The sequence below is a fragment of the Hibiscus syriacus genome, unplaced genomic scaffold (genome assembly GCF_006381635.1).
Source record: "Hibiscus syriacus cultivar Baekdansim isolate YM2019G1 unplaced genomic scaffold, ASM638163v2 tig00011718_pilon, whole genome shotgun sequence".
Lineage (NCBI taxonomy): Eukaryota > Viridiplantae > Streptophyta > Magnoliopsida > Malvales > Malvaceae > Hibiscus > Hibiscus syriacus.
Window position 1 is genome coordinate 124,881 of NW_024062254.1, and position 72,089 is coordinate 196,969.

At 34.0% G+C, this 72,089-nt stretch overlaps 9 protein-coding genes and 4 pseudogenes across 10 annotated transcripts; 8 read left to right on the plus strand and 5 right to left on the minus strand.

Annotated features, from left to right (window-relative positions):
- Positions 1-3,178: 3,178 nt before the first annotated feature.
- LOC120204800 lies at positions 3,179-4,405 on the plus strand (annotated as a pseudogene).
- A 4,572-nt stretch (positions 4,406-8,977) lies between these two features.
- On the minus strand, positions 8,978-10,701 carry LOC120204763 (WAT1-related protein At4g08300-like). The gene is given in 7 exon segments (XM_039204787.1): positions 8,978-9,319; positions 9,408-9,559; positions 9,615-9,797; positions 9,870-10,101; positions 10,182-10,298; positions 10,389-10,451; positions 10,493-10,701. Coding segments are annotated over 7 exon segments (1,236 nt in total). The 3' UTR covers positions 8,978-9,039.
- A 1,556-nt stretch (positions 10,702-12,257) lies between these two features.
- On the minus strand, positions 12,258-16,265 carry LOC120204823 (CASP-like protein 5B3). 2 transcript variants are annotated; one of them, XM_039204833.1, is made up of 3 exons: positions 15,757-16,264; positions 12,737-12,869; positions 12,258-12,655 (listed from the first exon to the last, which is right to left on the minus strand). In XM_039204833.1, the coding sequence occupies exons 1-3, from the start codon at positions 15,885-15,887 to the stop codon at positions 12,461-12,463; spliced, it is 459 nt and encodes a 152-aa protein (XP_039060764.1). In that variant the 5' UTR covers positions 15,888-16,264; the 3' UTR covers positions 12,258-12,460. The 2 variants fall into 2 exon arrangements, with proteins under 2 accessions (XP_039060764.1, XP_039060765.1); XM_039204834.1 differs by having other exon boundaries at positions 12,494-12,627; positions 15,757-16,265.
- Positions 16,266-18,767: 2,502 nt separating this feature from the next.
- Positions 18,768-21,319, minus strand: LOC120204764 (annotated as a pseudogene).
- Positions 21,320-21,760: 441 nt separating this feature from the next.
- LOC120204765 lies at positions 21,761-24,182 on the plus strand. Its single transcript, XM_039204788.1, has 2 exons — positions 21,761-23,953; positions 24,091-24,182. The coding sequence occupies exons 1-2, from the start codon at positions 21,820-21,822 to the stop codon at positions 24,180-24,182; spliced, it is 2,226 nt and encodes a 741-aa protein (XP_039060719.1). The 5' UTR covers positions 21,761-21,819.
- Positions 24,183-25,664: 1,482 nt separating this feature from the next.
- LOC120204822 lies at positions 25,665-28,694 on the plus strand. Its single transcript, XM_039204832.1, has 5 exons — positions 25,665-25,837; positions 27,658-27,772; positions 27,860-27,949; positions 28,040-28,138; positions 28,238-28,694. Exons 1-5 carry the CDS (start codon positions 25,770-25,772, stop codon positions 28,403-28,405), a joined length of 540 nt encoding a protein of 179 aa, XP_039060763.1. The 5' UTR covers positions 25,665-25,769; the 3' UTR covers positions 28,406-28,694.
- Positions 28,695-29,899: 1,205 nt separating this feature from the next.
- LOC120204820 lies at positions 29,900-32,887 on the plus strand (annotated as a pseudogene).
- On the plus strand, positions 32,138-32,544 carry LOC120204824 (1-aminocyclopropane-1-carboxylate oxidase homolog 7-like). Its single transcript, XM_039204835.1, has one exon. The coding sequence runs from the start codon at positions 32,138-32,140 to the stop codon at positions 32,519-32,521; it is 384 nt and encodes a 127-aa protein (XP_039060766.1). The 3' UTR covers positions 32,522-32,544.
- An 11,653-nt stretch (positions 32,888-44,540) lies between the features above and the next one.
- Positions 44,541-45,705, plus strand: LOC120204821 (annotated as a pseudogene).
- Positions 45,706-46,555: 850 nt separating this feature from the next.
- Positions 46,556-47,130, plus strand: LOC120204766 (1-aminocyclopropane-1-carboxylate oxidase homolog). Its single transcript, XM_039204789.1, has one exon. It carries the CDS (start codon positions 46,597-46,599, stop codon positions 47,128-47,130), a length of 534 nt encoding a protein of 177 aa, XP_039060720.1. The 5' UTR covers positions 46,556-46,596.
- Positions 47,131-48,520: 1,390 nt separating this feature from the next.
- Positions 48,521-49,647, minus strand: LOC120204768. The gene is made up of 3 exons (XM_039204790.1): positions 49,636-49,647; positions 48,897-49,580; positions 48,521-48,844 (listed from the first exon to the last, which is right to left on the minus strand). Exons 1-3 carry the CDS (start codon positions 49,645-49,647, stop codon positions 48,521-48,523), a joined length of 1,020 nt encoding a protein of 339 aa, XP_039060721.1.
- A 2,699-nt stretch (positions 49,648-52,346) lies between these two features.
- Positions 52,347-53,658, plus strand: LOC120204801 (AT-hook motif nuclear-localized protein 20-like). The gene has a single exon (XM_039204815.1). The coding sequence runs from the start codon at positions 52,613-52,615 to the stop codon at positions 53,480-53,482; it is 870 nt and encodes a 289-aa protein (XP_039060746.1). The 5' UTR covers positions 52,347-52,612; the 3' UTR covers positions 53,483-53,658.
- Positions 53,659-64,531: 10,873 nt separating this feature from the next.
- Positions 64,532-68,106, minus strand: LOC120204825 (protein EIN4-like). The gene is made up of 3 exons (XM_039204836.1): positions 67,796-68,106; positions 65,562-67,373; positions 64,532-65,329 (listed from the first exon to the last, which is right to left on the minus strand). Exons 2-3 carry the CDS (start codon positions 67,308-67,310, stop codon positions 64,790-64,792), a joined length of 2,289 nt encoding a protein of 762 aa, XP_039060767.1. The 5' UTR covers positions 67,311-67,373; positions 67,796-68,106; the 3' UTR covers positions 64,532-64,789.
- Between the last annotated feature and the right edge of the window lie 3,983 nt (positions 68,107-72,089).

Genomic DNA, 72,089 nt, shown 5'->3' on the forward strand with positions numbered 1-72,089 from the left:
TTAGTGTAAAGATGCTTTTTTTTTGGGGTTGATGAAGATCAATGACCCCACTTGTAAATAATAAAGAATTTTTTAAAAAGTTATCGGGTTTGAAGTAAATGATCTTAGTGATTAAAAGTATAGTTGTTATCTCTTGATGTCCCGAGTTCGAACACGTACACGCTTATGGGGATGTCTAAACGTTTATCGTCAAATACTGCACTATAATCATCTCAGACTAACAAAAGAAATCTAGTTCTTTTATGAACTTTCTAACAACAATTTTAATTCAATTGGATCTATTTCTAAACTTGAGCCTGAACCAAATCCATCCAAAGTCTACTCTAAATGATCTAAGTCGTTCAAGTTCAAATTCAAATCTAAATCTAAACTCGGATCCAACTTAATCAACATGGTTGAACCCCATTGAATTCATCTCTCTCAACATGCACAACACTCACCCTCAAGCAAGGACGGACTCATAATTTTATGTTAAGGCAAAATTTAACTTAGAGGGTTGAACTAAAGTTCCAGAAAGTGAAAACAGATCTTCAATAAAAAATATATGAAAAAAAATCTAAAATATATGAAAGACAATTTTAAATTTTAGGGGATGACTGCCATCATCCGCCCCTTTCTCGGTCCATCCTCAAGTGTTTGTACTTAAAATTAGGGTTTGAATTGATAATAATTCCAGAAAGTGGATTCTGTTTTTCATAGTTGATCAAACTATCTATGATGCATAACCTAACGTTGAAATTATTATTGGCACTTTTAGGTAGTTTAATATTGAAAAGGTCCATCCACTATTTATCTTAGGTATGTGCATGGGACCCGAATCCGACCCGATCGGGTTGGATTTTTTTTTTTAAATTTGGTTTCAGGTCGGGTCTGTTTTTTTATGTGATGTTCGGGTCGGGTTCGGGTTTAGGATGAAAAATATCCGACCAGACCCTACCCAAAAATATATAATTTTACTTTATATATTTAGGAATAATTATAATAATACTCTCTCTATATATTATTTTTTTTTCAATTAAGTCACTGTTTTTATTGCATAATTTTTTTTATTATTTCGGGTCGGTTCAAGTTTTTAAGTTATATATTGGAACGGGTTCGGGTCGGGTGAAAACTTGTTTTGGTCGGTCGGGTCGGGTCTCAGGTGGAGGACTCCTTATTCTCGGGTCGGGTCAGATGGCTCAAAAACCCAACCCATGCCCATCCCTAATTTATCTACAATATTTACTATATACATAGTTTTAAACCGATTTGGATAGTTTTTTTTAGAGTGATTAATTGAATTTAGTGATAACATTAGAACTTTTAAATTAAATTTCACGTAATTATTTCTTCATTTCTTATTGTTAATCTCAGTATCTATTTTCACTCATAAAAAAATCTCAAATTAATATAAAATTAAATAGTTTTACATTGTCTTAACAGATCCCACCTTTTCTATTTATCTCTCTATATATATTTAAGTCTCTTCCAATTTAACCCTCAATTTTAATTTCTTTTATAATTTGACCCTTTATATATCACTCATTAGTTGACCTAAAAGATCATATATTACTTAACACCACATAATCAATATCCCATTATGAGAAAACAAAGTGATGTATGTCTTACAGATAAGATCTTAGATATTATTTTTTATATTTAACACAATTTTAAGTTTAAACCTCCAATCATCAAAGGTAAACTCCAAGTATATTTGGTCCCCACAAGCACACTAAAAACTTAATTCCTACGTTTATCTGCAGCCCCTGTCATTTATTTTTTGAGCCGGTCCATTTGATTTACCACCGAACTTTTTATACATTTATTTAATAAAAAGGATAAACTGCTCAACGTACCACCGAGTTTTAGAGAATGTATCGATTTTACTATTGAATTTTAAATTGATACGATTGTATCACTGAACTTTAGTTCTTGTATTCAATTATATCGTTGAACTGTTAACTCAAAAACGGTGCAATAACGTAGACGACAGTTTTGTTAATATGATAATGTGACTAAAAATGATGTCGTTTTGGTGTGACTACATTGATCCTTAAAATAACCTTGTTTTGGAGGATTATATAAACTTGTTAATTTGTGCATCGATTTTATCATTAAACTTTAAAACACTTCAATTTTAGCCTATGAATTTTTTGATCGTTGGTGATGGTCAATCATAAAAGCTTGCATTTCACTCGTCTTTATTCTTCTCGAATTGATTTTCCATGAAACACACTTAGAATTAATGAAAATTCATCTAAATGTTCGATGTGTTAATACTTTGATCTTATTTGATGGTTGTTCAATGAGACTAGGTTTTAGGTATGATGCTCGTCTTCTCGAAAAAAATATATCTCATCATTCCAATTTTCAAACAAACATTCTAAATCTCTCAAATTCGAGAAAACCCCTAAACTCCCAAGAAGTGAGTTTTTTTTATTTGATTTCATGGATTTAAGGGGCTGTTTGTGAATGCTTATAACAGTGCTTTTAGCGTAAAAATATGTTTGAAACACAGAAGCAATCCCAAACACCTCATATTTATCCAAAATTTCACGTTTGGAAAGTGATAATTGACTCAAACCAAAAAGGCGGAAAAACGGTGCTTTTGTGTTGGAAAACTCATTTAGAGAAGTATTCTCAAACGAAGCCTGTGATAGAGGAGTTTATTAAGTATCTAGGGTGGCACTAAAAGACTTTAGAAAATGATGATTTCCGACTATGATTAAAAAATAGATTAAAAAACTCTAACTTTGATGAAAGAATATAATGAGATGGAATAAAAAAAATTAAATTTTGATTTTCACATCAACACCAAACTGTTATGTCATCCGATTGTTAATCGATTAGCATCTCAGTGGTATAATTCAAGCTAAAACTAAAATTCAGTGGTATAATCGTATCATTTTAAAATTAAGTAGCGAAATCAATACTAAACTAAAAATTCAGTGATATATGGAATAATTTACACTAATAAAAACTAACTTTTTAATATAAAAAGCACAACGATGGATATTTTATTTATTTATTTATTTATTTATTGCAGCAGCCAAATTTCTGGTGAAATCCTTAAAGGAAACTCACCAAATTAATTATGTACAAATAAAATATTTTCCTTTTTTTCAATTATTTCAATAATATATATATATATATATATATGTATGTATATTATAGCCTTTTCATTAACAGTCTCCCTCGTTTAGTCCACTTGGGTTTTCTCTCTTCTTTCCTCTTCCTCCCCACATTTTCTTTGCTTTTTTCCCAGACTTTCCACCATTAATCTTTTCACAAATGTATCAGTTCATCAATTTCTGAAACATACCAGGTTTTTTCATTACATATAACTTTACATGTTTTGATTCTTGTCAAGATCCAACCTTGTCGCCATTGTTTGTTTTTTCCGATGGATCTTGTAAGTAAAAGCTACGCCAACACGATACGAGTCTCGCAACGAGTACTTTCGCCGATCACCACGCCGGGGAACTCAATCTCCGGCTCCCATTCACGTTCATCCGACACGAGTTTCCCGATCATAGTAATCGCCGTCAATCGGCATTTTGGCCACGGGTTTCTTGTTAGTCAGCTACTACGTCTTCGTCATCAAGTGCTGCCTCAACTGGCACCGTATCGATCTCCTGAGGCGGTTTTCGCTGTCCCCAAGACGACCCGAAGACGCTCTAACGGCCCAATCCCCGGCGATCGAGCACCGAGGGCTCGACGAATCCGTCATAAGATCAATCCCGACATTCCAATTCAAGAAAAGCGATGGAAAGAGAAGCCCTTGTGAATGCGCAGTTTGTTTGAATGAGTTCAAAGAAGACGAGAAGCTGAGAAGAATACCAAACTGCAGCCATGTTTTCCACATCGATTGCATCGATGTATGGCTCCAAGGCAATGCAAATTGCCCACTCTGCAGAACGAATATTTCAAGAAACACCACTATCAATGGCGGACCGAGTTCAACTCAACAAGATCATCCAAGCTCTACCATCAATGGTGATGAAGATTATGTAGTGATCGAATTAAGCCATAATAATAGTACCACTGATGAGTTATCCACTAGGTCTAGTACTTCCCTGAGTCCTTCACCTATGAAGAAACAAGGAAGAAAGTTGCTGAAAGGGACGAGCATGGGGGATGAAATGGATCGATACCAGAGACAAGAACGGAGAATTTGCGGCGGTTCAGCCAATAAGGAGGTCGATTTCAATGGATTCATCGGCGGATCGGCAGCTGTATTTAGCAGTTCAAGAAGCCATGAGACAGAACAGGCAAGGCAATGAGGTTAGCCCCATTGAAGGCTGCAGTAGCAGAGTTGTGAGAAGATCTTTATTCTCTTTCGGTCATGCCAGAGGGTCAAAAAATGCTGTTTTACCTGTATATTTGGAGCCCTAAATATTAACCTTAGGGTTAAAAAATTAAATATTTTTAAGGGTAAATTACCTATTTTTGTCTTCCACCTATTACTTAATTTTTGTTTTGGTCATTCAACTATCATTCTTTCATAATCATACCTAACGTTATGTTTTGGTTACCATCCATTAAAAAATGCATAATGTCAAGAGTACTCTTAACATTTAATTAAATAGTCAATTTAGTCTATATTATTTTTAGGGCATTTTGACCCTAATGTTTCGTTTTAGAGCAAAAAGATTTCAATGTGGATAAAAATAGCTAGTTAACAAATGATTAGGGGTCTAAAATAAGAGTTTTTTTTACCTTAAAATAAAACGTTGGGGTCAAAATACTTCAAAAAAATACTAAGGGACAAAGTAACTATTTAATCAAACGTTGGAGACTTTTTTTTCCCTAAAATAGAATGTTGGAGGCCAAAATGCCCTAAAAAATATGGGCCAAAATTACCATTTCGATAAACGTTGGGGGTGCTAATATTGGCATTATACTGTTAAAAAGTTAATGATGATCTTTCCGTGTAAACATAAGGTAATGTCACGACAACATTAAAAAATACTTAAAAAATATAAGTAAACATTATTGTTCTTTTTTTTAAGGGTGGGTCACCAGAACAGAACCAAAACATAACATTATGCATGAATTTAGAATGATAATAGTTTAGTGACCAAAACATAAACTAAATAATATTTAGATGACAAAACAGGTGGTTTATCCTATTATTTTATTACAGGGTTGGTCCAATTTGTTCTCAAATGATTCACACCTACGACAATGCATCATAATTCATTGTTTAAAAAAACCAATCTTTTTTCGGAATCCCAAAGATTATTTAATTATTATTATTATTATTTTCAGAAACAACTCATTAATTACATTTCCCTGTTCATTTATCATCACGTTAATCAACATAATTAGACAGTGATTAAACAAGTTGCCTTCTGCTTTTGTTAATTAATTACATATTTTTTGCCTGATTGGATACATCATCTGTCTCATATTTGCTTTGAGATAAGAGACAAAGACATAAAAAAGGAGGCCCCATGCAATTGATTAAGGTGGGAAAAGAGGACTGTTTTTCAATTGAGAGAATAATAAAGGTACCAACTTCTATTGTTCAATAATGGTATATGCTATGGTTGTTGAAGAAAAGAATATTAGGGTTTGGTTTTTGGTTGGTAATGGTCCTATTCCTTCTCTAACAACAATGAATTCTCCAGCCTGTAAAAACCCCAAATTTAGTATTCGACAACTAATACCAAATGATAAATAGGATCAACAATCCAACCGGATTTAGGGGCGGTAGACTGGTATAATTTCGTGGATTTCGTATTGTATTCGTTCCTATTGGGACGGGGATGACTATAAGTTTAATGGGTAGTGGGCGGGTGTGGATGTAAAAAGTCATATCTTCGTGGGTAGTGGGTAGGTGATGGGTTTGAGACCTACCTATCTGCATCCTCCCACCCACTAACTACCCACTATATACATTTTGAACCATTATCAGTTAGGTATAATTTTAGAGACTATTCTGTAAATCTTAAGATTTCATAGGACATGACTTGTAATTTAACCAAATGTTAGGATATAAATACTTTTAAAATTGAAGACTATCGTTTCTCCTGTCTCAAATTCTCAATCTTTTAGAATTGATGTTGATGTCAGGCGGGTATAAACAAGTATAGATGAGTACGAGATGGGTGGTGGATATTAAGTTGAGTAGTGGGTGTGGGGTATAAACAAGTATAGATGGATACGGGATGGGTGGTGGATATCAAGTTGAGTAGCGGGTGATGTTGCTGTAAAATTAGCTGCTGAACTTTATAAATTTAGTCAAATTGGCATCTGGAATTTTCTTTTATTTAAATTGTCTCATGAACTTTGAAAATATGACACAAACGGTCCGAAAAATTGATTTTGTTAATTTTTGAATATTTTATCGACAGAGACCACGAAGGTGGTGACATTATCGACAGAGGAGAGTGATTTTAACTCCAATTTAAAAAAATTAACTAGTTAACTTTTGGGATCGTTTCATGTTATGTTTTCAAAGTTCATAGAAACGATTTGACCAAAAGAAAATTCGGGCCAATTTGATCAAATTTATAAAGTTTAAGGGTTAATTTGAGGGGAAAAATGTTAAGGGAGCAACTTGACCAAAGGTGGCAAGTCCAAGGGGGTGATAAACTGATATGTGTTTGGAGCCAAATAAGAAAGGATATGCATATTTTTTTCTGCAACTGGAACAAGATTTCTTCAGTAAACTCAACAGAAACACCGTTGGTATGTACATGTTTGCATAAAAGGATAATCTTTGGGTCATTTTGAATTTTCATCATTTATATTTCTCCATATATGATCAAGGATGGCAACCAGTCGGGTTAGGGACGGGTTTTGGTCAACCCGATCTCACCCAAATATATATATATATATATATATATATATATATATATATATATCTTCCACTCGAATCCGACTTGAACCGATCCGAAAATCATATATCGTTCATCTAACTCAATTTGACCCAAAAAATATATATTTTTCACTCGACTCTGATCCGACTCAAATTTTTAGAGTATTAACCCAACCCGACCCGACTCGACCCAATCCAATCTGGTATAAATAAAGACTTAATTAAAAAATAATAATAATTTTAAATAAATTACTTTATCATACCCAGACGGGTCGAAATTTTTTTTCACTATCCACTTGAACCCGACCCAACCTGGTCTCACATCGGAAAAAAATCTAATCTAACCCAACCCTAAACAATTTTTTAAAAATTATTTAACCCTATCAGACCGAGTCAGATCATACCCGTCATACGAAAATCCCTATAAATGTTGTTTGAAATTTGAATGTATAGCTATGGTTGTCCCACTCCCTGCCATTGTATTTTCTTGGAAGATTGATTTTCATAGAGAAATTCAACCATTCGTTAGTGGACGGCTGCAATGACTAGTTTGCTGAAATTCAACCATTGATTTGCAGAAGTTGGTTCTTAAACATTTAAATCTTTTAATTTCACCTCTAAATTATAAATATCATTTTAAATTAGTCCTCAAACTTTTGAATAATTTAATTTCATTCCCAAACTATGACCTTCATTTTAAACTAATCCCCAAACTTTTTGACCATTTTTTTTCATCCCAAATTATACGTATATACTAATCACATCCTTTGTTAGCAAAATTGTTAGGCCAAGTTATATTATTATATGTTGAGGAAAAAATTAAAGTAAGGTTGACACAAATTATATATCATGATGAATTTAGGGATGAAATTAGAATATTCAAAAGTTTGGGGATCAATTTAAAAAGGACATAGTTTAATAATGAAATTAAAAATTTAAAATTTTAAGGACTGCATTAAAATGAGATCATAGTTTAGAGATGAAATTAAAACATTAAAAAACTTAAGGATCAATTCTAAAAATGGGAATTATAGTTTAAGTACATATGATACAACTAACTCAATCTAACCGTGCATAATGTTAAAATTCATCTCGAGGTTTGGTAAAATATTTAGGATAAATTCTATGGGTGACCACTAAACTATTTTCTCTTTTCATTGTAACCATCGACGTTTTTAGATCGTGACACGTGTCACTACCTGATTTGAGGATATTTAGCAAGCCTGAAGCACTTAGCCAACGACCATACTTGGTAACAATCTTCAACATAATTCATATATCAATTTATAATTTTTTATATTTTAAAATTTATTTTTCTTTTTAAACAGCTTATGCATAAAATTAGAATGAACTTGCCACTGAATGCTGAAAATTGTCCCAAGATTGTGGGAATAAATAGTTGTAATATAAAATTTATAAATTTATTTTTATTTCAAATCTCGCATTTAATTATTTCTGCCAATAACAATATTTAAAATTATAGAAAACACGTGACACGTGTCACAATCTTATTGGAGCTTAAATTTATTTTAATTGAATTAAATTATTACCAAATTGATTGAATCTATAAATATTAAGGACCGAATATGAAATTATACCAAGTTTTTTTAACTATCACGTCACTACCTCCGTTAAATATAAATGGATAGTGGCTTGATTAACACAATTAGATAGTTGTGTGGTCTTATTGATCAAATCAAAACGTCGATGGTCAAAATGAAAAGAGGTAATAGTTTAGTGGTAACATGTGTAGTTTATCCAAATATTTATTATAATTCTTTTTTTAACATTTTAGTTCTAAGCATTTCGCTTTTCGTTAATTGACAAATCTTATATGTCATGATAAATGTCAGGTCATTCATTTATGAATACATAATATTTATTACGTCATTACTTATGCATATGTAATATGCATCACATCATCACTTATGTACACGTGACGCGTATCACATATTGATCTTTTTTTTAATTATAGATATTAAAAATGTAACGGATAAAATATTAGATGCTATTTTTAACGAAAAAAAAATTTAGACACCAAAAATCAATTTAAAGTATATTTTGGGTCCTTATTTTTATATTAAGCCTGCTATAAATTTAGTCAACAATTGGATATTCTCATAAATTTAGTACGAAAGAGCAGGCATAAGGGAGAGACAACATAGAATTTCATGCTTGAAGGGATGAAGCAGGCTGGAATTTAGAACATTAATTTACAGATCATGTATTTAAAACTATCTAATTTCCTCATATTCTCCCATTTTTATAATTTCTGGGATTCTTCTTGTAATCAAATTACATATGCTGGTCTTCATGGCATAGGGGAATTCTTCATGGTTCTCTGGTTGAGTTCCTTCCTTCTCAGCTGCAACGATTTTATTCGCTTTACCGTCGATTTTGTGGTCGTACGCCAAGTACGACGGCTCGTCCGGTCCGACTTGAGCTTCCTGATCATGATCTTTGCCCCACAGGACCAGATACAGGCCAACGATCACAACTGCTCCCCCTAAAATGCTGAAAACAACAAACAAGTGGAGCTTTCAGTATCTGCTTCGACTCGGAAGTGTCACGAGCTGAAACGGGATGTTGCATACAACATTACCTGCCGATATAAAGCTTTTCGCCGAGGACGAAGTACCCGAGAAGCGCCACGAGCAGTGTTGAGAGGGGATTGAACATGGTCACGAACACCGGCCCTTTCTCCTCGGTGCACCACAGTTGAATGTAGATTATCAAACCGGAGCAAACCACTCCCTGTCGCGGATGATTCGCGGTTACGAAATTTACATGGGAAAAAAAAACAGATAACTGTTGATTAGTACTCTGCTTACAGCATATATATAGTAGCCCAGAAATCGATATTGAATCCGATTTTCCAAGCAGCCGGTTCATGATTCACAACGACGGTGAAAACCGCCGATTGTGCTGCTCCGACGAAGCTCATCCACGTCGTTAACGACAGCGGTGCCGGATATCGTTTCAGTGTAAATGCCTACGAAATTTCGGGCATCATAAGTATGTTTTATCCATTTCTAATCTGCAATTTTTGAAGTTATATTTTTACCTGCATGATGTACAATATAGACCAAGTTAAGCAGCTGCAAACAATAAGGATCGAACCCTTCAACCAATTCTCATGAATGGGGTATTTGCCTTGGATATGGACCAGGGTTGTCCCCATGGATTTTATTGCAGGGCCTTTGTACAATGTCATCGTCGTTACGCCGATCAATGAGACAAACGTGCCAACAACTTTGGCTATTCCTCGAGGATTCCAAAGATTAACGACCTCCAATCTGCATCAAAGTCGAATCCTGGATGATGATTATAGTCATTGAAGATTTGCTAACTTATCGACCAAAGTTCGATCGCTAACCGGAATAGAACCGCGATTATGAATGTCAAAGAGGCTATGGTGTTCACCAGGGCTGCAAGGAATGTTGGTGAAATGTACCTCAGGCTAACGAAGTACATGTTGAGGGTCAAACTCACCCTGTCGGAATCGGACAAACGAAAGCCTAATCAGACACGAGCATCGGATATAAATACTTCGAGAAAAATAAAGAGTCGGAGAATAACGTGCCCCAGGATGGAGAGAACAAATATCTCCAGAAAAAGGGCAAAAGTAAGCTTTGGCCTCTTTTTTCTGCACCAAAGGAAAGAAACAGGTAAAACATATCAGCATACAACTCGAATATTCCGAACAGTTCCATAACGAAGACGAAACGAGTGAGAATCGCAAAATGTATAATGTGGACATGAGGGTTCATACCATGATTAAAGCAGGCATCCGTGAAGATGTAAAGGAAAGTGTAGCCAAACTGGCTAAGCACCATGAGGATATGAGGCTTGAACCTCCGATAAACGTCGGAGTACGACCCGGGTTTTTCCGCCATAACTTCGCCGTTGCTTATTTCACTACTTTTCTCTTCTCTTCTTCTCGGTTTCGACTTATTCGCAAACTGGGGAAGCAAAACCGAGTATAAGTACACATAGCAAAAGTGATGGCATTGTTCTTTTTAGTCTCCATTACCGTTGCATGTGGTTGTCGAGTATCATGTTCTTGATTAGAAATTCCATCTCAAATTCCCTTTGATTCCCTGAGCAAATGTCTCAAAAAAAGGAGGATAATTTGCTCATTCTCCATGAAATTCTTTGGTTCGAATAACCACGAGAGGTGGTAAAATTAGAGAAATTGGGAACAAGAAAATTAAAAATAAAAATTAATGGTTTCATAGCAATTCTGCTGTCAATTTACTTCATGTTTCAGTCAAGTGATGCTTGATTCTTTGATTCAATTATGCTACCGAATGAAATTTGTTGTCAATATCTCTGCTTCAGTGACATGAAAAACCAAACGAATCCCGTGTTATTCGGGTTCGGATCAGAAGATAAATGAACGAACATTTTAGATCTAATTATGAATTTAATTTTTCCACGTAAAATCTGTGATGAGAGCGTCACGAGAAATTACTGCTTATAAGAACAGTAAAATTGTACTAACTTAATATACTATCAGACATATCGATTAAGAAGAGAATAGTAAACACCTGATTCGAACTATGATCAACTTCGAAATTCCCAGTAGGAGTTTTCCATGGAATCAAACAGAAACCAAACCCAGAGCTTGTAAGTAAGTTGAGTGATCCCAGATAATGGTGTGATCAGAGCTTATAAACATGAAAATATGTCTAAATTAGATTGTGTTTCTTTTGTATAAGATACAAATTGCAGAAAACGGCATGAAACTAACATAAATTCACATTTTTCTTTTACGATATTTAAATCGGTTTTATTATTGAAAGAATCAAATTCGAGTCATCAATTTAGTGGTCAAAGGGAACGTTGTTAATGACTAAAAAGATTCTGAAGGCATACTGACTTACGAGTACTATTACAGACATAGATGGATCGAGAGAGTATCAGGGACGACTACTCTTGTAAAAGTTTCAAATTTTAAATGATGTTTTTGTAACTCGAGTAGATTTGACCCGACCCGAATTACTACTACCTAATGGACGAGTCGCTCTCTGCTCATTCCCCTTGCTTTCATACATGGCCTTAGTGAGTCCAAAATTGCATATATTCTCAGTAGGCTGACACGACAACAACTTAGGTTTGATAGTCACCGTGTTTTGTTTTGTGCCATATTTCCATCTCCAGCTACAAATCCATGATGCCCAAACCATTGGAAGTTTTAGAATATGTCTGAAACAGCAACTGCATGTCCTTTTGCACGTCAAAAGATCACACACCATTGATAAATTGATGGCTTATTATCTTTTTAAGAAAAATACGTATGCAGCTGAAACTTTTATCTCGTCGGTTCAATCGATCGGATCACTGATTTGACATACCGATACGTTCTGTTTCTGATAACAATGCTTTACATGAATCGATCGAATACGGTCCCGAATTCGAAATAATTAGTTGTTCGGGTGATACAGCTTGCTTGCTTGTGAAGGAGGAACTTCCCATATCTATTTACTTCCCAAATTCACAAATTTGGTGCTTTTATTTACCAAACCGGAAGCCAAAAAATGATACCTACAAGGGAATACAACAATGCTGCTGAGTATGATCACACTATGTTCACCATGTTCTTTCTCCTTTTTCTACGGACAGCATGAACCGAGAGCCGGTACAACGATCGGTTTAACCGGCCGCGAATAGCCATAGCGTTATCAACGATGATGTCGAAATTGCTACCCAAGCAAGGAACGCCATGGCAACTGACAACTGGTATTTTTGGCATTCTTCTCCGAATCCACAGTTTCCCAAGTCGTTGAAGTACAATACGGCGATGCCTGCCGAGGAAGATGCTGCGGCCAAAGCCAACAAAGCCGTCACCTGCGTGTCATTCGAAAACGGTGTGAGTTTCGGTTTGGAATAACAAAACCGAGAGGGCTCGAAGGTTTGAAAGAGGCTGACCCAATCTCCGACTACAAAAAGGCCGACTAAAACCGGGTTATGGAGGACCTTCTTTTTCACCAACGCGGTTCCATCTAGTAACGCAAGTGCTAAGCTCCAAACAACTTGCAACCCCATTGAAGCAATAAGGTAGCTGCACAATCAAAGGTTGTATTCAAAAACAAAGCTTCAAATTTCCCAGGTTCAGCATTCACAAAAACATGTCCAATAATCAAAATATCGAAATCGTTATATTCGACACTCACATTCGGGTTCAAATAACAAAATTTTAACTACTCCACAAACGAGTATAGGAATGGATTACTCATACGTGCAAGTTCTTTGAATATGCAGCAAAGATCAAAATATTTGATCACAAGGCATAATAACTATAACAAAATTTACAGAACTCGTATTCGATACTTGCATAAACTATCTGAGTATCCGCTAGCTAATTCGTTTGAGCAAGAAAAAGAAGACTGGCATCAGACCAACATCATGAACTTAAACCTACCATATTCGGAGCACGATCTAGTCCTCGTATATTTGATCTTAATACCGTCCCTCCGAGAATAGAAAGGATACCCGAAGATGATCTAACGTAACCTGATGAGATTCATTTCCTTAAGAAAATCATTCATGCTAAAGCAACAGTTTTTAGTTACCATCTTCCCTTTCATTTCTCTAATCCATGTAAGTTGTATATGCCGTTCGTGCATCAAATATAAACTCTAAATCTGAACCCGAAATCCCTGTTACATGGGCAATCTATGACATTTGCAAGAGATTCCCAGCATTAATATCTTGTATCTATGTTACTCGAACTCGACATATACGTGTCTGACACGTGTACCAAACGTATATTTGGACATATATAATATAACAGAATATGATCCTCCAAATATATATAGGAAAACATATAAAAGAATATATACTCAACTCACTGGTACCATAAACTGCAAGAAATCAGATACTTTCAATCTCACAAATGATATAAACAAGCATATCTTTGAAATGCCTTGTTACTAACCTCAAAAGAGAGAATCATTCGGTAACTGGATCTTAATTTATTATTAGGGTAACTTATACCGTTACTCACTAAACTTTAGCTCGTGTATTGAGTTTTACCACTGAACTTTAAAACTTTTCAATTTTAGTACTGAACTTTATTTCGTATTTCAATTTGAACATTGGACCCTCAAATTGTTAACGACCCGATGATGTGGTTGTTCCTTCCCCATTTTCCTACCTATCGATAGCAAACGTTTGCGCTTCAGCCTGTTTCTTCCTACCGAATTGAATTTCTACAAAACTCACTTAAAATAAACAAAAATCCATCTAAGGATTCGACGTTTTAATGCTCCGATCTCCTTCGATTGCAATCCGATGAGACTAGTTTCTAGGTATGTTGTTCGTAGTATTCTTGAAATAATGTTTCTCACAATTCGAATTTTCGAACAAACCCTCCAAATTTGAGAAAACACCAAAAACCCAAAAAAGTTGGATTTTTTTGTTTAATTTCATAAGTTTAAAAAAAAGGGGGAAATTTAAACCGATAAAGTGGTAGATGAGAATGAAACGAGTTTATCGATATTTAGGATAATTGCAAAAAATGTTGGTTTTCTTCGGCGATTGAAAATAAGCGAAAACACTAATTTTGATGAAAAAGATGATGAGTTGGATTAAAAAATCGACTTTCACGCCATCGAATGTCAGCCTCCACATCAATACTAAATTGACTTTTTTTTATTAGTCTGAAATGATTATAATATAATATATGTTTGAAAGACTCTCAACTATTTGACAAGAAACATTCAATACTCCTACAGACATCGTGCTCGAATTCGGGACCTTTAAAGACAACATTTTAAAATTGAAACAGAAAAATTTAATGTTAAAATTGAAACATTTTAAATTTAAGTATTAAAATCGATATTGTAAACTTAAAAACTAATCACTAATGATGTAGTTTATCCTAGGGTTTTTCATGGACGATTAACCGTACCGTTTAGCCTAAACGGTCGGTTAACCGTTATAACAATTATGAGATTTTTTAACCGTACTAATGGTTAACCGTTATTAATGGTTCAGTTTTAGGTTAACCTATTACAATTATTTGTGAATTTTTTTCATAATTCATACTAAAAAAATATAGTACTTAACACATATTTACATCGGTGTAAGTGAATAAAATAAACAAATTTATCACTTAACACATACTTACATTAGTGTAAGTGAATAAAATAAACAAGTTTATCACTTAACACATACTTACACCGATATAAGTTAATAAAATAAACAAATGTATCACTAAACACATACTTATACTGGTGTAAGTGAATAAAACAAAAAAGTGTAGCACATAACACATACTATCAGTGTAAGTGAATAAAATAAAAAATATAACACTTAACACATACTTACAATTGTGTAAGTAAATAAAATAAAAAAGTGTAGCACTGAACACATACTTACACCGATGTAAGTATACACATCTCCCAATATTTTAATATTTAATAATAAACATATAATTATATTGATGTAAGCATGCTTTTATATTTTCAAATAAATAAAAATTAAAAATAATAAATATATATTAAATTATTTGTATACAAATTTTATTAAATATATATATATAAATTATAAATAATATAAAATTATATTAAGTAATTTATGTAAAATATAATAAATAATAAATTTAATTATAAATTTAATTTATTAACGATTAACTATTAACTATAACATTGTCGTTAATCATATTTTTAACGGTTCAATTAACCGAAACTATTTAGTATTAATGATTCGATTAATTAACTTGTTAAATATAACAGTTATACCGATTAACGGTTACGATTAATGATTTTAGATTTTTTTAAACACCCCTATGTTTTCCTTGTTATCAAGCCATCTAAAAAAAGGTTAATGTTGATAGATTATCTGCCTAGCTAAAGTTTGCCAAACTAAAGAAATCTAGCCAAAAAGCATATCCCCAGAAAATAATTTCAGGAAGAACAATAAAATAGCTAAAGGGAAAAAAATACCAGAAAGCAGTGATACTGAAGAAGCTTGGAGCTGTAACCATGGAAGCAATTGATCCAGCAGCAAGAACGCACTGTATAATCCTCAAAAACAGGCTTGTCAACGTCCCTGGAGTTCCAGGAAATGCCCTCATTTTCTCTCTCCAAAATCAATGAAAATCTTTCACTAAATCCCCATATCTCGTTGAAATAAACTGTTTTCAAGAGAAATAAGAAATACCCAGAGACTGAAATCGTCAGATCAGATGATGAAAACTCCCAGAATTAAGGATTTGCAGAAACCCAGAGAAAAGGCAAAGGGAAAACGACGACATGAACAAGTGGAAGAAGAAGAATGACTATAAAAAAATTGAAAATGAATCCGGCACGGCAGGACCAAGAAAATAATTTTTTAAAAACGAGCGGAATTGTTGACAATAATGGTAATACCAGCCAAAAATATTTGTCACTTCCATTTTCAATTCAAGATTTCAACTGTTTCAATCAATACCTAACCAGGCCTAAACTAAACCCATTTTTTAGTGGCTAAAAGTTTAGCACATTTTGGTCCTTTTACTTTGCTTAAATTTGAGGTATAAGGTATGTAGGTATTAGGGATGCAAATAAAACGAGATAGATCGTGAGCTATTCGAGATCGAATCGATTAAAGTTCGATAAATATTCGACTCAAGCTAGAGCTCGAATTTTTAAAGAGCTGAAACGAGCTACTTGATATTCGACTCAAAAAGCTCGCGAGTAACTCAAAAATATAATATATTAAGATTTTATTTTTGTGTCTGTTTTTTTAAAAATGAAGTATAAGATTTTCATGTATTAAATATTCAAGTTCGAGTTTGAGACTTCAGTCGAGTTAAATTTAAGTTTTTTTTTTATTTCGAGCTTTTAGGAGCTTCAGTTCATGGTTTCGAGTTCGAGTCAAGCTTGAAAATTTTAGGCTCTCGAGTTTTGGAGTCTGGTCGAGCTCTATTTCAGAGTTTTCGAGTCAAGTCGAGCTCAACAATATTGAACCTCGACTCGACACGTTTACAGCCTACTATGTACGATGAGTCAAAAGGCATAAAGCAATATTTAGTCCCTCAACTTATTAACCTCTTCAATTTGGTCTCTGAATTTGTTTTGAATTAGTCTTTGGTAGTTTTACTTAACTTAGTCCCTAAATTAAAGTTTAGTTCTTTTAAAGACCCGATACTCAGAGATTGTATCATGTTATATCACCGAAAGGATTAAAAATTCAACTCGAAGGACTAAGTTGAGAAAAATTGATAAGTTCATAGGCTAATATGGATACAAATTTTAACAACGTCATTCTTAAGAAAGAATATATTGGAAAATCACATCAATAGTTGAATAATTCATATCATCTATTTTCGATTTAACTAGTTGAATTATTTTTTCAAAAATAATAAAATCAAATTATTAATGGTTTACAATAATTTACATAAATTTTTATTTTTTTTCTTTTTTCGTGTTCAATCGGTTCGTCTAGTCCGACTCGATTATGACAATCATGCTAAAAAGCAATACAAGTACCAAAACTATAATTTGACTAACATCATAACTGAGAATAGAAGAGGGACCCCAAAAGGAATTTGACCCTAAATTTATGTGGCTCGTGTGATTCCGTTCTTACGTGTTAGACGCGTCAAAGGATTATTTTAATGACAATTTATAATCTTAATTTTTTAAGTTAATTATTCTGTTTTATTTATTGAATTCAAATAAGTTTGGTAAATTACATGTATAATAGTTCAACTTTCAACGTGCTTTGTTTTGTTCTCTCCTAACTTTTAGAAATGTCAATTTTATCACTAAAGTTTTTGGTTTCTCTCTCTGTCTTTATCACACTCAATCATTAAGGGTGCGTTTCGTTCATAGAAGAGGGACCCCAACACATACACGTTGTATTATGAGATGTTTTATTTATGAAATTAACATAATTTTTTTTACTTTTATCTTTTTCATAATGACATCCTTCTTCATAACTGTTAGATCATCATTGGTTATTATTTACAAGGTATCTAATATCAAAATATTTCTCTTTTTTCCTCTCGTAAATCAAAGATCTTACTCTCTATAATTTGTACTGTCTAATTAGCATGAAATCGAGATATAATCCATTTATTCTTCTTCTTGGTCTCTCCATCGTCCAAATTTAAAAGAAAGAGTAAACTATACGATTGATCACTTTCATTTAAGTTTTGTACATTTTTCCTCCACGATCAATTCATTTTTATTTAATTAAGGTGTAGTTATTAAAGGTTAATTGACGTTAGACTTTTATAGCGGATGGTTATCTACAACACTAAGACAATTATTGTGAGCAATAGAAAGGAGCATAATAAGTATTCTATAAAATGGTTTTATCAATTTGTTATTTTTAAAATTTTAATGGAGAAATAAAATTTTACTTAAATATTAATGATTATTTGTGTAATATACCCTTTTTAATTTTATATATTCATTGTGTTACGTCAACCATATGTTAAAAGTAAAAAATCATAGTGATTGCGAACGGAGTAAATTGGGTTTGAAGGATTGTTCGTACCTCTACAGTATTCGATCTGGATTAGTCGATCAATAAATCAGATATCAATGATTATACAGAAAAAGTCTAACAACAATTAATTCTTACTAACCATCTTAATTAAATAAAAATAAAATTGACCAAGTATTATTTTTTGAATTAAATAAAAATGTATAAAACTTATACGAAAGTGATTAAAAGAAAATACTCCAACGTCGGAGAACGAAAGAGAACGAAAGAGAGTTCATGACGATACAATTATATTTTGACACCTAGAATATAAAATATACAGTTTAATCCATTTAAAGACGTAGAATTCCAAATCCAAAATGCATTTTGACCCCTCAGAAAAATTCAACATCGATCCCCATAAATTTCTCCTTACTTCTTCCCACTCAACGTGTCAAATGTGTCACAGAAATCTTAACATATCAACCCAATGATCTCCATCAGCAAATTTTATGAAAAAAGAAGGGCTTTTTTTTTTCTTTCAAAGCCTAAAGACATGAAGAGGGGAAGTTCCATCAAGGCCATGTTCATAGATGTAAGAAACAAACTCCTTAACCGTTGTCTGTCTATAACGTGGAGGATTGTGTTCGGACAGCAGCTCTTTAATTGGTCCAAAAACCCTTGAAGATGGTAACATACCAGTGGTGAAAAAAGATGCCACTGATACTCTTGGCCCTTCACGGTTTGCCAGCACTCTGTGCTCTACGCTTTTGAACTTGTCATTCGATATAAGCTGTGTTAAAACGATCGTTTTAGTCACTAAACTTTCAAAAGTCAACGTTATAATGATTATTGATTGTACGATTGGAAAGTGAGACTTGCCTGAAGAAGATCACCGATATTGACCACCAAGGCACCAGTCACAGGAGGAACATCGAGCCATTGATCTTCATACAGCACCTGCAGGCCCCCGATTTGGTCCTGTAAAAGCACCGTTAGGAAGTCGTTGTCCGAGTGCTTACTGGTGCCGAAAGTCAGTTCGGGTTCGGGACATTTCGGATAATAATGGCTTAGGACTGCAAGTCCCTCTGAACATCCAATCTCCTCTAGGTAATTCGGGCTCAATCCAAGAGCTTCCGACAATAATTTAAACAGACAAATCCCCAATCTCATCACTTCCTTAGTGTATTCCAATTGAATGTCCCTGCAATCTCATCACCGTTAAGTTTATACCGATGGGTACCGAATAAAGCGTAAACTAAATGTTATGCATGTATTTAAATATAATAAAAATTGAATACCAAAATGGAACAAAAGTAATAGTTCAGCTACTAAATTTGTAGTTTACCCTTAAGAATAGTGGCACAGTCATGAAATTACCTCAACACAGCAGGCAATTCTTCAGGCTTAGGACCATCAGGAGCCATGATACAGAAGCATGTATCTCTCCAATTCGCAAACGGAGCAGTGAACAAATCGAAGTTGCTCGTGTACCTGAACTTCGTGTCCGTATCTCTGGCGTAATACGCTTTCTTCTCCTCCACATCGAGCTCGTGAAATCTTCGAACACCATGTTTCATCTCTTCGAGAACGCTTAAAGGTATACCATGGTTGACGACCTGGAAAAACCCCATGTTTCCGAGGCATTCCTGACGTGCTCGACGGTCTCGTTGTGCCGCAACGGGTCATCTCCGATGCCTTTTAGATCAATGACCGGGATTCTGAACTGGGTTCTCTCGGTAGTCGTCGGACTGCTTGTTGAGTTAGGCGGCGCGATGAACATACGAGGGACCTTGGTGATTCCGGCATCGACCAGACCTTTGACGCCGGCTTTTGAATCGGCGAATGCTTTCAGTTCCTTTTTCCGGTCGTAGTTGAAATCTTCAGTGAATTTCGTTTCGTCGGTTACCACCATTTTTTTCTTCTCTGTTTTGTTGAGAGTATCGAATGAAGTTGTAGAGAAATTTGTTTATCAGTCGAGTGGCTAGAAATCAACCACGTTGGGGACGAAGGCAGCAGTGATTACTGCATGATCACATGCTTCACTAACCACCAGAAATAAATATGAAAAAAATATTTTTATTTAATAAATGAACGATGAGGGTTCATTTATAAGCTAATTTTTAAGTTTGGTTATATAATTTTTATTTTTTATTTTTAATATTTAAATATTGGTAAAGATAGTACCAAATTAATAATATTAGTATTTATATGTCGTTGTTTTAAGTTTGTTTATTGAAATGCACCAAAAACATATAAAAATAGAAACTATAGCAAGTGAAGAACAGTCTTGAAAAACATAGGAACTATCCTCACTTTGTAAAGAGCAACCATTCATCATCATGAAGTACTTGCAGAGGATTTTCATCCTATACATTTGAATATGTATACATACATATAATTTATTCTGTATTTCTGACTCTATCCATATATGACCCAAACTCATCACTCCATCTGTGTACTTGAACATAATATCCCTATGCCAAAATTCATACATTTGAGTAACACTTCATCATTATTTGTGTGTGTATATATATATGTATATATATGTATAGGTATGTGTATATACCTGAATGGTTCGGGCAACTCTTCCGGCCTAGGAGGATCAGGAGCCATGTTGCAATAAACAGAGTCCCTCCAGTTAGCTGCAGGGGCAATAAGGAGATCGAAGTTGGAATTATGGACAACTTTCTTCGAATTATCACGAGTGTAGAGCTGTTTCTTGAGCTCATCGTCATGCTCGAAAAACCTACGTGCGCGAACTTTCATCTCCTCGAGAACACTCGCAGGAATTCCATGGTTAATGATCTGAAAGAAACCCCACTCCTTCGATGCATTACGGACGTGTTCGACGATCGATTTCTGAGCATTAAGATCCCCCTGCACTCCTTGAAGATCTATAACAGGGATACTGAACTGGGAGGCGCCTGGAACATAGGTTCCCCCGAAGGTATCAGGTGGCTGATGGAACATTCGGGGAACCTCCGAAACTCCGGCATCTACAAGGCCTTTGACACCGGCTTTCGTCTCGTCGAAAGCTTTGATTTCACTCGCCCGATCATATTTCGGTTCGAACACCGGCATTACGTACATGCATGCATGCCTTATTCCAACCTTTTTCCTGTACTCTGGATAAATTTTATTATTTTTTATTCTACAAAAATTTTGATGATGCGAATTTGATTCTAAACTTGCAAACTTAAAATGATGCAAAGATTAGAGGGGGGAGAATGGCATATCTCGGAGTAATTCAAGAGATAATAAGCATTACTTTGTCGACAAGGCAAATAGTTCTGGGATTGCTTTTATTGCTTTATCTTTACCGAAAGTAATAGAATCAATTGATTCAAATACTGATTGTTGTTAGTTTCAAAGGTGGGAAAGAATAATATTTTTGTCATAAAAGTATAAAATCATAGCTTATGCCTTCTCATATGCATTTTCCTCTTGCCTTGCTACGTACTTCAAAAGCTCGAGACATGGAGATGGAGATGGAGATGGGATCACAACGCTTCGGGCACGACCACCCGATGGTGTTCAACGATGTGCCGACCAATCAAACCAAAGAGGTTACTTGCTCAAGGTGTGGGGAGATGGTGTATGGTTCGAGCTTTAGCTGCACGGAATGCGAGTTTTACCTCCACAAGAAATGTGCCGAGGCACCTCCGGAGATTCGCCACCCTTTCCATCGCGATCACCCTCTTGTTCTCTTACCAAAGTCACCATACAAGGGACGAACCTTCTGCAATTTCTGCGGCAAAACCTGTGAGAAATTTCTTTATCATTGCTCTTGTAAGTTAGACCTTCATGTCAAATGTGCTTTATTGTCCTTCAACATTGCTAAAAAGAGACTTGGAGAGCTTAAACGTGTAGCTCTCAAAGTTCCTTTGGTCTCCGCTGAAGACAATGACAAAGAACTTGAGAGGGTCAAATGTTTTGTGTGTAGGGAACCATTGTTAGGATCTATGTACTTTTCTCCTGATTGTGGGTTTAACCTGCATAAGAAATGTGTTGAACTGCCTCCTAAAATCAATTACCCCGTTCATAAGAACCATCCTCTTGTTTTACAGTTTCGTATTCAAGGTTCGAGTTTCCCTTGCAATCTATGTCGTAAAAAGCAGCCTCCATTAGCATTAAGCTATTCTTGTTCACCTTGTAAATTTGCACTTCATGTAACATGTGCAGAGTTACCTTCTATACTCGATCTCCCCTGCCACCGTAAGCATCCTCTCGTTCTAGAATCCCAAAACAATCCATCTTGCAATGCATGCAAAGAAACCCATCGCGGTAAATTCGTTTATCGTTGTTCATCTTGCAGGTTTAACCTTCATTTCGAGTGTGCATCACCTCCTCTAACCATTAAAGAAAACATCCATGAACACCCTTTCACTTTGTTGTGGAGACAAGTCTCGTTCATTTGTGATGCATGTGGTGTTGAGGGAAATTCTGTTTCCTATACATGCTCTACATGCAGCCTTGTAGTCCATAAACAATGCATTTCCCTGCCACCCATAATCTCAATCCCCCGGCATGAACACCCCATTTTCCACAAATATTTCCTTCAACCTCATGAGTTTAGGGATTGTAAATGCAAAATTTGTTATGAAGAAGTGAAAGTAGAGTATGGGAGTTACTCTTGCTCCATTTGTAAGTTCATTGTCCATGTCAACTGTGCTTTAGAGAAGAAAGGGTGGTACAAGGTGATTGATCCAAAGCATCTTGGTGATTTGACAATGCCCAGAAGGTCTACTAATCCCATCATCTGCATTGAGAAAAACGAAGATGGAGAAATGACAAAAATAAGACATTTCAGCCATGACCATGATCTGATATTGAAGGCCAATCCCATGGAGGAACATATTGATGGGGCCAATCTCATGGAGAAATACTGTGACGGGTGTGTCTTACCCGTCTCGAATCCGTTTTATCATTGTTTGCAATGCGATTTCTTTCTCCACAAAACATGTGCTAAATCGCCTATGGAGAAACGGCTGTGGTTTCACATATGTCAACAATTTCTCATCCTTGTTGTAGATCATATTTTCAGATGTGGTCTCTGTCAAAGCGAGTGCAACGGCTTCGCCTATAGGTGCGAGGAGTGTGATATTCATTATTGCCTCCATTGTGCAGCGAGGAGCTACAGGATTAAACATCCTGCACATAAACACCCTCTGCACTACGATCGTAACTACAAAGGACAGTGCCACGCATGCGGTGTCGAAAGGCGCGGTCTCTTCGTATGTAAGAGTTGCACCATCAGTCTGCATATCCAATGTTTAAGGCAACCACTCTCGGCTTGGCACAGATGCGATGAACACAAACTTAAACTTGCTTATGAAGAGGTCAATACATATTCACAATATCTGTATTGTGATATATGTGAACGAAAGAGAAGCTCGAGTGGTTGGTTCTATCGCTGTTCGACCTGTGATGTTTCTGCTCATACTGGTTGTGCTCTCGGAAGCTACCCGTTTATCAAACCAGGAAGCATTTACAGGGGATTAGAGGATCACCCTCATCGTCTAACTTTTGTCAGGAAGACATTTTCTTGTCCTAATTGCCACAAATGTGGCAAGTCTTGTCGAGATTTGTCTCTTGAATGTGCAGATTCTGCCTGTGATTATGTTGTCCATTGGGATTGTGCGAAGCCTGATTATCTTACGAGCAGAAAAATTCCACTTGATACGACTGAAATAGACGAAATCGTCGAGGAAGAAAGAGCCCCGGGTTCGGTTTGCGTAGTTCTGGTACGTTTTTGCTTATTTCTAAATGAATACTTTTCGCTTTTCCTGTTAATATGAACCCTTTATTAGGGTCAATGACACTTTTTAATATATCATATGACTTCTCGTAATATTGGGCAGTGAAATCATCGGAGGAGGAGGAGGAAGAAGACGACGATGATAATGATCATCATACATTAATAATGGGTTCATTTCTAGACTCACGCAAGTAGAAGAAGAAGAGATGATAATAATGATGATCATCATACATTAATAATGTGTTCATTTCAAGATTCATGCAATTTAATAATAATATAAAAATTATTTAACTTAGCTGTTAATAATGCATTAGTTATAATTATAAAAGGTAATGATTCTTAAATATGTTTATATTTATTTCTAAAGAAACTTAGCTACCTAAGATTTGTCCTATTTTTTTTCTTTTTTTTTTTCTTAGCCACCGTTTGTCTCTCTTTTCTTTTCTTTATGATTGGCGACGACATCAGTTTTGATGTTTATTGTCTACCGTCGATATTCATTATTTTTCTTTGTTTCATTATAACGTTTTTTACTTGTTTTTATTTTTAATAATTATGCATTTATGACATTTCTTCTTATGAGTTTATGACACTTTTTTCAATCTTTATGATACATTTTCTTGGTTGTTTGACCGTTATTTTCGTTTATCTTTTTTTAGAGTTTGATTTGACATAGTCACGATTAATCAATATGCATTTTATTTGTTATCATGTTAATATTCCCTACTTTGGACCCTCGATTAGATTTGGATATACAATTTATATTCGTGGATATTATTTTCACGTCGCTCAATTATGATTTGTGATTTGTCAGTGACATTTTACAGATTGAATCATTTTGCTCACTTGTCGTTAACTTTTAAACGGCGTGATGACGTGTCATTTTTTTATTATTTAATATAAATAATTTAAATTATAAAGGGTAATTTACATCGTTCTATAAAATAAAAACATAATGTGGTCAGATACCACAGTCGACATCCGTAAATGGTGGTCATTCGGTCCTAAATTTCATGGGTTGCTTTTCCTTGACACCTTGAGTTCGAATCCAACCTCTATTTTGTCGGAACTTGCTCTGAAGCCCACGAATTGGAGATTGAAAGTGAGGAAGTCGAAACATTTCAATCAAGATTCATGAATTTTGAGATATTTTCCGGTGAAAAAACCACCAGATTCAGAATCAATGGGTCGAGATGAACCGATCCATGAATTTTGAGACCGAACGACCACCATCAACGATGGTCGATGGTGGCATCCGACCACCTTCTATTTTTATTTCATAGTTGAGTGAACATAATAGGATAGAGAGTAAAGTTCAGTGAGGAACAGTGTAATTGATGGTTAAATAATAATAAAAAATGATACATCATCCCACCGTTAGAGAGTTAACGGCAGATTGAGCAAAACGATACAATTTGTAAAGTTCAGTGAATAAAATAGAAATATTAAAAGTACAATGAGTAAAATATGAGATAGTGTAAAGTTTAGTGAGTAACAGTATAATTTACCCTTTATGTATTTTAAAATAGATTAGGACACGTGTGGGAATGTACCTAAATCAGAATCAAACGGATCCAGATCTTTGATGACCCGATTTGAGTACACCGGATCCGAACCAACAACCAATTTAATCATTTATTGATCCTCTACGGCTCTCGTATCTCTCGATCTCTCGATCTCGTCGCCCTTTCAGACGGTGCTTCCTTTTGTTTCTCGAAAAACAACCTTTTTTTCCGATTGTTTTTTTTTGTTGAATTTTAAGGTTTTTAATCGAAAAAAAGAATGGGGTTTGTTTCTTTCGTCGGAAGAGTGCTTTTCGCTTCGATATTTCTCCTCTCTGCTTGGCAAGAGTAAGTTTCACTTCAGATCTAAACTTCTTTTCCTTCTTTTTTTTTTCGTTTTTATGTTTTGCTGATGGTGACTGTTTGGTTCTCGAGAAAAAGAAGAAGGGGGTTGTTTGAGTTTGGATCTTAATTCTGATTCGGAACTCAGAGCTGTTCCAACCTGTTAAAACTGGAATTAGAGTTTAATTTATGTCGATTTAATGATTTTCTTTTTGAAAGGATTGATAATTGTTAGGGTTTTATGTTAATAGATGTTGTATATAGTAAAGTTTCTAGCTTTGTTGGAGGGAAAAAAACTAGTTCAATTAAGGTGTCTTTTAGGGTAATTTCTTTATATAAAAGTGTGAAATGATGTTCCTGTTAAATTGCTTAGATGTTTAAGCCTTATGGCAGTTGTACGTATGTATCTATATATATAATATATACATATAATATAATAGACATCGAGATTATGAATATCTTCTCATTCCCCATTGTTAATCTCAACCTATTTTTACTCATACAATGGCCCTAAGTATGTGTAAAATTAAAAGTGTTTTATACTGTGTAAATGGATCCTAACTCATATATATATATATATATTTATATATCTTTTGTATGCTTGCTGAATTCCCCTTTTTAGCGCAGAAATAAAATCAATGATTAAGTGCTTAATCCTTAATGATGTCTTATAAGATTTTTAAATTATAAGTTATAGGTCTCATGAATACCACGAGCTTAGCTCAAGTGGTTGGTGTATGATTTTAAAGAGTGGGAGTATAGAGCCTAAGCATTTGGCTCTAGTGGCTAGGCCATGATCACTTGCTCAAAGAGCAAAGCTCGAATCTCCTTTTACCCAAATCAAAGAGTTAGGAGTATACGGGGATTGGGGTGACAAAACCTTTACTGATCTGTGGGGCCCAAAAAGTACGACGCTGGAAATGAGCCACGTTGACAGGTAAGTCGGATTGTGGTATCGTGATGCCTACGTGACTAGGCATGGTATCCAATGAATGGCGGTGGATCATGACACCTTGCTCAACACCGTGTTGTAAGGCATACCAAGGCATTGTGCTAGACTACACAAGTGACTTGAGCAATCCCCCCGCCCCCTTTTTATCATTCAACAACTAATAATAAAGACACACATAAGTACATATTGTGCTTAACTGTACTAAGATTAGGCGTTGTTTTGATACTTTCTGCCCTTGACAATGGTTGCTGAAAGCAGGGTTTCCTTCCCTTTTCCCAAATCAACTGACTTTTATGGGTATCGAGTAGTGCTGTTTGACACATTCTTAGTTCTTGCTATATTATTAAGGTTCTTGTTTATATTTTTTACCTAGTATAGTTTTGAGATCATTATCCTATTTAATGATGGTGGAGCTTAAAATTCCAAAAGCCTTTCAAGTAATTGGCCTGTGTCCATTTAATTGTAAAAACAGGAATTAATACATGGAGTGTTATTTGAGATAATGAAACCAATATGTTTAATTAAATGGACACATGGAAACTAAGTTGCATGTGAGTTGTGACGTTTTTGAGTATGAACCTTCAGTCTGTATGATGGTAACCCTTAGTTTTGCTAACCTAAGTACTGGCCTATATTGGATATGATGCGATACATTACGATACATTAGCATTTTTTGAAGAAAGCTTTTGTCAGACATATGCTAGAGATATAAAAGCAGCAGATGATAGAGGTTTGGAGCTTTGGGCCTTCTTTTTTGATCACAACCATACTGTTTTCTAAGCTTGAGCTTAAAATAATGAGTCGGTAATTTTGAACTTGGTTTAAGTTGTGTCCTGCTTGTTTCTATTCTTACATTAAGTGTTCATGTGTATAGGTTCAATGAATTTGGAGTTGATGGAGGGCCAGCAGCAAAGGTATTGAAACCAAAATTTAATGTCTTCGCAAAGACTGTGTCAGCTCATACAGGGGTGCAAGTGTCAAAATTCGATGTAAGGATTGCTTTATTTCACCACTGCGAAATATATTTATATATCATGTTTTTCTAAAGTTGTTACTCTTGGAGCTGTTATTTACAGATTAAGTATCTAGTTGCTGCTTCTGTGGCCTTTAAAGGTGTCGGGGGCATCCTTTTCACGTTTGGCAGCAGTATCGGAGCTTATCTCCTGGTTCGCTTATGGATTTATGTATTCTTTAAAGTTTGTAATTCAATTATCAACGAATTTTATCTGATGTATTACACTATTCTACTCGTGTAGGTTCTGCAGCAGCTCATTTTTACTCCTATATTGTATGACTTCTACAACTATGACACAGAAAAGAAAGAATTTGGCATACTTTTCACCAAATTCACACAGGTTTGTAGTTCATAGTATTTATTTTTCCGAAAAGGAAAAGGCGTTCTTGTTGGCGATTCATTTCAAGATATATTTTTCTAACTAAACTTCCGTTCACAGAACTTGGCGCTGTTAGGGGCGTTATTCTTCTTTATTGGCATGAAGAACTCGATCCCTAGGAGACAACACAAGAAAAGGCTCCAAAAACAAAGACATTTTGAAGAGGAACATCTAGTTTTTTGTTCGATCTCTGTCTACCTTGGTGAACCCACATATCTATTTATATAAATGCGCTTGTATCATGGCTTTGATATGTCAAGATTAGGGGAAAAGAGCATATTACTTGGCCGGTTCGATACCGTTAACTACGAAGTTTTCTATTTAGTTTTCAGAAAGGGTTTGATAATTTTGCTTATAAATCTGCAGCATCTTTTGGTTTTGCTTCAATCCTGGATTTATATTGCCTGTTTATGTTAATGTATGAGAGAGATACTGAGTTAACTTTGGGGTCATTTTGAAGCCCTGAATCACTTTCCGTGAGTCAACTTACGATTGAGAACACGAAAACCGTTCTCTATAATGGTTTAATGTCGAGGACTTTTATCGCATCTGATGTTCGGGGTAAGATGTGATAGAAGTTTCAGTCGATTTAGGTGCGTTTCGAAGCAATCTTCGTCCTTCGAAAATGAACCCCTAGTGAATGCTCCTGGATTGTTTGTTCTCCATTGATGAGCATTTTGAGGTGAGCATTGCTTGTATTAGTGCATCACGGACCATTGGTCGAATTATTCAATCAACTCGATTGAAAGTCAAAAAACTGAATTTTCTTCTACTAATTTGATAATGTTACGATATGATATGATAATCTCTTAATTTAATTAAGGTTAATTGCAGCACGTGAATTGTCCGTCCAGCTCAATTGGTAAGAGCGCAAGGCTCTTAATCTTGTGGTCGTGGGATCGAGTTTCACGGTGGGCAATTTATAATTCTAACTGGTGTCGGAGGCAGTCTATTATCCTATATTCCCCTTATCCCATTACATACGAGAATAGTCTCTTCCAATTATGACTATTCTTTTAATTTAGTCCTTGAACTTTTAAAGGTTCTAATTTCATCTTTAAACTATGACTATCATTCTAAATTAGTCCTTAAGCTTTTGAACATTTCATTTCATCCTCAAACTATGACCTTCATTCAAAATTGGTCCCCAAAAGTTTTGAACATTTCAATTGCATCCCTAACTGTACATATATATTAATCACATACTTTGTTAATAAAATATTTAGGCCGAGTTATATTATTGTATGTTTGAAAAAAAACAAAATTTAGGTTAATCCATGCTTGAAACTAATTAGATATTTGGATGACTTTGGGGATGAAATTGTAAGATTCAAAAGTTTGGAGAGCAATTTAGAATGAGAGTCGTAGTTTGGGCATGAAATCGGAATGTTCAAAAGTATTAATCAGAATGTAAGTCATAGCTTGGGAATAAAATTGGAATATTCAAAAGTTTAAGGTCCAATATAAAACAAGGATCATAGTTTGAGTATATATCATTTCAAGCATTATTTTATAATAATTTGATAACTTTATGATATTTTAGAATATTTAAAACGCCAGTATTAATGGTAGCTTCATAAAATCTACATATTTCATATACATTTTCTTTCTTTAGATTATCTATAGTAAGCGTCACTCATTTTGTTCTTATCTTTTCTTTCCCATTTATTTATTCACATTCCCTTTCTCGTCATTCACTTGTTTCTACAAAGAAGATACCTTGAGAAACAAGAAAGGAAAAAATGGTGGCAGCCAACGCAGGTGAAGTCCAATTCGAACTGAAATATGATCGAGCGAGTGAAGTCAAAGCTTTCGACGAGACCAAAGCCGCTGTCAAAGGACTCGTAGATGCCGGAATTTCGGAGGTTCCCTGAATATTTCATGTGCCACCGGATACCTTTGCGGAAACAGATGTTCCAAGTGCCACCCAGTTTCGTATCCCTGTCATAAATCTTCAAGGAGTGAAGGACGATCCCGGCACTCGCTACGAGATCATAAACAAGTCCTTAATGCATCAGAGGAATGGGTTTTTTCCCCCAAATCATTAACCATGGAATTCCTGTGAGTACTCTAGAGGAGATGAACGTTTGTGTAGGTACGTTTTTCGAGCGAGACGATGAGCTTAAAAAACAGTAGTACACTCGTGATAATACGAAAAAGGTGGTCTATAATATCAATTTCGATCTCCTTACTGCCCCTGCAGCTAACTGAAGAGACTGTTTATTGCAACATGGCTCCTGATCCTCCTAAGCTAGAAGAGTTGCCTGAACCATTCAGGTAATATATATATATATATATATATATGCATAGAGATGATGAACTGTTCGTTACTTGTATGTATAACTTTGGTACAGGGACATGATGTTCGAGTACACGGACCGAATGATGAACTTGGATCATTTGATGTTTGAGACAATATCAGGAGGGCTTGGATTGAGCCCTGACCATCTGCTGAAGATAGACCGTGCAAAGGGTCTCGGTCAGCTGTGCCATTACCATCCGGAATGTCCGCAGCCGGGATCGACTATGGAACATGCCGACAGTAGCTTCCTCACGGTGCTTCTACAAGACCATATTGGTGGCCTCCAAGTTGTTCATGAAAATCATGGATTGATGTGCCTCCAGTCCCTGGGGCTTTGGTTGTTAACATTGGAGATCTTTTGCAGGCAAGTCCAGGTTGAAAAAGTACATTAAACAATCAACAATCAACTCTGAAAGCTATGTGACTGATAGATTTACTTTCCGGTTTGTTGATGTTTTTCAGCTTACATCGAATGACAGGGTACAGGCAAACTCCGTTGGACCTAGAGCATCGGTTGCGAGCTTTTTCGTCACGTATTTTCTCCCGGACTCGATATCTATGGACTGATTAAGGAGTTGTTATCGGAAGATAATCCTCCGAAATACAGGGAAACGACTGTGTTAGACTATCTATCTCACTTCCACAAGAAAGGCCTTGATGGAAAGTCTGCACTGCAAAATTTCAGTAACTTAGCTCCCTATAAGACAAAAGATGAAGCATTAGTCTTTTCATGTACAAACTATGAATTAGAAAAAGAATGGATTGCTATTATGTATGTATGTATGTATGTATACATGCATGTATTTGATTATATACATAAAATATAAAATGTGATTAGACTTTCAATTTGATTTCTCCTTCTATATCACTTGTGGAAATTTTGGTCCAACGTTGAAATTTATGTCATGTTTCAATAATTAAATAAATACGATTTTCTTTGTTTATAATATCTCGTCACCATCACCTGTTTTGTTGCTATCCTTTCACTTCCCCCACTATATTTATTTTAATTTCCTTGATTGTCATTCATCATGATTGTTTCTCCAAAGAGGTTACAATCGAACACAAGAGAGAACAAAAAATGGGGGTAGCCAAGGCAGGTGAAGCCCAGTTCGAACAGAAATACGATCGAGCGAGTGAAATCAAAGCTTTCGACGAGACAAAAGCCGGTGTCAAAGGGCTTGTAGATCCGGAGTTTCGGAGGTTCTCCGAATGTTTCATCGGCCACCTGATACCTTCGGGGAAACCTATGTTCCAAGCGCCTACCAGTTCAGTATCCCTGTTATAGATCTTCAAGGAGTGCAGGGGGATCGTAGTACTCGGAAATCGGTCGTCGAACATGTCCGTACTGCATCGAAGGAATGGGGTTTCTTTCAGATCATTAACCGTGGAATTCCTGTGAGTATTCTCGAGGAGATGAAGGTTCGTGTACGTTGGTTTTTCGAGCAAGACGTTGAGCTCAAAAAACAGTACTACACTCGTGGTAATACGAAAAAAGTTGTCCATAATTCCAATTTCGATCTCCTTACTGCCCCTGCAGCTAACTGGAGGGACACTGTTTACTGCAAAATGACCCCTGATCATCCTAGGCCGGAGTAGTTGCCTGAACCATTCAGGTATATATATATATACACACATATATAATGATAAAGTGATAAATGTATGAATTTTGGCATAGGGATATTATGTTCGAGTACACAGATGGAGTGATGAGTTTGGGTCATTTGCTCTTCGAATTGATATCAGAGGCTCTGGGGTTGAATCCTGATCATCTGCTGAAGCTAGACTGCGCCAAGGGTCTCGGTCATCTGTGCCATTACTATCCGGCATGTCCGCAGCCGGAATTGACAATCGGGACAAGCAAGCATGCTGATAGCACCTTCATCACGGTGCTTCTACAAGACCATATTGGTGGTCTCCAAGTTCTTCATGAAAATCAGTGGATCGATGTACCTCCAGTCCCTGGGGCTTTGGTCGTTAACATCGGAGACCTTTTACAGGCAAAGTCCTATGAGAATTACATTGATCAACTAGATTCATAACTATGTGACTGATTGATTTTTTGTTGCAGCTTATATCGAACGACAGTCACGTGAGCGTGGAGCATCGGGTGCTGGCAAATTCGGTTGGACCTCGAGTGTCGGTGGCGAGCTTTTTCATCACGGGTTTTCATCCGAACCCGAGATTGTATGGACCGATTAAGGAGTTGTTGACGGAAGATAATCCTCCCAAGTACAGGGAAACTACTGTGATGGAATATATGACTCACTTCCAAAACAAAGGCCTTGATGGAAACTCTGCACTGCTGCATTTCAGGATATGAAACAGCTCTCTCTAAGACAATAAAAACGAAGCATTTGGTCTTTTCATGTATAGCCAGAATCATAAATAAAGAATGGATTACATGTTTGTATGTATGCATGCATGTTTCAACTTTATGGTCTCTTTTGCATCCATCTTTGGTCCATGGTTCTGGTTTCTGTTGATTTGGATTCTTCTTATTGTTTCCCCCCTATTTTGGTTTTTTTTGGTCTGCGGGGTTGTGTCCATATATGTTGAAGGATTTGAATCTAGGGGTATTCAAAATTTCGGCTAACCGATTAAATCGATCGAACTGATTTTTTTTGGTTAACCGGTCGGTTTTAGGTTCTATCGGTTAACAATTAATATTTTTTCAAACTTCAGTTATTGGTTAATTCGGTTCAAAATCAATTAATTAATCGAATTTTTTAAGGAGTGTTTAAATTTCGGTTTTAACAGAATTAATCGACCGAATTAACTGTATGAATTAACCGAAAATATTAAATATATGTCCCGAAGAACTGCATATATGTTCAAAGGATTATATATATATCCTGAAGGACCACATAAAACCCTCGACTCTTGGCATGCCAACTATACCCCTAGCTCTCATATCACATAACACGGGCATTATCATTTATGTTTGTCACATATACACATTCATATCACATAGGCATATAAGCTCATAGCTTCATATCACATAGGCATACAAGCTCATAGCTTCATATCACATATATCATGTAATATTCTCGTAGAGTCTCATATCTCATTATCATATATACCATATCACATATTCTTGTATTCATATAGACATATATTTACATATATCTCTTTCACATATCTCTTGTAATATGTCTTATCTGTTATGATCATATAATAATATAATTTATTATCACACTTAGCTCATAGTCACATAATTTATCATTAATATATGCATTCACATAGATCACATATAGAAATGCATTTATCATTTAATCATATACCTATACTCATGTACACATAAACATTATATCACTACATGCTTTTATTCGGATACTCATATGATCTAATATCGGAATTAGACTCATCACAAGTCTTAATTCCCTAACATAACCTATGCTTAATATTATGTACTCACCTTGGTCTCACTTGCCAATACCAATCTCTTATCTCTCTCTCGTAAGTCTTACTCTGACGGCCTGTCCGAACTTTGTTTTCGATCAATGTCTACACGAATATACAATCCAATGAGTATCGGGATTTGAATTACTCGAAAAGATTCTTACCAATGCAAACTAAATAAAACACTAATTTCAAATTTCCAACTCAAGTAGTATCGGTACTACAAGCACAGTACCGATACCTAAATGCTTGTAGTATCGATACCCTTCACGATATCGATACCCAATCTCGATTCTATAATTTTCTTACAAGAATGATATCGATACCTCCATATTGGTATCGATACCCATGGTACTGATACTATCCCTTCAGTATCGATACCCTATGAAAATTTATCCCATTTCTGCCTTATGGTATTGATATTGTCCATGCACTATCGATACCCTACGCATAAATATCACATAATTTGCATTGTAGTATCGGTACTTACTCAATCAGTACTGATACTACTAACCCAAAATATATTTCTTTAACCTGAAATTACCACCACTTAACCTAAACTCTACTTATTTAACTCTCTTCATGCCTTTAAGCTCAACTATACATACTTAAACCATCTTTTAGCACTATAATACCTCATCATCTTCAATATCTCACTATAACTCTTGAATTTAAGAATTTCACTAAACTTTCAATGTGTTCTAAACTCATTTCTAATACTTTATACTTCTTAATCCTTCCTATGACAAGTCAAATTTATCAACAAAACTTCAAAAACTATATCATATTAACAATTCACTTCTACACCCTTATTACAATTTCCTTTCTAATTCTCTTCTCTTGATGTTTTAATCTTATATAAGCTTTCCTTAAGCTTATATAACACCCAAAGAACAAAAATCAACTTAAAAATCCAAGAAATGACCAGCTAGAACTTAACTTATCTTTGAGATGGAGCTAATGGGAAGAAGAAGACCAGAGAAAATAAGTTTCCATATAACTCTCTCAACCCCACGTGCTTATCTCTTAATAAGGAGATAAATATCCTTTAAATGAAAAGACCATATTACCCTTCATTCTTTCCATCTTTACTATTTAATCCAGTACCCAGATATTCCACTTTAAATCCCTGACCTTTTCAAATTTTCCTAAATTAATAATCAAAATTCAAAAACTTTTATTTTAGCACTAGTCCTGATTTTGGGATGTTGCAAATCTCCCCCCCTTTTAGGAAAATTCGTCCTTAAATTTTCACTTCACAACGAGATGGAGCAATCCTCTTATATAATACTCAACGAATCTTAGATTACTCTTACTACTAACCTTATACTCATATATAGTCCTAATTCGAAACTCAATACATATAACCTTGATAGTTGTCATTACTTGCACAAAATCTAGTTTTAAACTTCTACTCTTTAATAACCATCTAAACTTTTTATATTTCTTAGAATAATTTCTTATACTACACACAAACTCAACACAACTTATTCATCAATGAACCATGCCCTACTAATTAATCTCTATCAGCTCATTACTTATCGTTTCAAATCAAATCTTTCAATCCTCATTCTAGTTTCCACTAGCATATAACTATGTTGATCCCAAATCTATTAAACCAAAACTACTTTACCACATTATTGAAATTTACATGCAATAATATATGGATCCTCGAAATCTTCATCGGTCTTTAAATTATAAATTCGTGCAATTAGATGCATATCATATTGAGTGGATGACTCAGACTGATTTCTTCCATGACCTCTGCCTCTACTTATCTGAGATATCGTAACAGATCACTCTCTCTGTACAGTCTCATCAGTCATGAATGGACAATCTCGAATAAAATGTCCAACATCACCACATCTAAAACAGGCTCCTGAAAACACTCGACATACTCAGGTATGATTCTTTCCACAATGTGAAAATTTTCTTGATTGACTTATATTTGATCTTTTAGTAGAAGATGCAGCTGATTCAAACATAGTATGAGTTTGAAAATCAAAATCTCTACTTCTCTTTGACGGTGATGAACTCGATGAAGTATCAGCTCTCTTAGACTTTTGAACTTTTTGCTCTCTAAACCTCTCATTCTAAGCTCTCTCTAGAGCTTTAGCTCGATTAACCACCTCTTGAAATGATGACAAATATAAATCTAGCAATAACTCTTTTAGCCTAGGGCGCAAGCCCTCCACAAACCAATCACAAACATCCTTTTCAGTCGAGATAAGCTTAGCAACGAAACGACTTAGCTTATTAAATTCACATTCATATTCATACATCGTATAATCTCCTTATTTCAAGTTTAGAAATTCTTGTTTTATTTGCCTAATAAACTAATCACCAATGTACTTGTGCTGGAATTAGACTAAGAGAATGTACTCCGTGGAAATAAGACATACTTTAAATAGTGAAATGTAAACTAATGCCAAAGTTAAAGCCCAAGGTATATGTATGAGAATTAGAGATATAGTTGGCATCCAAGAGTCGAGGGTTTTATGTGGTCCTTCGGGATAATTATATGGCACTTCAGTGCAAACCTATGTAACACTTCGGTGCAAACCTATGTGGTCCTTCGGGACAGTTATGTGGCACTTCGATGCAAATTACAAGCTGTGGTGACAACATTAGTGCACAAATTTAATGTACTCAAATACCTAGAGTTTCCATTATTATACGTTGGGCCAATAAACAAATGGATATGAAATGAAAAATGTATCAGTTATATGTAGTTTATATGAAATTAAAAGTCTATATGAGTAGTGACTTGAAGATATAACCAAGAATACATAAGTATAAACTCTTCAGTGATTAATAAGAGAGGTAATAAGTTATAATACTGGTGATTTTTGATAATTTAACCCTTCTTTTATAAAAGTATACAAATGCTTTATTGTTTCATAGTACTCATAATGTCTCACTAAGTCATCAACTTAGTGTGTGAGTGTTTTCACATGTAGGTTCAAAGATATGCGAGGAGTAATACATGTAAGCAAGGGCCAGTACATCATACCTTTGAAGATTATCAGATCAGAAAGATTTAAATTGTATGTGATTGAGTATGGAAATGTTGTTGGCATGTACTATAAATGTAAAGTTTAGATACTCTGATATGTATTTTAAGTATGATTTATTAAGTTTTGTTTTCATTATCAAATTTAAATCGGACTTTTAAAGAGTCGAAGTGTTTTAAAAGTCAATGTGATGCCTTAGATTCGTATACGGGCCGAATACGGGTTATGGGTGTTACAAGTATTTTAGGATCTACGACCCACACTACCCTGAGCAAGATTAGCACTAACCGACAACAGATCATTTTGTTCATCAAATCCAGCCAACTGTAACTCAACATCCATTAACATCATGTAAATGGTATCTAGAGATAATGTTTCCTTCATGGTTGTTATAACTGTCATGAATGGCTGATATTCACATGGTAAACCTTTCAAGATTGTAATAATATTCTCAACATGAGAGATAGCACTCCCACAAGAAGCAAGTGTATCACATACCTCTTTCACTGGTGTAAGATATGTGTGCATGCTGTCATCGCGTTTCTTCAACGAATGAAGCTTGTAATGAAGATTCATTAACGTTGTTGTAGATCTGTTTGCAAAGAATTGCAACAATGTTTTCCATACCGCCGCAACTGTTTCTGTTCCCACGAACTAAGGAAGAAGATGAGGGCAAATGGTCGATAAAAGCCAAGAAGCAACAACACTATCTTGTGCAACAAATTCTTCATAGCTTTCATTGAGACGTTCCTCACCATCATCATCCATCATAGTCTCCGGTGGCGGCAGGATGGCTCCAGTCAGGAGTCGTTCAAGGCGATGACTACGAATCGTCAATAAGATATGCTGCTTTCATAGAAAAAAGTTTGTTTCATCAAGAATAATGTTGACCTTCTTGTTTGAGAAAATTTTCGTACATCCAATCGCAAGATCCATAGTAAGAAACAAGGAAATGATGATTACAAAACATGAATGTATTCATTAAAGGAAATGATGATTACAAACAGTATACCAGCAAGCTATTAATACACAGTTTTACAAGCAGTTAATACTAACAACCTATCTAACCACCTTTAACAGCCTAACAACTCCTTAACTGATGCTGACTCAGCTTACATACATATCCCATACACATTGCATACACCTCTAATAAGCTCAAAAAACATTTCTACACTCGTGATAATTCGAAGAAAGTTGTCCATAATTCCAATTTCGATCTCCTTACTACCCCTACAGCTAACTGGAGGGACTCTGTTTATTGCAACATGGCTCCTGATCCTCCTAGGCCGAAAGAGTTGCCCGAACCATTCAGGTATATACACATACTTATACATACATACACATATATATATACATATAATGATGAATTGTTACTCAAATGTATGAATTTTGGCATAGGGATATTATGTTCGAGTACACAGATTGGGTGATGAGTTTAGGTCATTTTCTCTTCGAGTTGATATCAGAAGCTCTGGGATTGATTCCTGATCATCTGCTGAAGATAGACTGCGCAAAGGGTCTCGGAAGATAATATCCCTATGCCAAAATCCATACATTTGAGTAACATATGATTAAGGACCGATTAAGGAGTTGTTGTCGGAAGATAATCATGATCACCACGGGTTTTCATCCGAACCCGAGATTGTAAGGACCGATTAAGGAGTTGTTGTCGGAAGATAATCCTCGCAAGTACAGGGAAACTACTGTGACAGAACATATGATTCACTTCCAAAAAAAGGCCTTGATGGAAACTCTGCACTGTTGCATTTCAACTAGCTAAGCATTTGGTCTTTTCATATATGGCTAGAGTCAGAAATAAAGAATAAATTATATGTATGTATGTATGTATGTATGTATGTATGTATGTATGTATGTATGTATGTATGTATGTATGTATGTATGTATGTATGTATGTATGTATGTATGTATGTATGTATGTATGTATGTATGTATGTATGTATGTATGTATGTATGTATGTATGTATGTATGTATGTATGTATGTATGTATGTATGTATGTATGTATGTATGTATGTATGTATGTATGTATGTATGTATGTATGTATGTATGTATGTATGTATGTATGTATGTATGTATGTATGTATGTATGTATGTATGTATGTATGTATGTATGTATGTATGTATGTATGTATGTATGTATGTATGTATGTATGTATGTATGTATGTATGTATGTATGTATGTATGTATGTATGTATGTATGTATGTATGTATGTATGTATGTATGTATGTATGTATGTATGTATGTATGTATGTATGTATGTATGTATGTATGTATGTATGTATGTATGTATGCATGTTTTCATGTTTATGATAAAGATATTGACTGCTGAAAAATGTCGACATGATTATTCATAGTTGGATTTTGTCATTTTGAGGTGGGCTACTGCCTACCATGGTTGCAGCACAAGATACCTAAAAACTACCTATAATCTATTTGTAATATTATTATTATTATTATTATTATTAATTAATATAAAATATCAATTTTAAAAGTGTAAATGGTTAATAACATTTATTAAATAATTTTTTAAAATTAACTAATTATATATTATACATCTAATAATTCTTAAAACTGGTACATATTCAAAAAATCCTCTGCAAGTACTTCATGATGATGAATGGGTTGCTCTTTACAAAGTGAGGATAGTTCCCATGTTTTTCAAGACTCTTCTTCATTTGCTATAGTTTCTATTTTTATATGTTTTTGGTGCATTTCAATAAACAATCTTAAAACAACTACGTATAAATGCTAATGTTATTAATACCAAGTTAAAATCTAAAAATTTAATATATTTTTGGTGCATTTATTCTCATTTTCAATTATCCAAATGCATTTTTCTTGATACACTTCTCTCAAAAAGTATTTATATAAACTCTCAATTTTATTTAAAAGTTTCGAGAAGAGTAGTACCATAAATTTTCATTTCAATCTTCGGATGTATAAATTCTAAAAGACCGTGTTAATCACGAATAGTTAAATTCACATTTTTTTTAAATTATAATTCAAATAAAATAATCTATTTATTAAAATTCATGAAACTAAATGGTTCGCTAGTCAAAAAAGATTTAGATGTGTAATAAAAAGAACGTTACGAAAAGCATACCATAAATGGGTTAAATATTATGAACTCCACCTTCGAAAGTGTTCATGTTTTGTTCATTTAACACTCGTGAGTATGTTCATTTATTCTAAAAGTATTCATGTTTTGTTCATTTAACATTCATAAACATGTTTATTTATGTATTCGTCAATCACTAACATATTCGTTTAACGTTAAGAAACATATTTATTTGGCATAATCATCTAACACTCTCTTTTTATCCTTTTAATTGCAAGTGAAAGAGAGAAATAATGAAATCATATCTCTAGTCCTTAATTTTCTTAGACTTCACAATTTAAACTCTAAAATTACTTTATATTCAATTTGGTCCTATCTTTATCAATATTTAAATATTAAAAATAAAAAATAAAAACTATATAAACAAGCTTAAAAATGAGCTTATAAAAGAACCCTGAACATTCATTTATTAAATAAAAATAAAATTTGTGTTCATATTTATGTATGGGGGTCAGTGAAGCATGTGATCATGCAGCAATCACTGCTGCCTTCACCCCCAACGTGGTTTATTTCTGGCCACTCGACTGATAAACAAATTCCTCTACAACTTCATTCGACACTCTCATAGAATCTCCACGGCATATTTACATCAAAACAGAGAAGAAGAAAATGGTAGTAACCGACGAAACGAAAGTCAATGAAGATACCAACTATGACCGGAAAAAGGAACTGAAAGCATTCGTCGATCCAAAAGTCGGCGTCAAAGGTCTAGTCGATGCCGGAATCACCAAGTTCCCTCGTATGTTCATCGCGCCGCCTAACTCAACAAGCAGTCCGACTACTACCGAGAAAACCCAGTTCAGAATCTCGATCATTGTTACTAGCTGAACTTTAATCTCTCTCCTATTTTACTCACTTTACTTCTAATTTTTTTTATTTTTCTCACTGAACTTTACAAATTGAATCATTTTTCTCACTCTGCCGTTAACTCTCTAACGGTGGGATGATGTATCATTTATTATTATTATTTAACAGTCAATTACATCGTTCCTCACTGAACTTTACTCTCCCTCCTATTTTGCTCACCCAACTATAAAATAAAAATAGAAGGTGGTTGGATGTCACCGCCAGTCACCATGGATAGTGGTCGTTTGGTTTCAAAATTCATGGATCAATTCATCTTGACCCCTTGAGTCTGAATCTGGTGATTGTTTCACCGGAAAATATCTCAAAATTCATGAATCTTGATTGAAACGTTTCGACTTCCTCACTTTCAATCTCCAGTTCGTGGATTTCGAAGTAAGTTCCGATGAAATAGAGATTGGATTCAGACTCAAGGTGTCGAGGCGAAGCGACCCATGAAATATGGGACCGAATGATCACCATCTACGACTGTCGACTATGTCATTTGACCACCTTCTGTTTTTATTTTATAGTTGCGTGAGCAAAATAGGAGAGAGAGTAAATTTTAGTGAGGAACGATGTAATTTACCCTCTATATTTTCAATTATTTATATTAAATAATAATAATAAAATTGACACATCATTACGCCGTTTAAAAGTTAATGATATGTGAGCAAAATGATTCAATCTATAAAGTTCAGTGATCAAAATAAAAAAATTGAAAGTACGTTGAGCAAAATAGAGGAGAGAGAGTAAAGTTCAATGAGGAATGATGTAATTTACCCATACATAAAATATTATAATTTGTGTTTACCAAAAAAAATTATAATTTGCAGGACAAACTAGACATTTAGTCACCGAATTTTATGATAAATTTTATTATGAGCACTAAGTAAAAGCTTTTGTTAATTAAGTCATTATTGTTTCATTTTGATATCAATCAAATTATGGAATTGACATGACGGTTTTAAAATATGTACAACAACACAATTAGTCTTTTATATTTACAATTTCAATAAGTTTGACCTCTAAATTTACAAACTTTGTTAATTTGGTCCAAAAATTCCAACAATAGAAACAAAATCTTTCTTTGTCACTATAATACTTTTAATTTTCCAATTTTTCTTCTTTACTTTCCGGTTTTTCGAGTCATCCCATCATTTAAACATATTAATTTTTAAATTAATATTTATTTTTTATTAATTTCTAAAACAACACTTTTTCCACCCCGTTGAATAAAGGAAATAGAAAAATATATATTTTTTTTAAATACAAGTTTAGAAATAAATATTTTTTTTATAAAAGTCCTTAATTTTATTAAAAATAGAAAATATCTAAATTACAAACAAAGTTTACAACCACAATCATAAACCAAATCCATAATTAAGCGACGTGAAAATAATATCTACGAATACAAATTACATATTCGAATATAATCGAGGGTCCAAAGTAGGAAAGATCAACATGATAACAAATAAAACAATATTTTTATTAATGGTGACTGTCAAATCAAACTCTAAAAAAAAGGATAAACTAAAATAATGGTCAAACAACCGAAAATATATCATAAGGACATAAAAAATTCCATAAAGGCATAAGAAGATGTATCATGCAAAATTATTAAAAAAAACAAGTAAAAACGTTATAATAAAACAAATAAAATAATAAATATCGACGGTAGGCGATCAACATCAACACTGATAGCATCATCGATCACAAAGATAAAAAAAAAAGAGACAAACGGTAGCTGAGAAAAAAAGAAAGAAAAATAGGACAAATCTTAGGTAGCTAAGTTTCTTTAGAAATAAATATAAACATATTTAAGAACCATTACCTTTATAATGATAACTAATGCATTATTAACAGCCAAGTTAAATAATTGTTATATTATTATTAAATTGCATGAATCTAGAAATGAACACATCGTTAATGTATGATGAATCATCATTATTATCTTCTTCTTCTTCTTGCGGGAGTCTAGAAATGAACCCATTATTAATGTATGTGATCATTATCATCATCATCTTTTTCTTCTTCTTCTTCTTCCTCCTCCACTGATGATTTCACTGCCCAATATTACCAGAAATCATATGATATATTAAAAAGTGTCATTGACCTTAATAAAGGGTTCATATTAACAGGAAAAGCGAAAAGTATTCATTTAGAAATACGCAAAAACGTACCATAACTACGCAAACCGAACCACCTGCCCTGACGATTTCGTCTATTTCAGTCTTATCAAGTGCAACTTTTCTGCTCTTAGTATAAACAGGCTTATGGACAATTTCGTCTATTTCAGTCGTATCAGGTTCAAATTTTCTGCTCGTAAGATAATCAGGCTTCGCACAATCCCAATGGACAACATAATCACAGGAAGAATCTGCACATTCAAGAGACAAATCTCGACAAGACATTCCACATTTGTGGCAATTAGGACAAGAAAATGTCTTCTTGACAAAAGTTAGAGGATGAGGGTGATCCTCTAATCCCCTGTAAATGCTTCCTGGTTTGATAAACGGATACCGTCCGATAACACAATCAGGATGAGCAGAAACATCACAAGTCGAACAGCGATAGAACCAACAACTAGAGCTTCTCTTTCGTTCACATATATCACAATACAGATACTGTGAATATGTATTGACCTCTTCATAAGCAAGTTCAAGTATGTGTTCATCGCATCTGTGCCAAGCCGAGAGCGGTTGCCTTAAACATTGGATATGCAGACTGATGGTGCAACTCTTACATACGAAGAGACCGCGCCTTTTGACACCGCATGCGTCGCACTGTCCTTCGTAATTACGATCGTAGTACAGAGGATGCTTATGTGCAGGGTGTTTGATCGTGTAGCTTCTCTTTGCACAAAGGAGGCAATAATGAATATCACACTCCACGCACCTATAGGCGAAGCCGTTGCACTCGCTTTTACAGAGACCACATATGAAAATATGATCTACAACAAGGATGAGAAACTGTTGACATATGTGAAACCACAGCTGTTTCTCCATAGGCGATTCAGCACAATCGCTTTTACAGAGACCACATATGAAAATATGATCTACAACAAGGATGAGAAACTGTTGACATATGTGAAACCACAGCTGTTTCTCCATAGGCGATTCAGCACATGTTTTGTGGAGAAAGAAATCGCATTGCGAACAATGATAAAACGGATTCGAGACGGGTAGGACACACCCGTCACAGTATTTCTCCATGAGATTGGCCCATCAATATGTTCCTCCATGGGATTGGCCTTCAATATCAGATCATATGTAATGCTTATGACCTCTTGAATTACTCCAAGATATGTCATTCTCCCCCCTCTAATCTTTACATTATTTTAAGTTTGCAAGTTTAGAATCAAATTCGCATCATCAAAATTTTTGTATAATAAAAAATAATAAAATTTATCCAGAGTACAGGAAAAAGGTTGGAATAATAAAATTTACTCCATTCCCATTATATGTATGTATGCATGTAATGCATGCATCCATGCATGTAGTGTTGATAGTTGAATTTAGTGTTTATATACATATTTGTGATTAGAATTTCAATTTCAATTTACTTCCCCACTATATTTATTTTAATTCCCTTGTTTGTTTATATACATGTTGTGTTGATCGGGCGAGTGAAATCAAAGCTTTAGACGAGACGAAAGCTGGTGTCAAAGGCCTTGTAGATGCCGGAGTTTCGGAGGTTCCCCGAATGTTCCATCAGCCACCTGATACCTTCGGGGGAACCTATGTTCCAGGCGCCTCCCAGTTCAGTATCCCTGTTATAGATCTTCAAGGAGTGCAGGGGGTCTTAATGCTCGGAAATCTATCGTCGAACACGTCCGTAATGCATCGAAGGAGTGGGGTTTCTTTCAGATCATTAACCATGGAATTCCTGTAAGTGTTCTCGAGCAGATGAAAGTTCGCGTACGTAGGTTTTTCGAGCAAGACGATGAGCTCAAAAAACAGTTCTACACTCGTGATAATTCGAAGTAAGTTGTCCATAATTCCAATTTCGATCTCCTTACTGCCCCTGCAGTTAACTGGAGGGACTCTGTTTATTGCAACATGGCTCCTGATCCTCCTAGGCCGGAAGAGTTGCCCGAACAATTCAGGTATATACACATACTTATACATATATATATATACATATAATGATGAAGTGTTACTCAAATGTATGAATTTTGGCATAGGGATATTATGTTCGAGTACACAGATGGAGTGATGAGTTTGGGTCATTTGCTCTTCGAGTTGATATCAGAAGCTCTGGGATTGAATCCAGATCATCTGCTGAAGATAGACTGCGCAAAGGGTCTAGGTCAGCTGTGCCATTACTATCCGGCATGTCCGCAGCCGGAGTCGACAATCGGGACAAGAAAGCACGCTGATAGTACCTTCATCACGGTGCTTCCGCAAGACCATATCGGTGGTCTCCAAATTCTTCATGAAAATCAATAGATTGATGTACCTCCAGTCCCTGGGGCTTTGGTCGTTAACATTGGAGATCTTTTACAGGCAAAGTCCTATGAGAATTACCTTAATCAATTAGATTCAGAACTATGTGAGTCACATAGTGTGACTGATCGATTTTTTTTTTTTTTTGTTTTGTTGATGCAGCTTATATCGAACGACAGTCTCGTAAGCGTGGAGCATCGGGGGCTGGCGAACTCCGTCGGACCTAGAGTGTCGGTGGCGAGCTTTTTCACCACGGGTTTTCATCCGAACCCGAGATTGTACGGACCGATTAAGGAGTTGTTGTCGGAAGATAATCCTCCCAAGTACAGGGAAACTACTGTGACAACATATGATTCACTTCCAAATAAAAGGCCTTGATGGAAACTCTGCACTGCTGCATTTCAACTAGCTCCCTCTAAGACAATAACAATAAAGCATTTGGTCTTTTCATATATGGCTAGAGTCAGAAATAAAGAATAAATTATATATATGTATGTATGTATGTATGCATGTTTTCATGTTTATGATAAAGATATTGACTGCTGAAAAATATCGACATGATTATTCATGGTTGGATTTTGAGGTGGTGCCTACTGTTTGCAGCACAATATACCTAAAAAACTACCTATAATCTATTTGTATTAATATTATTATTAATTAATATAAAATACCAATTTTAAAAGTGTAAATGGTTAATAACATTTATTAAATAATTTTTTAAAAATTAACTAATTATATATTGTACATACCATATATGCCCCTAATAATTCTTAAAACTGGTACATATTCAAAAAATCCTCTGCAAGTACTTCATGATGATGAATGGGTTGCCCTTTACAAAGTGAGGATAGTTCCCATGTTTTTCAAGACTCTTCTTCACTTGCTATAGTTTCTATTTTTATATATTTTTAGTGCATTTCAATAAAAAAAAACTTAAAACACCGACATATAAATACTAATATTATTAATTTGATCCCTATCTTCATTAATATTTAAATATTAAAAATAAAAAATAAAAGTTATATAAACAAGCTTAAAAATCAGCTTATAAATGAACTCTGATCGTTAACTTATTAAATAAAAATATTTTTTTCATATTTATTTCTGGTGGTTAGTGAAGCATGTGATCATGCAGCCATTACTGCTGCCTTCATCCCCAACGTGGTTGATTTCTAGCCACTCGACTGATAAACAAATTCCTCTACAGCTTCATTCGATGCTCTCATAGAATCTCCACCGCTTATTTACATCAAAACCGAGAAGGAAAAAATGGTGGTAACCGACAAACCTAAAATCAATGAAGATTCCAACTACAACCGGCAAAAGGAACTGAAAGCATTCGCCGATTCAAAAGCCGGCGTCAAAGGTCTGGTCGATGCCGGAATCACCAAGGTCCCTCGTATGTTCATCGTGCCGCCTAACTCAACAAGCAGTCCGACGATTACCGAGAAAACCCAGTTCAGAATCCCGGTCATTGATCTAAAAGGCATCACAGATGACCCGTTGCGGCACAACGAGACCGTCGAGCACGTCAGGCATGCATCGGAAACATGGGATTTTTTCCAGGTCGTAAACCATGGGATACCTTTAAGCCTTCTCGAAGAGATGAAACATGGAGTTCGAAGATTTCACGAGCTCGATGTGGAGGAGAAGAAAGCGTATTACGCAGAGATACGGACACGAAATTCAGGTACACGAGCAACTTCGATTTGTTCACTGCTCCGTTTGCGAATTGGAGAGATACATGCTTCTGTATCATGGCTCCTGATGGTCCTAAGCCTGAAAAATTGCCTGCTGTGTTGAGGTAATTTCATGACTGTGCCACTATTTCTTAATGGTAAACTACACATTTAGTAGTTGGACTATTACTTTTGTTTCATTTTGGTATTCAATTTTTATTATATTTAAATACATGCATAACATTTAGGTTGCGCTTTATTCAGTACCCATAGGTAAAATCTTAACGGTGATGAGAATCGAATTCGATCTCAGTTTCCCTTAGCAGACTGTCATTAAGTGTGTTCATAGGAAGTTGAATTTGCTATTCGTCGATCTTTCCGCTCAACTTTAAATCAGAACAACATCCAGACCAACGAACTTTTTTTGAAATGAAATTGTTTTGATTTTAAAAAAATATGTGGATTACTTATCCGAGTTTTCCAGAAAACTGAGAATGACATCTTAAAGATGTTAAATGCTTTTCAATTCTCACATATTTAATTGAGTCATCGCTTAACCTTTCGACTTATGAGAAAATTAGTTAAGTATGACAGAAGTTATACATATCATATTTAAAAATAAAACTAAAAATAAAATAAAAAAAATCGAAAGAAAATACTTTTATCAAATAACTGAAAGCTGCTAAATTAAATCTAAAAACAATTGTGGTTTGAGCTTTACTTTAAGGGGTATTTATAACTTCTAAAATCTTAGAGATAAACATAGAAATCAAAAGAAAATTAATCCTAAAGATAATTTCAAATGTTTTTCAAATTCAAACTTTAAAATTTAAAAATAAATCTCCTAAGATATCACTGTCCGTCCACCTGTCAGAAGGTGTTGACTAGATCTTCTAGAAAACTACTGCTGACTGGACCTTCTAGAAACTATCACATCAGATTATGTCATGTCCAAAGTCGTGCCTATGTCTCTAATTGTGACCAAGTAAAAAATACAAAATGCGTCATTTTTTACTACTAATTTTGGAAAATAAGATCCTGCACGAAAATAATCATAATACAACCAAATCAGCAGTAATAAATTCGTAAGATCAAAAAATTAACGAGCAAATATTATCAATTAAGAATACTCATCAAATTTCCCCTTACATGTATCACAATAATCATCCAAGTCAAGACACCACGAGCTTCTCTTTCGTTCACATATATCACAATACAAATACTTTGAATATGTACTGACCTCTTTGAAAGTAAGTTTAAGTATGTGTTCATAGCATCTGTTCCATGCCGTGAGCGGTTGCCTTAAACATTGGATATGCAGACTGATGGTGCAACTCTTACATACTAAGAGACCGCGCCCTTCGACACCGCATGCGTCGCACCGTCCTTTGTACTTACGATCGTAGTGCAGAGGGTGTTTATGTGCAGGATGTTTGATCCTGTAGCTCCTCGCTGCACAATGGAGGCAATAATGAATATCACATTCTTCAAACCTATAGGCGAAGCCGTTGCACTCAGAGACCACATCTGAAAATATGATCTACAACAAGGATGAGAAACTGTTGACATATGTGAAACCACAGCCGTTTCTCCATAGGCGATTCAGCACATGTTTTGTGGAGAAAGAAATCGCATTGCGAACAATGATAAAACGGATTTGAGATGGGTAGGACACACCCGTCACAGTATTTCTCCATGAGATTGGCCCCATCAATATGTTCCTCCATGGGATTGGCCTTCAATATCAGATCATGTTTGTTTTTCTCAATGCAGATGATGGGATTAGTAGACCTTCTGGGAACTATTGTCAAATCACCAAGAAGCTTTGCCTCAATCACCTTGTACCACCCTTTTTCTCTAAAGCACAGTTGACATGGACAATAAACTTACAATGGGAGCAAGAGTAACTCCCATACTCCACTTTGACTTCCTTATAACAAATTTTACAATCACCATCCGTGAACTCATGAGGTCGGAGGAAATATTTGCGGAAAATCGGGTGTGATCATGTCGGGGGATTGCGATTATGGGTGGCAGAGAAATGCATTTTTTATGGACTACAAGGCTGCATGTAGAACATATATAGGAAACAAAACATCCCTCAACACCACATGCATCACAAATGAATGAGACTTGCCTCCACAACAAAGTGAAAGGGTGTTCATGGGTTTTTCCTTTAATGGTAGGTGGTGCTGATGCACACTCGTAATGAAGGTTGAAGTTGCAAGATGAACAGAGATAAACGAAATTATTGTATCGGGTTTCTTTAGATGTCTTGCAAGATGGACTGTTTTGGAATTCTAGGACGAGAGGATGCTTACGGTGGCAGGGGAGATCGAGTGTAGGAGGTAACTCTGGACATGTTATATGAATTGCAAATTTACAAGGTGAACAAGAATACCTAAGTCCATGTGCAGGTAGCCTTTGATTACATGCATTGCAAGAGAGATTTTCAACACGAAACCGTAAAATCAGAGGATGGTTCTTACGGATGGGGTGCTTGATTTTAGGAGGTAGCTCAACAACTTTATTGTGTAGGTTAAACCCACAATCAAGAGAAGAAGTGCATAGCTCCTAACAATGGTTAAAAACGATGCCGTTTTAAAAACAAAATTTTCACTTAAACAACGTCATTTTCCATCTATATAACAACCCATTTAACGCCGTTAACTATTTAACGGCTGAGTGACCAGAAAAAACTCAATGTGTTAAGTTTAGTGAGGAAATTGAAAAGATTTAAAGTACAGTGAGTGAAATAGGAGAGACAATAAAGTTCAGTTACGAAATTTGTAATTTACCCAAAAAGTTTAACTAATTGATTTTTAAACATTTTCTTTAGTTTATGAATATTATTTTTAAAAATTATTTATCAGTAAAACGTCATCTTCATGAAAATTAATATATTATTATATTGTTTTAGGGGTTTATTGATCAATGTCCATGCAGATATTTGGTTTTGAGTATTTTGTTCATGGTGTGAGTATTTTGTTCATAGTTTCGATATCGATTTGGCGTACTCCTTTTCTTTCAATTAGGCTTAGGGGGTTTTTTAACAAGATCCTTATCGATGTCACGTTTTGTATGCTTCGTCATTTAATCATACAAAAACACCCTTTCAAAAAAAAAATTTGGGTTCGAATTGTTTAATTATAATTAATTCAATTTCAAGTAATCCATTTACTTTGAATTCTTAATCATTTATTCTTTCTATGTCATCAAAAAGAGAAACGCTGCCCATAAACAATAATAATACTCATTAATTATTTTGCAACTTGCTCAATTGGTCAAATCTTTATAAGCTTAATGAATATTATTATATGAAAGATGATTTTGGTTGTTAAGTTTTTGATTTTATTTGATTATCCATATGAGTAGGGTTCGATGCTCTTTCTCTATCAATCCTTGAAATAATTTTTTTAACCTTTTTTTTATTTATGTTGTTAATCTCAATTATCCGTTTTTTACTCATTCAATGATCTAAAAATATATATAAAACCATTAAATTTTATCTCGTCTAAGTGGATCATAACATGCAGAGAGATAGAGTTATGATCCACGTAGACAGTATAAAACTTTAAAAGGTTTACATGTTTTTTAGATCAATATATTAGTCGAGTTTAGATGTCGAGATCAATGCTTTTAAATTAGGGGATAATATGCTTTTTTTCGTAAAGATTCTCTCGTTTTTATTTTTTATCTTGATCAACCAGTACTTTAATACATTCAACGATTTAAAAAAGTGTAAAACTTTGAAATTTTATGAGTTATTTGAACTATTGAATGAGCGAAAATGGATGATTGAAATTAATAATAAGAAATAAAAAAAATTTCACGAAAAAAATATTATCCTTGATTTTAAAATTTTTAATTTCATTAAACTTAGGAATTTTGAAAGCAAATTGAAAGTCCAATAATCTAATTAATAAAAAATGATCAATGATCAAAATAAAATCGATTATATAATTTAATGATATTGGGATAATTTACCCTTAATCAATTATGTGCAAAATAGAAAGAAACAAAAGGATTGGGGCACGAGACGACGACTTGCTCCCCAGCTGCGCACGTTACCCGTGAAACCCTAATTTCTAAAGATCCCTATAAGAGGAGATGACTTTTATTAACCTATCACAGTTAAGGATTTATATAATTTCTTATTAATTTATATATTAAATCTTATAATTTCATTTATTAAAAATTTAATTTGAATTATGTTTCGCTCTCGATTTTACAATATTCGATTTGAATTAATTAATTAATAAGTTAAATATTGACGATTATACCCAAAAAAATTAATGAATTTTAGAAGAAAAAAAATTAAAAGTTATAAAAATGTGAGTTTCTTATAAGTGGTTATCATTTTTCAAAATTTAAAAAATTAAAAGTTATAAAAATTTAAGTTTATGAAACAACTCGAAGTTAATTCGAGTAAAAAAACGATTTTTCGAGTTTATTCGAGTTTTACTCACCCCTAATCAATTGAATTTTTAAGGTATATTTACAATAATCAATAATATACATATAACTCGTTCATTTATTTTTTGAATTGGTGATATTATCTCATTTTTAATTTTATAAATTATATGTTTTTTAATTATTGATAATATATATCTCGTAACTATTTGAATTCAAGACTTTTAAGAAGAATAATATTTAATTTTTATCTATGATGTTACTCAATGAATTTAAAATGATTGATTTAATAATAGTTATTGAACGAGTTATACTTATATGTATATTATTGATTATTGTAAATATACCTTAAAAATTCAATTGATTAGTGGTGAGTAAAACTCGAATAAACTCGAAAAATCGTTTTTTTACTCGAATTAACTTCGAGTTGTTTCATAAACTCGAATCGAAAAAATTTCAAGGTCAAACTGAGCTATATAATACAACTTGAATAATAACTCGAATAACTCGAAACTTTTAGCAATTAGTGGATTAATTTTTAAGTTTGAGTCGAGTATCTCGAATTTGTATGATATATGTATATCACATATGAAAAATATATATATGTATTTTATATGGTTATAAAAATCATTTAAATTGGAATAAAATAATATCATAATATTATAAATATTTACAATTAAATTTAAACAGAAACTCGAAAATTCGACTCGACTCAAAAAAATTTCAAATCAACTTCGAGTTGTAAAATAAGACTCGTCAAATCAAGTAACTCGAAAATTTTTTATAAGTAGAATATGTTTGGACCAAACAAAACATGTAGCATTGTAAAAAATATGAGAGAAAGGATGGATCATTATTATATTAATGTTTAGTAAACACAAGAAAGCCATTACCTCCCCCAAATCAAAACACAACACACAGTTTACCTAGGGAGAAAGAAAACAACATCTGATCTAATAAGCTTTGTTTTAAGTCTTGTTTGTAATAGTTTATTTTAGTGCTTTAATTTACTCTCTCTCTCTCTCTCTCTCTCTCTCTCTCTCTCTACTTTTCTCTCTCTGTTTGATGAATTGACTGGTTCTCTCTTTTATGTTCTTCGAATTGCATCTAATTCTCTTCTCTTACATAACCTGTCTTTATATTCTCTTGTTGTCTTGAGTTTACTTGAGCTTCGAGTTCAATTTTGTTGTGCCATGGCGAATCCTTGGTGGGCTATTAATCAAGATAATCTACAAGGGATGGAGCCTGCAGGCAATTCTTCAGCGGGCTTGAACAAAAGTGACCTGGGGATTTCGACGAACGATACCGGAAAAAATATAAGCAACGACGAAGACGACGATAGAGATACCGGAGATGAGCCGAAGGAGGGAGCTGTCGAAATCGGTAACCGGAGACCTAGAGGCCGACCACCGGGCTCGAAAAACAAGCCCAAACCACCCATTTTCGTCACTAGGGACAGCCCGAACGCGCTGCGTAGTCACGTCATGGAAGTTGCGAGTGGCACCGATGTGGCGGAAAGCATAGCTCAATTCGCCCGGAGACGACAACGAGGTGTCTGCGTGCTCAGCGGAAGCGGCTCGGTGGCGAACGTTACGCTTCGACAACCGGCTGCACCCGGAGCCGTGGTTGCTCTTCAAGGGAGGTTCGAAATCTTGTCTTTGACCGGAGCTTTCCTGCCTGGACCAGCACCACCTGGCTCAACGGGACTCTCCGTGTACCTAGCCGGTGGTCAAGGACAAGTCGTCGGCGGAAGCGTCGTTGGTTCACTCGTCGCCGCCGGTCCTGTTATGGTCATTGCAGCAACGTTCGCTAACGCAACTTACGAAAGATTGCCAGTAGAAGACGAAGAAGCAGTCAGCGGAGACGGGCAGGGTGATCAGATCCACAACGGAGCCACCATTTCTCAACCGCCGCCGACAATCCGTAGCGGCAGCAGCCCACAGTCAGGTCTGCTTGATCCTTCTTCACTTCCAATATACAATATGCCTCATAATTTAGTCTCCAATGGAGGACAACTAGGGCATGAGGCCTATGCTTGGGCACATGAGCGACCACCTTACTAATAAATCCACACCATATCTACTTATGTAAGAGATTGAGACAATCTTCTTAGATCTTCCAAAAATGTCGAGTTTTTTTGTTTAAAGATTTGTGAAACAAAACCAAAAAAAAAAAAAAAACCTAAGTGATCTCCCTGTATATTAATTAAACTTATCTCCCTTTGCTTTATGTTTTCAATAATGAAGATGATTTTAAAGAGTACTCTTTTAAATTATTTCCCCCATATCTTCTTAATGATCTAAGTTGTTCATCTTACCTATTTTCTCCCATTTTCAACATGTTTTCTTCTTCTCCAACATTACAATTTATTTGATATATCCATATTTCGAGATTCGTATTTGTTCTTTCTAATAATATCGTCTCTAAATTTGATTTCAAGTAAATGTCTTCTTTCTTTAATAATATTGAATGAGTACAAATAGACGAGATTATCTTCTTATTTTTTTCGTGAATATATTCTTATTTCGTATAGATATCTCAAACATCTGTATTTATTCATCTAATAATCCTAAAAATTATATTACAAGTTATAAACGGATCATGCTTTATATAGAGAGAGAGAATAATTATTTATACAATCATATTTAAATATATTATTTTTATCAGTTTTTTTATGATTATAAGGTAGTATTTATTCGAAAAATTTACTCATTTGATAATAAACGTTCAAGCACTCTTATGAACGTCGTGTTTAAATCCGATATCTATTAGCCAAATATGATTAGATTGTTTAAACTGAAAAGAAAAAACTCATTCTCAACTAACAGCCATATATATATATTAAGAAAAGAAAACATATAGAAAAAAAGGAGAAAATTTTCATCGATTTCCTCTTCACCCCATCCACTACTTTGTTGCTCTTAAATAATTAATTTGCTTCATCCCATCGTATAGAAAACAGGGTTTCGTCTTTCCACTATAGTTTTAATTATTACAAAAAATGCAATGGAAGAAGATGAAATCAATTTTGATTTGATTTTGTAATGACTTTTTTGCAGAATCCCATTATCACATAATGGGATTTTTTTACCGAAAAGGTTAATATCGGAAATATTCATTTTAGGTAGCGAAATTAAAATTTTAATATAAAAAATAACATTTTAGGTAACGTTCTACAAAAAATATTTAAAAAAATATATAATAATATTTCATATAACACATTTTCTTAACCTTATATTAGACTGTCGTACAGCAGAACTACCCCGATTTAACGAGCATTATGCAATTTGCAATTTCTTATCTTACCTACTCCTATTAACATCACACAAGATCACTTCATCAAAGAATAGTTGATTTTGACATCTAAATTATTTTGATTAAACAATGACAGTGGAGTGATGCAAAACTCTTCCTTTGGATAAATACATTATTAATTATTAAATTATATCACATCTAAATTTAATTGTAGTAGATACCAGATAAAGTCGTGCAATATGATATTATACGATTTTATGCGATTAGGGTTATTGTGTATGTGTAATTATATATGTGTATCCAGAGTTTTATGTAATGTTAGTCGCTATCACACTTCTAAAAATTTCAAATTTACATATAGTTTAGGTACATTTTATATTTTTTTATTGATAATTTAATTTTATATTCTTAGATGTCTAATATAATTTTTAAAAAATTCGTATTTCTATCATAAAATTTTGCATTAGTCCCTAAATATACTCATTTATCTATCGTAATTTATAGCCGACTTAATAAAATTCTTCTATTAATTGTTTTCCTTATATTAATCTACATGCTCTTGTTTTTCTTTCTTATTGTTTTGTGGTAGTTTATTTTCCGTTATTCATAATATTCATCGATGGTAAAAACTTGGTGATAGGATTTAGAAAGCTTAACTTAAAACTCTAAAAACTTTAGAAGTTTAAATTAAGATTTTTAAATTTTTTGAAGGGTTTAGTTTATTTTTCTCAAAAAATTAGGGTCTAACTAAAATTTTTAGAGACGTAATAAGAATTTTTAAAATTTATGGGAGGGATTTAATTAAAAACATTCTAAAATTTTAAAATTTAATTTAAAAATTTTGGGGAGGCAAATTAAATATCTTTAAAAAAATTAAGGTTTTAAATTATAATTTTTAAAATTTTGGGAGTCGTGACCCCCTCTAGTCTAGCTTTTGTTCCGTTACTATACTCATAATATTTTTTTTTATAAATATATATAAATTAATTCAATGAATGATCATAGATGAATGATTAATAAATTTGAATATAAATTTATTATCAATTATTTGATTCTTATATAATATTTTTTAATTATTTTATTTAAATATAGCATATAAGATATGAGGAAAAACATTATGATAAACAATAATGATATACTTTAGTTGAATTGGCCATGTGATTTTCCCCTTGTTTTTAAATAGGTATGCTTATATATATATATATATTCATTAATACTCACTATGTATGCATGGGCTTACATATATTAGGGTGAAACATTAAATTTTTGGAGACAACATATAAAATAAAATAAAAATTCTTAAAAAAAATAAGTTTGGGGAAATAGGGAAGGATTCCTCCATTATTATTTTATACAAATTTAATTATTAATTACAAATATAACTAATATGAATTATACACATTAATAATGATATTTGATGCATTGAAAAGGCTTAAATATATATTTAGCATATAAATTAAACACGTTTTTCTTAAATTGGTACTAAATTCTACACATTAATAAATTAGCATATATATTTAGCATACAAATTTAATCCTCCAAGTTAATATATGAACTTTACTTTTATTCGTTTTTTGACGCTTTTGAATATATTCTTTTGTAAATATTCATTTAAAAGAAAATGTCTAATTCAAGTACCAAATATATATTTAAATATATTAAAAAGCACGAATCAAACGATCTCGATGGTAAATGAATTGTCGATGTTCCTTGATGTAACACCCTGGACCAGTACGACACACAGTCGACGGATTTAAAGTGCTACACGAAACCACCGAAGTGGTTAACCAACTTATTCTTACTTTCTTGTACTTTAAAACGGCTCTTTACATCTGAGAGCCCTAAAAATATATATACCTACATATTGACTCTTAACTGACTTTACAACTCAAAACAAATGAATTCATGAATATACATGACATTTAAGAAACTTGTGGCATACTCTGCTCTGCACCGGATATGGACTTCGATCTCTCTAAAGCTTCTCAACTGTTGGATCTACTAACCTACCTACGGAAACATCCAAAGGCTAAGCTAACTAGCTCAGCGCAACACTAACAACTAAAACATACTAACTGCAATTAGCTGAAAGGCTAGAACATTCAAGTCTATTAATGTTCTATATGATCTACTGGTCTGTTTTATACTGCTTTAGTGAGTATACTTGTATACTAACTTTCTACGCTATGGTAGACATCATGGTGCGACTGATGGTTCTACATCTCGGAGCTCACACACCCTTCTAGTCTACCGAGAATGTGGCCCCCGGAATCTCTGCATCGGACACTGCACTCTTGACTAGCCCACTCTTTGAGTGTCGGACTTTGTGCACAAACTAGTCAGCTTAAAGTGTCTTGCACACTCCCTAAGGATATTCGGAATGAATCTATATTTTTGACTCTGCTATCTTTTCTAAAGGAACTCTGGTGTCTTGGTCGTTTTCCCGAGCATTCAAACAAGGCTAGTATTATTTGATCTTACTCTATTCTTATTTCTACGTTTGAATTAAACTTTCTTTTTGTTCTCATTTGTAGTCTTATTTGATGATAAAAACAATTTTTGGGATACCTCGAGTATAATTCCCTTAAAAACTGTCATTTTTTCCTAAAACAGACTGAAAGTATCGATACTAGCCCAAGAGTATCGATACTCCTGTAAAAGTTTCGATACTTTATATAAGTACTGATACTTTTAAATATTTTGTTCTGCCCAGTTTCGAAACTTTTTTGGAGTTTTGAAACTATGATCCAAAGTTTCGATACTCTTGAAAGAGTATCTATACTCTTGACCAGAAACTCACGAAATTGCGCTATCGATACTCTACATGTAGAAGTCATAAAACAAGTACGAAAAACTCTATTTCTCAATCCCAAAGACCTTAGTGAGGTCCCAAAACATGCTTAAAGTTTTATGTGAATACAAGGAGCATAAATAAGGCTTTATATCATGCTTATGACATCAAATGAACAATCTACCATAGAAATTGTTAAACATGCTTTAAACTTACCTTTCTGACACATCTTAACTTTCCATGATCTACACTTGGTATGAGAAAGCTAAAAGTGTGTTACCTGGCCTTCTTGGTTGCTAAACTCCTCTTGAATCAACTAGGATTTACCTTACCTTCATCCTTTTCTTTGAAACTCTTTTTCAGCTCTTTAACTAAACCAATAAAGGAAATGGATTACTTAAATACAACTCCCACAACTCAAATCTACCCAAAAACAAGCTTAAAACACTTGATTTCTCTCAACTCCTAAAAACTCATTTTCTAAAATCTTACCCAAAATTAAAGATTAAGGGCTTGAAATGAAGCTTAAGGGATGAGGAATATGATTCTTACCTTGGTTTCTTCAAACTAGGTTTGGTATTCAAGAAACTTCTATCTTTTTGTTTTCTCTTAGGAATGAAGAAGAAAGGAGAAGAAGAAAGATGGGAGATATTTTTGGTGGAAGGTTCCCATGAAATCTAGCTAAATAAGAGGGTTTATAGCCTTTAAACCCAACTATGGGTAAACTACATTTTTGGTCCTCCTCCTTTTTACCTTTACTTAAAATCATCATTTACCATTAACTCTTGGGCCTTACTTAAGCCCAATACCTATATAACTTGGTCCAACTACCTTGGAAAGTCTAATTGGGTTGACTTAAAGGTCTCGGGTTGACCCAAACTGCTGACCCAGTTTCAGGGCATTACACTTGAGGTTTCGGGTTTAAGCACCAAGAATGCTAGGAGTGTGAGCGTTCAATGTCAAATGATTGAGAGTTATCTTTTAATAGATATTGCCTTGTACTTATCCCATATTAATACCAAAATATATTAAAAAATAATAGATAAAATCTCTACTCATATATAACACACCCAAAGAATCTATATAGGAGAGAATAGAGAGATAAAGAACATGAAGGACTCTCTTCACATGAATTCACATATTATACATAATAAAATATTACTTAAACTTAACAACATTCCAAACCTAAAGTCGCAAAAATCAAATGGACTCTAAATAAAATTAATCATAATCAAAGCACCAATTAAAACAAAATTATTCTTCTTTTATGTTCCAAATGTTGACACATTGACCCCTCAACTTGTTGTTTTGCACACATAGGCTTAACTTTTCTTTCAACTTTACAATTATTTGGAAGAGAGTCCATTAATAAAATGTAAACCACCCAATAACTTTGATTAATTAATATTTAAATTGAGTGATTGAACTTAATGTACAAGGCTTTAGTGGTGGGGGAGCAACAAAGGATCAAACGTCATCCAAGAAATTCCAAAAGATATTTTTAAAAAAAAACAATCATTTGTTTCAATTCCATGTTTTAACCTAATGAATCATGGAGTCTTTAACCTAATTTACTAATCTCATTCAATTACAAATTAGAATATAGCGAATGAAGATTTCATCACGAGTGAGCATTCGATCAAATTGAGCGAAAAAGATTAAAGTCAGATGAATTAGTGTTTTCCTTTATTATTTTAATTTAATTCAAAATTTTATCAATTCAAATCTAATGAAATAGAATTCATGTCAAAATTTTAGATCGGAGATTAAAGTTAGTTGAGTTTTGGTAAGATTTTGACCTTGGGACATGAAGTGTTTAGGTTGAGCATGTATTAGGAAAACTCGATTTAAAATTCAGTAAATTAGAAATCAAACTTTAAATCAGATCAGGCAGTCACATTTCAAATCAAAAAGAATAGTCATGTCCACATGATAATGCAGATATATATTTAAATAACATAAAATGAACACACCTCGCAAAAAGGATCGATCCGGGAGATCTACTGAGCACTGGTCTCGTTACGTTCTACAACCGTACTCAAATGAGTAATTACGGACTCACGCAAACGAATGGAACAAGAGGTACTAGGTCGAGCTTCCAAATCTTTTCCTCATGAACCTAGACCATCGATTATACGAACTCAGATCCAAAATAATTTTCCTTACTCGAAGGACTAAGGCTGAAAATAACCCTTTCCTCATATCAAGCTCCCCAAACTAGGCAGTTTTGCCTAGGATATTAATACTCTTTCTTAAGCCCATTTTTCACTTCTCTCATTTATTTCTTTCTCCTTTCTTCACCCGTGTGCTCTGCAATAAAACAAGGAAGCTTTGCCGCCGCCCCCATTCACCGGAGATCACCACACCAGCCACCGTCACCGACCGCTGTTCAAGTCTAAACCTTACCGTTCGAAGCACCTTGGTCTCCTCGTATTATATTATATAAGTATGCATGAATTAAAGTTGTATTATGTGTAGTGAAATTATTTATATTTCAAAAATCTGATTGTACCATCCCATATTAATATATTTACTGTAATTATAATTATTTAAGTTAGCATTAGCCCACCTTCAACAAAGTGATCCGCGGAAGTTACATAGTTTACTAGGCAGCTTTTAAAATTTCTTTGTTTCATGAAAGCGGTGGTGGTTTCCGGCCACCACCATGTCATTTTAGTTCTTTTTATCGTATTTTCAATAATAATTTTCTTTTGACCTTTTTCTGATAAAGGATATTACGACTACCCGTGTTTTAGACTCTCGATGCAGGTTTTTTTATTGGTTTTCTTCTTGGTCTTTTGTTTTTCACTGAATACATGGTTGGTTGCTTTCCCAATGCCTGATTCCTTTGTTCATTTGTACAAGACGGATCGTTGTTTATCGCATATATGTGTCGGATGAAATTGTTGTTAAAGAGATATCACTTTTTTCGTTGTCCGTTTTGGTTCTTCTTCAAATTTCTCTCCTCCATGTTTTGATGCTCAAAGTTTTTGGTGTGTTCAGTTTATGTATGTCGTTACTCTATTTATTAATGGTTTTGTTTATTAGACTATCACTAAACGATCATTGTTATATTTTATTTTTTATAATCTTAATTGTATTTGTTCAGCATGTAATTAACAAGACGTTAGTTGGTACGATTTTCAATAAATGAAATATTTTGATTATTTTTAAAATATATATATATATATATATAAATTTCCTACGAGACAAAAGTAAAAGTTTGTCAAAAAGTGGGTGGAAAATAAGAAGCTACAAGAACTTAATCCAGGTCTATACCATGGCAGGGTACTATTCTACCACTAGACCACTAGTGCTTAGTTTTGGGCATTTTTAATTATATATCTATATTTTGTTTCATTTTCTAACTTTTTTTTCCATAAGATTTTAAAACATTTTATCTATATAAATAATTGTTTTTATATTATAATTAATATAATATAATTATATTATGTCTGAATTTATCTGTTATATTATTATATAAAATATTAGCAAATAAAATGAACGGCTAGAAAGTGGTCAAAAGCACCACATACTTGTCACCTTGTTTTGGTAAATAATAGTCGTCCCTTCTTAATCAATCAACTTGGGAAAACAAGTGGTTAAATGACGAAGCCTCGACAAAGACCCGATTCTTTCAAGTTAATGAACACTGATCATGTCTTTATCTTGTCTCTAATACACGACATATTCCATTTTGGGAACGTAACACGTAATTGTGTTTTTTCTATCCCAATTTTAAGATTTTGCTCTCATTAATCCGAATCGATTCGTGTCGTATATTTAGTTTTGGTTTGTGAGTCTTTTAGTAGAGTTTTCTGAATATACAAGAACTCGAACATAAGACTTTGCTTAAACAATATCAAACTGTTTATCATTTGAATCAACCTCGTCGATATAATTCAGTCTTTTTAATTGGATCATAGAAAGGATAATTCGTTTTTAAATTTATTTGATTTTTATTAGCAATAAATTAATCAAAAAAATAACTCGTTAAAATTTAGATAGACTCGAACATAATTAAAAAAGGCAACCGCCGACGAGCATAAAAAAGAGATTATTTACGACACGATGAAAGACAGAAGCCCTTCTTATGTCACCTAACATTATCTGATTCAAACTACTCTGCAAAGCTATGTTGGATAAAATATTAATCCAAGAAATAAAATAATAATAATAAACACATATTATTATATAAACCTAACGAAGTAAAATAAATAAAGAATTAAAGTAGAGGTATAAAATTTGTTTACGTAAACATGAAATTGGATGAGTGGAGTCAGATAAACATAAGAGTAAATTTTTGTTGAGTCGTGTATAAACAGTTTCCTTAAGATATATTGTTCTCCCCTTGGTACTTTGAGTAACGTTCGACATTGGTCTCTCAAAATACAACAAACGGTCATAACAATAAACACAACTTCAATGATCAGTTAAACACAATCTTACATTTCTCTATCATCGAAAAAAACTAATTGGAAGGAATTTCAAAGTTCTAAACTTGTAACTTTTGACTCGTGTCTAAATGTGTCTAAACTTAAACTTGTTTATAGTGGAGAGGAAATGAATCAAAAGGTTATGAACTTCTGATGAAAATATTTGTTGAAAAGTTAATAGGCATAATTGAATAATATAATTTTAAACAAAAAAATAAGCCTATTCATCAAATGACACTATTTATTTTAATAAATATACTCACCGAGTGATATGATTTATTATAAATAACATCAATTTTATTCGATTAAAATTATTATTTTCCAACAAACTCTAGAGGCAATCGTGAAACTAAGTCAGCGGCAAAGGTTTGAAGAGAGACGAACGCAAGATTTTATGTCATGAGGTTCGAACTTAGAAACTTATATTAAATATTTAGGGGATGTGAAATTATAAAATTTCAGAGAATATGAAATTAAATTATCAATAAAAATACTTAAACCATAAAAAAATAAAATTTTAAAAAATACAAATATATTTTCAACACTCTCTAAGGGCATCTCCAGCCCATCGCTGGAGTAGCTTTATCTCCGCATTGGAGATCTCCAGCTTATCTCCACTTTGGAGATAATTTAACTACAACTACAGTGACAAGCTACATATAGTGTTAAACTGTAGCTGCGCTACAATTTTTTTTTTTAATTTTTGGTTTTTGTAATTTCTACACAATAAAATAAAAAGTAAACATAATATAATAAATTTAAGTATATTAAATTGCAAGATAGATAAAAAAATATTGAAATTATATAAATAAACATACAAATTTTTTGAAACATAAAAACTACAACAAACATAAAAACATAGAAAATACTAATAAAACTCAAACAGCATTTTAACCAATTTTTTGTTATTTATGAATGTTTTATTTATGCTTTTTATCTTGATATTTATTAGAAATGTATATGTTTTATTTTATATTTGCAAAATTAATATTATAATAGTTAAAATATTATGAATAAAGTAGAGTTGGTAGTAATATAGAAATAGTGCTGGAGATGAATTACTGTTTCATCTTTAGAATATAGATAGAGATGTTGTAGAGTAGAGATAAAGGCTAGAGATGACCTAAATCCTCGAATGCAGAGTTAACATGACAAATTCAAATACAAAATTAATTCTCTTTTAGGCATTGCCCGTGGCCCCTAAAAGTAGGCTTTTTTTGGCCCAATAGGGCAACCTGAAAGAAAATATGTAAAATAGGGCACAAATACTTTTGTTTTAGGATCTACAACATTTTTTACTGTGCATGAAACTCGTCACGTTGAAGTTAAGGGTATAAATGAGCCGAGTCGAGTTCGAGTATTGATGAGCTTGACTCGACTCGAAAACTCTGAAATTGAGCTTGACTCGACTCGAAAAATCGCGAGCTTAAAATTTTTAAGCTCGACTCGAACTCAAAATCTTCAACTGAAGCTCGTGAGCAGCTCGAAATGAAAAATAAAATTCTTAAACTTAACAAGATTGAATCCGCAAACTCGAACGTGAACCTTAAATACATGAAAGTCTTACTGTATTTTTTTAAATTAACACATAAATGTTAATATTATTAATAATTTATTTTTTAAAAAATAAAATCTTAATATATTATATTTTCGAACTGCTCACGAGCTTTTCGGGTCGAGTATCAAGTAGCTCGTTAAGAATTCGAGTCGAGCTCGAGTTCGAGTCGAGTCCATTCGATCCGAGTATTTATCGAGTCTTGACCGAGTCGATCTCGAGTAGCTCATGATCTGTCTCGTTTCATTTACAGCCCTAGTCGAAGTGACGAATTTTAATAAAAAATATTTTTCATTCAAACTTTTTATCTCGATATGATAAATTTTAATTAAAAAATTATTGTGCCTATGATAAATTTTATCTCGATATGATAAATATTTTTCATTCAAACTTTTTATCTCGATATAATAAATTTTAATAAAAATGTGATAAGTTTCACGAACACTGTATAAAATGCCGTATATCCCAAAATAAACTTCTATTTGCCCTATATCCCCAAATAATTTACCCATTTGCCCTATTGGACCAAAAACAATGATCCTTTTCCAACCTTCCCACGCAACCATGATCCATCTCTAAAAAAAACTTATTTAAGATGGCTCATGAATTAATTAATTTTTATCTGCTTCGACTGTCGTCGGAATCAGACCAGATCGATCGGTTTAAGGCTTGAATCGAGAACCGAAAGGATAATCGAATCGACTTCGGTCCAAGTATTACAACATTGTCAATTTGAGCTTCCATTTTCTTTTTAGTCCAAGTTCTTCAGAAACAACGTTTCATGTCATGGTTAATACGTTTTCGGCAAGAAACTTATTTGCTGGTTTCTCTTTTTCTAATATGGCTGGCTGATGTGTGAGGTGCAAGGCGAATGACTTTTAGCCATCCTCCTTGCATAAGCATAACTAAACACTCGCATGTTTCCGTCATTCGATTGCGGTTCGAGTATTTCCTTTTTTCCCGGCAGTCGAATGCCGACTTATTGCATCGGCGAATACCGACTTTACAAGTATACTTTCAGTCTGTTCATGCAACTATACTTTCAGGGGCAAAGAACAGACTTTACAATGGTCCTAGTTGCGTCCATACTAGAGAGCTCGCGATTCGTTCCCGAATCCCGACTGTACTGCGAAAGTCTTTTCTAGCTTTGCACCGTGCATGTAACCCAGTGTTTATTAGAGTGATGATGCGTTGAAGAGAATTCTGGTAATCTATTTTGATTAGATCAAAAACAATCTATGCAAGTGAAGTCGCTTAAACGAAAGGAAAAGGTTAAGGAGTGGACATCAGGTACCAGCTTGATGGCGAGGTGAAGGAGTCGGTGATGTTATCGTCACGCAACCCTGTTGGCCTGAATCAGGATTTTTCGAAGCTCCACGGAGATTTCATGTAATAGCACCGGTTTTTGAATAACACCGTTCATTCCGGTCTGCAAACATTTCTCCCAAATTTCTTGATCCATACTTGCAGTCATGGCAACAATCAACGGCCTACTCCGGCTTCGGAACTTACGGATTCTTGTCGCGACTTCGAATCCATCCAAATCGGGCATCTGAAGCTCCAAAATGACAATTTGGAATGTAGATGCGGTTGACCCGATAGCACTCAAGCATTCGGATCCGGAAGACGCAACAGAAACAGTGCATCCCAAATTCTCAAGAAGCTTTCCAGTCACAGCACGGTTCACATTATCGTCATCAGCCAGTAAAACATGCAAGTCCCTGAAATCAGAGTTGGAGCTTGGCTGCTCTGAGGATTCTCCGGACTCGGTGATTGTACTGATGGATGGTCGGATTTGAAACCTCATAACAAGTGCCATGCTTTGAGCAGAACCTAAAGGATCTTCGACTACCCAGATGTTCCCATGCATCAGCTGCAAATTTTATTCAGATCATCAGAAAATAATCTAAAAAGCAGTAGCAGTAGCAGTAGCATGAAACATCGAAAAGAAAACGAAAGATCATTCTAGTTTTCGCATAGCATCATTCACTGTCTCACAAGTAAATTTTTAAGTTTGCAATAATCGGCCGCGGAATCTATAAACTGTGAACCGGATCCATGTCCTATCATCAGCTACACATGAGATGAAAATTTAGTATTCTTACCTGCACTAGCTTTTGGCAAACACTGAAGCTCAAGCGTTCCTCAGCACCACGGCCGTTGCATCTGCTTCTACTGCTCGGTAGCTCCGACATTGAGCAGCCTTCTGATTGAGAGATTTTATTGGAAACCAAAATTTCAAACCTGATAAGTACATCTGCATCAGAAGCGTAGTGCCTCCAGGCTGCTCGTCTCTGATCATCCCATTCCCAACTACCATTCTCCGTGAACACCCGAAGTATTACAGTCCCCCCTCCAGTATTTCCATCCAATAGGCTCCCTACCATATACACTATAACCTGAAAAACTCTTCGTTCATCACCGAAAACAAAGCAAGGCAAAGACTTCTCGACCTCGATCATGAAACTGAAACCCTGATAAACGCTCAAGCACTTGGCAAGGCAAGCTGCTTCTTTTATCATCGATTGTAATCGGAAAGATCTCTTCTCCAGTTTGGATCTTCCACCATCCATTGTTGAAATATCCATCGCATCGTTTATCAAGGTCAACAGGACATTGCTGGTCTTCATCATCGAATCAACAATAATCTGCTGATTGTTATTTAAATTTCCATCCTGCATCATCGAAAGCAAGCCTAAGATTGAGTGCATAGGCCTCTTCATTCCGTCACTCATTACCTTCTGAAATGCATTTCTAGCTTGGCTTGCCCTCATAGCATTCTCTCTTGAAAGTTGTAATGCGCGATTTTGCTCGGCCAGTTTCTCCCTCATGAGTTGGGACTCTTCAAGAACTGCAGCATGAGAGATTGCAACGGCAACCTGATCAGCGACCACCTTAACTATCTCCAATTCCTGGTTGCTCCATGATCTTTGTTGTTCACTCGGAAGAACACATACCAGTATGGAATAGTACGTCTGAACTTGCTCGGGAGTCCCCCCTTTAAAATTGCATATACGAAGCATCGGCAACCGTATTGCAGCTACTGGCCCTGGCTCACCATGCTCTCCATATGTTAAAGTAGAAAGCGGCGAATCTGGCTTGAGGATATGCACTCCATCAGTTCTTTTAATCCATGCCACATCCGGATCAGTGATTGGAATGGTAAAATGATACGAAAAGTTCCTTCCTTTGAGTTCATGAGTCAGATTCATCTCGGTCTTGATCTCGTTGGGCATCCAAACGGCACAGTTTTGCAAACGCAGCGTCTTGGACAACTCTACCATCGTTGTGTACAAAATGTTGTGCCTATCCAACGATTTACGAATTTCTTGAGTAAGCATGCGGACGTACAAACCAGTCTCCCTCTGCTTCATTATAATACCGACTTCCTGACCAAGGTCCCAAGCCTTTTTCTTCAGCAATAATTCCCTTACCTTGACTTTGAGAAGCAGCGGAATCAGCGTGAGAAGCGAAATAGCAGTGGCACTTGAGACCAAAGCAGTGAGGATCTTGAACACGGTGAGAGCCAACATGAGTTGAAACGAATGAGGGCCATAGCTCCATCCGTTGAGCAGATGGGTCAGTCCGCATAGCACGATGAAGGCGATGAACTGAAAGAGCACCCATTTGAACGGCACGTTCGAGCAGCTAACGAAGTAAAGCAGCTCGATCGGGATCGAGAAATACGCGATGGCAATCAAGAAATCACTCGCTCTCTGAGTCTCTAATATGCTCCCGATGCTCCAAAAACTACCCTCGTCGTCACAACTACACCTCGAAAAGCCATTATCGGCACACGATACCGAAACCAACAAGCAAGAAACCAACAGCCCTGGAACTAATGCTTTTAACATTGCATCCAAATGAACTGCTACACTTTAATCATCTATAATTACAAGCTTCAATTATCACATAACCTGTAATGGAAAAATCAATCAAAGCACACCAAAATATGATATTTAATAGCATTGAATTACGGATCTAACACACTAAACATCCCAGAATTAGGTCACAAAAATTCATAAACAAAGTCAAAATCACTTGATCCAAAACTTTATCCGTTTCTCAACACAAATTTCATATTTTTTTATTAGTTTTTATACCATAAGAATCATCAAACACCACTGTAACAAAGGAACAGGACAACGAAATACACAGTAATCTCTATAGTTTAAATGATGAAATCCCAAACATCTTAATTACAATATAACCAAGAATTTAAGAACAGATATGTAGAAACAGAAACCAACCCATTTTTTCTCCTGAAAACCCAGAAATGCAACCTCAAAGCCAAGAACGAAACAAACCCCAGAAATATAAAAATCAAATTAGAGCTCACCTTAAACCAGAAGAAGCCATCAAAAGGAGCCACCTTCAGATCTTCAGAGTTTTCCAACGCATTAGTGGAAAGCAAAACGAATGGCTTACGCAATCAAAGCAAAGCAAAAAGAAGCACTTTGATGAGACTCCAAAGCTCAAAGCATTTCACATTCCAATTTGAACCACCCAAAGTTGATAAATTGGACAGGTTCACAGAACCAAAACCAAAGAAGTAAAAAAAAAACAATTCCAAAAAGCCTCCTTTATATAGCAAGCAGCCTGCTTTCTTTTTCTTCTTAAAAATTAATATATTCTTTCAGTTTTGTTGCAAACTTCAAACAAAAGCAACAAAGGGAAGAACCCCAAAACCAAAACCAAATTAAAATTTTAAAAAAAGGGAGTTTTTCTTGTAGTGGAAATGAAAGAGAAAAGAGGTTTTTGGTTTTATAAGGAAAGTGGAGGTATGTAAATATGTAATGTTTTGGCCTTTGGTACTTGGAAGAAGGTGGGAAGAATTGGAAAAAGGATAGACTGACAAAGATGGGGACTTGCATGAAGAGAACTTAGACGATATATTGAACCATCCTCTTCATTCGAAGGACTGCAGACAGTGTCCACGTTTAATTTTTAAAATTCATTATTTCAATATATTATTAATTTAAATATTTAATCAAAAAATATTAATTTAAATATTATATTTATATGGTTTAATTATATCGTAATTTAAGGTAAATGCCATATTTAATCTCTTAATTATTATTTTGAATTCATTTTGGTCACCTATCGTCAAAAAATAAACAGAAAATTGACATCGTAATTTAAATACAATCCACGTTTAATTTTTAAAATTCATTATCTTCAATATAATATTAATTTAAATATTTAATCAAAAAAATATTAATTTAAATATTATATTTATATGGTTTAATTATATCATAATTTAAGGTAAATTCCATACTTAATATCTTAATTATTATTTTGACTTCGTTTTGGTCACCTAACGTCAAAAAGTAAACAAACATAAAATTGACATCGTAGTTTAAATATTATATTTTTATGGTTTAATTATATTATAATTTAAGATAAACTATATATTTAGTCACTTAATTATTATTTTAGTTTTATTTTGGTCATATACCGTCAAAACATTATTTAGTTATCTTATGATGGCTTGTCAACATAACTATTAAATTTTAACGATAAATGACCAAAACGAAATTAAAATGTAACTTTAAGTATGATTTAAAAAATAGTTAGGTGATTAAAATAAAATTAAAATAATAATTTAATGACTAAATATGTCGTTTACGTTATTATTTAATAATTTCTTTTATGGCATAATATGGAAAAGACTATCGTTGTCTATTCCCTTTTTCTTTATTTTTTAATGAATTTCTTTCTTAGCCAATCAGTGTTTGATGAATGCCAAGCTTTGATTGGATATACTTTGATTTTATTTTCCCAAAGGTATATTTGAAGTCTAGTACACTAATTTCAAATTTTTAGAGTAAAGTACATGTTTACTACTCCAACTATTAATTTCATTTTATTTTGGTCATACAACTATTTTTTTATTTCAAAATCATCCTCAATATTATGTTTTGGTTTCATTTTGGTCATTTGTTGTTAAAAAGTACCAGAAATGTTGGCGTATTTTTTAAAAATTTTCAATGATGATGTGGCATTATCTTATGATAACATGCCAACATCATTTTTAATTTTTTGCAGTGGGTGATCAAAATAAAACCAAGTATGATTTTAAAATAAAAATAGTTAGATGACTAAAACGAAATAAAAATAATAGTTGGGGTACAACGTCGGAATATAGTGGGGACATGTGGGGGCCATGGCCTACCAAATTTTTGAAAATTTTAATTTTAAAACCTTAAAATTTTCAAAAAAAAATTTGGCCCCCATAAAATAATTAGAAATTCATATTAAGATTTAAAAAAAATTAAATGACCCCTTCCATAATTTTTAAAAATTCTCATTAATTCACCCAATTTTCAAAAATTTTAGTTAAACCTCCCTCTTTTTGTGAAAAAACGTAAATTGAGCTCTTCAAAAAATTTAAATATTTTAGATTAAATCTTTAATTTTTTTAAAATTTTAAGTTGACTCCTCAAACTCTATCACCAAGTTCCGCCACAGTTGGAGTATTAAATATGTAGCTTACCCAAATAAAAGTTAATAAAAAAAGTATATTCATTTCTCAATATTTAATTATGATGATGTGCACAAACCAAATTACCTAAATGGTAAAATGATTATTGTTATTCCTTGAAGTCTCGGGTTTGAGCACCAAGAATGTCAGGGGTGTGAGCATTTAATCTCCATGGTTAAGAGAGTTATTTTTTAACGGATACTACATTGTATTTACCACATATTGATAAAAAATATTATGTTTATGTCTCTATATATAAAATTAATTTAGTTAATATAAAATTATTAGTGTAAAACCCCAAATTTGGGTTAGCGATCAAAATGTAAGTTTTGAAAGTTTAATGGTTAAAGTATAAAAGTGGGAAACTTTTAGGGACCTAAATGGTAATTTTCAAAAATAATTTTTATTTCATAAATAGATAGTTTACTTTTGAGAGTGTGGTTTTATTGAAATCATATTCTTGATCCGGGATTTATGTTAAAAATTATAAATTGTTAAAGTTTGATAAAAATTCGGTAAATTGGATCGAACAGAAATTTTGAGAAAATCTGAAGGATGCTAAATTAGGCTTGAAAATATTATTTTTCACATTTTAAAATGTTGGAAAATAATATAAACCATTAGATTTGAGGATTTAATTTCATATTAAAGTTGTACAGTTGGATTAAAGTGGCAAGATTGTAATTTTTGAAAAGTTGCATGGACAAAATGGTAAATGGTGAAATATTTTGTTCATCTTTGACTTTTGGAAGATGATAAGGTTTATGTGGCTTGGTTTAATGGTAAATATGAAGTTTCATTAAGGGTAAATTGATTTTTTCCCCAATTAAATGAATATAATATTCATTTAAGCTTAAATTAAGGATAAATTAGCATGAAATTAATCTAAAATATCATGTAAACTTTGATCATATTTCTCTCCAAGTTGTGAACCCTCTTTATAAGTAAGAGAATCTTTTTTTTCAATTTTTAATCAATTTCCTTTGGATTTTGGATCATGTCGTGAAATAGAAAAGTGTTTTACGCGAAAAACGCTATCTTTTGGTACCATTTATGCTTTCTAATCTTGTTTGATTTCAAAGATACCAAATTCTAGGGTTTATGTTTATATGAGGGTTTTAGATTCATTTCCAAGCTTGTTTGATGATTAAAATATGTTCAATCCTCCTAGAAATGCTTCCTTAAGTTTCGGCCAAACATTAAAGTTAGGGGATCTTTGTGTTTTGATGAAATTTAATTAGGGATTTGATTGTAGATATTTTATAACGTTGGATCGAGGTTGATTTTATGCTCGAATCGAATCAAAATTGAGTAAAATCATGAAAAACCCTAGCCTTGAACTTTTGAAGTATTCGACCTTGGCTTAAATAAAAAAAAATTGGAAAATTATGTAAGGGCGGGAAATGATGTAGGAAGTATTCTACAAGCCTTAGAAAATATTGGGGACCATTTGGTAATTTTCAAAAAGTTGGGGACCAAATCAATAATTTTTGGAAAAATTGTGGGTTGTTTTATAATTATTCAATAGTTGATGTAATATTCTGGAAATTGTTGTTTGGGAATTGAAATGTGTTAGGATTTTCGGAAGCTCGAATCGACAACGGGAACGGTTTGCAAAGAGGGGTCGGAACGGTTTTGTGTTTAGGGAGTAAGGAGATTGAAAAATAGAGAATTGCACAGCGATTTATAGTGGTTCAACTTTCTCAATCAAAGTCTACGTCCACTATCTTAGCTCCTCACCAAGGATTTTCCAACAAATTCACTAATTTGTTCTTTCTTTTGAGGATAAAGAGTAACCTTACAAACTCCCTAGTTTTTCCGGGCTAAACTAGAACCTTTCCCTAGCTTTTACACGGCTAAGCTAGAACCTTTCCCCTTTACAAAAGGATAAGAAATGTAAACAAAAAAACCTCTCTAAGGTAGGTGTTTACAAGATTGAGCTCACAAGAACAAAATATATACAAGAGAAAAATGAAATAAGAATGAAAAATTCTTCTCTTGTGTTTGATTGCTTGGATAGTTGTTCTATTACTTCTTCAAGTGTCTTTAGCTTGTATTTATAGCTTGGAATGTGTTTGAAGTCATATCTAGCTGTTGGGGATGTTTTGGAGCCGTTTGGGAATGATTTTTCTGCAAAAATAGGCTGCCC

Coding starts and splice junctions, on each gene's coding strand:
- LOC120204823 (XM_039204833.1), bottom strand. CDS start 15,887: ATGAGGGCATTTCCTGGAACTCCAGGGACGTTGACAAGCCTGTTTTTG. Junction 12,870..15,756: donor TTCAGTATCACTGCTTTCTG/GTATTTTTTTCC, acceptor TTGATTGTGCAG/CTACCTTATTGCTTCAATGG. Junction 12,656..12,736: donor TTTTTGTAGTCGGAGATTGG/GTCAGCCTCTTT, acceptor AATGACACGCAG/GTGACGGCTTTGTTGGCTTT.
- LOC120204765 (XM_039204788.1), top strand. CDS start 21,820: ATGGTGTATGGTTCGAGCTTTAGCTGCACGGAATGCGAGTTTTACCTC. Junction 23,954..24,090: donor CGAGGAAGAAAGAGCCCCGG/GTTCGGTTTGCG, acceptor AATATTGGGCAG/TGAAATCATCGGAGGAGGAG.
- LOC120204822 (XM_039204832.1), top strand. CDS start 25,770: ATGGGGTTTGTTTCTTTCGTCGGAAGAGTGCTTTTCGCTTCGATATTT. Junction 25,838..27,657: donor CTCCTCTCTGCTTGGCAAGA/GTAAGTTTCACT, acceptor TCATGTGTATAG/GTTCAATGAATTTGGAGTTG. Junction 28,139..28,237: donor TTTTCACCAAATTCACACAG/GTTTGTAGTTCA, acceptor TTCCGTTCACAG/AACTTGGCGCTGTTAGGGGC.
- LOC120204824 (XM_039204835.1), top strand. CDS start 32,138: ATGTATGAATTTTGGCATAGGGATATTATGTTCGAGTACACAGATGGA.
- LOC120204766 (XM_039204789.1), top strand. CDS start 46,597: ATGGTGGTAACCGACAAACCTAAAATCAATGAAGATTCCAACTACAAC.
- LOC120204768 (XM_039204790.1), bottom strand. Junction 48,845..48,896: donor GAGTTACTCTTGCTCCCATT/GTAAGTTTATTG, acceptor GGGTGGTACAAG/GTGATTGAGGCAAAGCTTCT.
- LOC120204801 (XM_039204815.1), top strand. CDS start 52,613: ATGGCGAATCCTTGGTGGGCTATTAATCAAGATAATCTACAAGGGATG.
- LOC120204825 (XM_039204836.1), bottom strand. CDS start 67,310: ATGTTAAAAGCATTAGTTCCAGGGCTGTTGGTTTCTTGCTTGTTGGTT. Junction 65,330..65,561: donor TTTGCCAAAAGCTAGTGCAG/GTAAGAATACTA, acceptor TAAAATTTGCAG/CTGATGCATGGGAACATCTG.